Source organism: Pinus tabuliformis, chromosome X, assembly GCF_031772625.1.
Source record: "Pinus tabuliformis cultivar Carrire ecotype Pingquan chromosome X, CPIR1, whole genome shotgun sequence".
NCBI classification, from domain to species: Eukaryota; Viridiplantae; Streptophyta; class Pinopsida; order Pinales; family Pinaceae; genus Pinus; species Pinus tabuliformis.
Window position 1 is genome coordinate 1412913448 of NC_142308.1, and position 72089 is coordinate 1412985536.

General features: G+C 38.2%; 1 long non-coding RNA gene across 1 annotated transcript in view; it reads right to left on the reverse strand.

Annotated features, from left to right (window-relative positions):
- The window catches only part of LOC149145324 (uncharacterized), a 742-nt gene extending 462 nt beyond the window's left edge, over positions 1-280 (reverse strand). The window contains exons 1-2 of the long non-coding RNA XR_016264032.1: positions 257-280; positions 74-149 (exon numbers count right to left, since the gene is read on the reverse strand). This is a non-coding gene — a long non-coding RNA (uncharacterized LOC149145324). The remainder of the gene's footprint in view (positions 1-73; positions 150-256) is intronic.
- Positions 281-72089: the final 71809 nt, after the last annotated feature.

Sequence of the window (72089 nt, forward strand, 5' to 3'; positions counted from 1 at the left end):
GTCTCAGCTGTAATCATTCCTTCATAATGCAATAAATCACAGTCAACGAATACGCAAATGAAATCAGGCATACCTTGAAGTGCCATGGCAGCTAAACCCTCCGGTGTCCTGTGGAAGCAAGCTGTGGTCAGCACCGGACCCGTTCCAAACTGTTAAGCCAACCATGGAAATGGTCAGAGCATAGATAGCAGATATGAATACCAATAAACCAGAAAACTAACTGTAAGTGTAATGCTTAAGGAGTGCGCGGTCGAACCTGTGCAAGGCAGAGGAGAGATGACCAGGAAAGTTGCAGACAGAACTGTCGAAGGAGCTCGGCTGTTGCGAAAGGAGCAAATGAACCCAATGACGAATCCAATGAACATATATATGCAATGTCAAACCCTAAATTAAGCTGGGCCGTCCGATGAGGGTGAGTGATCGCCATCGTTGGATTAGGCGGGAGGCCTAGCGCAAACCCCGGAGCAGGTCAAACCCTCTCGGATCACATGGGCAGCACGTGAAGATGGGCCATCTGGCCACGGAGGGTTGTGAGCTGGCTCATTCACTCTGCCATTTGGCATCAAACATTCATAGCGGATAGCAAACAATCAAAGCCAATGTCATGTCACATAAATTATCAAATATTGGTATTACAGAGGCTTAGTTAAGTATGGGATAAGTTATATATAGAGCCGCTAAATATATTAACCAAACTTTATGTCAACCATTATATGCCTATAGTTACTACATGCGTTTGGGGATTACGTTATGAGTACAGTAGGTTAGGGGTTGGGTAATGGTGAATTACCACACCGAATATATATATATATATATATATATATAAAATTATTACTGTATTTCTTGGATTATAAAGAGATCGTGACATTATCTTTTAGTGAAATGTTTCTAAAATATTTATAAATCTTATCTTGTTATTGAAGACCTAAGAATTGAAAATATTAAATTTCTAATTAAAAAAATAGTTGCTAGGAGTGTTATTAAGTAATTATTAATTAATTAGGATTATGAATAATTCAAACGATTTTTAGAATTGATTGGGGTTATGAGTAACACCAAGGGGATTGTCGCTAATCTACTCAATTGAATGATTTTAATAGTGTTTCTTCTGGTAAATCTCATTGGCCAGTTAACTGCATTAGCATGAACATCGAAATGAATATATAGATAAAAACATATATATATATATATATATATATAAATTATTTTTTGATTGTAAATTAATATTTTAATAGAAAATATTTGACTTCATTGAAATATTTATATTATATATATATAAATTATTTTTTGATTGTAAATTAATATTTTAATAGAAAATATTTGACTTCTATTGAAATATTAATATTATGATGTAAAGTTATAGGTATATATACACAATACAACATAAGCTATTATTTTATAATTTACCCCAAATATCTCATCTTTTGACAGTGATAGTTTAATGCTTCATTCATACTATACTCTCCAATTCTTTAAAATGTGTGGAAGTCAATTGCTCATGGGAAGGGGCACGATGCATTTTTCTGAATATTTAATTAAAGCAAAAATTACATCCACAGAGAGAGATGTCAATCACATCTCCATAAATCGTAATAACAATTGGTTTGGACAAAGTCTATAATATGCATAAAACAAATCCACACAACACTTGTGGTTAATTTTCCAGAGAGCCAAAATATCTTGATGTTCATTTAGGGAGATGATTTATTCCAATCCTGGCAGACTAATAATGTGTCTACTGGCATGATATTAGTTTCCAATATAGTATTCCCGTGCAATATTCTATAAGAAAATGAACAATATTTTATAATAATTCAATAATAAATATAAAAATAATTCAATATTTTGTAATAACAATAAATATAAAAATAATTCAATTTTGAAAGATTTATATTTTGAATTTTTCAATATTAAATTTTAAATAGTCAAATTTTTTTCTTTGGAATATATATAATAATAAAAAATTACGGGATTTGAGGCCGTGCCCAAACACATGTTAAAGCTGGAACAGAGTAACAATGACTCAATTTCCACATCATTCCTTCGCGGTTGTACTAAAATGTATTTATTCCAGAAATTTCAAAGAAAAAATAGTATTGACCTTTAAATAATATTCCGTAAACTAAAGAAATGACCCAGCCCCGGAAGTAGCTTTCTTTATTAAATTCATATAAAGTTGAAATCAATTTTATTAAAGCGAGCATATTCGTTTCATCTTAAAGTCAATTAATTTTTCGGAAGAAGACTAACTAAATACATTTACACGCTGTTTTATATATATACATATATATATATATTTATTTATTTATTTATTTATTTATTGTAATCATGATTGCTATTAACTAAACGCAATGGGAGTAATGTTTTATCTTATTATTAACAATTTTTTTTAGCAACCTAGATGTGATTTGAATTTCAGAAATTTAATTTTGATATCATTGATTAGATTTAGGATTGTAGTTACACTCAAACTCATAAATGTTAGTAAATAAATGGACATCACTAAAATTAATACATTCATGAGAAGCTATTGGCAAAACACACCGAAATTTAGTTAATAAATAGACGCATCACTAAAATTAACCTTTACAGATCCATGAAAAGCTATTAAACGCATATCGCAAAACACACACAACAATGTTTTATCTAATGTTTAGCATCTACAGATCCATGAAAAGCGATTAAACACATCACAAAACACACAGAACAATATTTTATCTAATGTCTAACAATAAATATATTTTGTCGATAATAATGATTTGAAATCAAAGTAAAAAAAAAAACAAATATAGTTTGTCGATAAATATAGTTTGTCGATAATAATGAGTTGGAATTAAAAAAAAAAAAAAACTTAAACTTAAACTGCATAAGTAAAAATAAAAAAATCGATTAATTAATGAGTTGGAATCGAAGTAAAAAAAAAATTTAAACTAGTTAAACTACATAAAGCAAAAATCAAAAAATTAATTAACTAAAGTGGGAATGTTGTTTCATTTCAATTTAAATAATATTCATCCAGAGAATGAAAACATTTTATTTTAATTCTATTAAAGTGGGCATATTCATTTTATTTTAACTAAAATCAAATAAATTTCATACGGCTGAACAAATATTTGTTCAAGGAAATGGGATTGCAGGTAGTTAAAGAAATTTACTTATTTTAAATGTTTTGATTATATTTTTGAAAAAATCTAATCGAATCCAATTAAAAATTGTCAAATTTCATAATTTTAGGTGTTTTAGAAGTTTTAGATGGTATTGAATCTCCTCTGAAAAAAAAAGATGGTATTGAATCTATTTCCAGCATCAAAAACATGATTCAAACACTGTCTCTACAAGAGTTTTTGAAATTTTTTACTCAAATTCTGTGATGACCCCGTAAATGTAATTATTTAAAAGTTTACTGCAGTAAAAACTGAATGACATTGAGAATTTATTTTCTTTTAAAGAGTAATCTGTTGATTGGAATTATGCATTAAAGTAATGTTTAAAGAATTACTCAAAAGAGCATTGAGCTTCCCAAAAAGGGAAAACAGTTAATGGAACTGAAAATAACCACCTTCCTTAACTGGAAAGATTTCCAGGAAAAAGGAAAAAGGGGTGAATAGTTTCTCTCTGTGCTGTAGAGACAGACAGAGAAGAAAACAGGAAAGAAAGAACCTTGTTTGGGACTAAGTCTGGTAAGGACCAGATAGTCAAGCACACAGTGCTGGCTTACTGAGGATAGTGATCCGGTAAGCAGAAGCTTGGGGGGAGACTCAGGTCTTGAGAGACTGATCTCACGGTTGGGAGGATATCAAGCTTTACACAGAGATTTAGATAGGAGACTGCTTCCAGACTCACCGTGTCAGTGAAGACCAGGTAAGTAACGGACCCTTAAGTCTCCATGATTATCTGTGTAAATTGTAAATGTATCTGTTACTGTCAGTTAGATTGTAGCTACAGTTAGTAGGCAGGATGTAAGCAATAGCTATACAGAACGAAAGATAGTACGAGAAAGAGTAACTGACAGTTATAAATTACTTAGATGTAAGTGAAACACAGTGGGGCTATGGTCAGCTGTGCAAGATTAGATAGCAAAACTATAAACCAAATTACAAAATGATTACAGTTATCTGTATAAACAAGAGGTATATGTATTTCTGCATGAGAGAAAATATATGTACAGAGTATTATAGAGTTCAAAAGACAGAGCATGAAGTCGGTAACATTTGAAGACTGTTGAATGGTAACTGTAGAAAGACCAAGACAGAATAATAAGAACCATGGCATATCCCATAACGCAGCCAATAGAAACATTTGACAAACCCTGTTTTGTATCCAAAAGAATGGTCCAAGTTAAAGAATCATCTGAGACGGATAACGGGTTATCCACATCCTGGTCAATATAAATCGTGGTCCAATGAGCACGAACAGTCTTAAACCTCTATGATTCAACTTAGACGAATGCCTTTTCTTTATAACCAATTAAATAATAACGACAAACAGGTATTAAGTAAGATAATGGACGAATAATAGCGAACCCTGAAAACCCTGAATGGGTTCAGCTAAAACAGATGAGGGTTCCGGCGAGCCCGCAACAACCCTTAAACATGATACGAATCTAAAGACTGTGTAGAGAATAGAGATATAATGCGCACAGTATCATAAACATGAGACAAGAATCATGTCATAACATCGACAGCCATTCCTGTAAATAATGTAAAAGTAAAGCATAGGCATTGAAATATAACAAAGCAATAACGGAGCTCGATAGTATTGAGACAGCCGTATTGACGGTTAGAAAACAATAAAAACGAGGATTCTGAAACATAAGTTATGGCCATTAAATAAGTTATAGCCCCGTAGGGTTTCCAGTCTCAAGAAGCATTAACATGTCGCCCATACATCTACAGGGGTTAGATGCAGGTGCGACTGTTCTGCCAACAGTATGCATGAGCCAACAGCGAACATATGTATAAACCCTTGAAGGATGCATTGCCAAAGTACATGCGGGTGTGGTCCGAGCAAACAAGATTTTAAACAAGAACAGACATACGCATTCGATTAACCATCAAATCCTATGTATTACAAAAGGGCAACGTTTCAACCCGTATCATAAGAAAGCCATGGCGTAATAACTGTGGTAAATATATACATATGTATGAAAAACCATAGGCCGCGAATCAATCAAGTTCACAGTTTGGTAAACCAGATTTCCCAATATTTAAATTCACGGCCGTAGCCACCAGTATGTTCACAAAATTATACATCAGTCTAAATAAGACCAGGCAAAACCTATAGCTACGGAAGTCAGGGTAGAAACCCAAATCATTACAAGCGAAATGGTGCCGACAATATCTCAAGACCATGTAACCGGATCGAGACCAGGGTTTTGATATAACCTGCGGCCAACCAGATGTTATCAGGTTGGGGTCTCATCCTAAAAACCAGAGTAAACCCTCTGGCAATCCGAGAGAGATAAGGATGCATCAACCGAAACAAAACCCGGATGACTAGTTAAATACCTGTGTAGCTCGGCGGTCCTCATTTGGAGGGGCTCTTCCAGATCCACAGAAGTGGGAGATGCCGTTTACACCTGGCAAGCAAAAGAGCAAACGTTAAACAAATTTCATAAACCTGTAAACACCGAATCGAAATAAATCATTAAGTTGGTGTGCATTTACCTGGCTAGGTCAGGACTGAGAATCCATGTGGAGAAACCCTTCTGTAATGAAGTAAGAACCCGAAGTTGCGGCAGCCTCGGAGCGGAATGGCAGAATAAACCTTTGCGGTGGAGAGCAGAGAGAGCTGGAGATCGCCGAGCAGAGGAAGAATTACGAATAAACCGGAGGAAAACGTGTATATACCTTACCTGCCGGTGGAGGAGACGTGGCACGGTGTTGGCCCTTGATCTCAGACAGCAAATGTACACCGTCGATGGAGGCGATGCTACCAAGGAGGAAGGCGCGGGAAAGTCCAGGTTCAGTGACCATACCACTGTCACGTGATCCGGACAGCAGAACTTAACGTTGCTGCCATATGTCCAACGCTGGAGGTGCCAGCTAATAAAGTCAAAACAGCTTTGAATTGCTCGAAGGGTAAAGTATGCCATCGTAGCAATGTTAACATTAGACCATCGGTGCATGGATTATTACATAGGTTAATAAAACTACCTGTCACCATAATTATATCGCCTTAGGTTAGGCTGGGTACTCGATGGTGGCAGCTAACTAAGGATTGCATACATTACATAAAGTGCAGATGCATATCTACGTAGGTACTATTGAAATCTATATATGAAAAAAAAAAAATTATGTGTATAGATATAAGCTTATGGGTATGTGACAAATTCTAACCACCTTTAACCGTCCAAACAATTCCTCAGCCTCCCACTCCATTTATTTTTATATGACCAAAACCTATTTCGCAAGATTCCTCAAGAAAATCAAGTAAACAATGATCTTCATCACACAATTTGCTGTCCATTTTCTCATTCTAACATCGATTATTAATACTCAATTTCGCTCAAGGATAAAGAACACAATGCTCTACGGGTTGTATATGAAAAGGATATGTGTACAGCACCAGCTCCAGGAGAAGATTTATTACTCTCCTTTTGAATTGAGAATCTACTCTTCAAAAATAAACTCTGGACCAGCCTAATCGATCTCGTCTATCCTATTAAATTTTTTTTATTGAAATTTAATATATATTAACAAAATTAACTGTTTCACTTCCTTCGTGCTGGTTGGATTTTCTATATATTCTGCTCTCGGTAATCAAGTTACACTCCATTTATCTCTTTTTTTCAAACAGAAAAAACGCTTTCTATTAAAATCGAAAAAGGAAAGACATATATGGCCATATCGCCTGAAAAAATAAGAAGACATTGCCACTGCTATGAATTCAAACAAAATGCAATTCAAAAGTGAGAAATGTATCATCCAGCAATCAACAAAATCAAGGATTGTGAAACATGTAAACGAAGTAGAGAGAGACGGAGAGCCCTGCAGAGGCAAATCTTTATATCAGAATGTGTCCATCCCCTTGTAGGATACCATTGTCAAAAAACTGGAATGTAATCCAATTAATTGTCGAACAACAACCTTCCTTTGAGAGTTGATGAGCTTCGCAGTATTGTATCTAGTAGATGTGGGAGATGGAGATGGTTTCTAGGACTCAAGAGTTGGAGAGTTTAGTAAATCTCTGGAATTTGCCCATTCGATAACAGATTTGAAGTCTCCAAAAACAGTGATCTCCTTGAGGCGAAGCCAAAAAGCACAATGTAGGACCCCCAGAGAGAAAGTAACTCAGCGCGGGTGTTGGAACCAGATCCATGGTGCTAATGAAATTTGTAGGAGCGCACTAGCCCTAAGTGAATGGCCATGCCATTTCCACAGAGTCCAAGAGAATGAGGCATCGTCAAAAAATTTGATGGGAAAAGGAGACAAGATTTCACTAGAGCGAGGAGGACATTTGGGAGCAGAAGGCATGGAGGAAAATTCCAACTAGTATGATAAAATCTTGCAGTTGGTCCTTCAGATATCCAGTTTCACTTGTTCAAAGATGTGGGCATTCCTTGACCTCCAAATACCCCAAATGATAAAGAATGCCAAAGTCCGATGGAATTTATGATCCATTGTCCACCTACCAAGGCAAGAAACAATTTCAAACATTAGATGAATTTCGAGGTCTAAAATGGACTTCCTAAGAAAAATGTACAACCAAAATAAACTTTATAAGAACCAACAAGATTCAAGATGATGATGTCAACCATGGGGATGACCCACCATTTTTGGAGTATAAAAATAAAAAGATAAAAAAAATAATAAAACTACTTTTTCAACTCATATTTTCAACTTATCTCCCTAAGGTTTTACTCACATTTCAAGCAAGAGTACTCGTTGGATGCAAAATTTAATTCCTTATCCAAGGGGTACTCATGTTGCATACTTTTGATGAACCCTGCTACACGAAAAATGAGAAATACATGAAAAAACGTGATTGCAATCACGTTTTTCATATATTTCTTATTTTTCATGTATTATGGTCTATAGAAAGTATGCAACATGGGTACTCTTTGTATGAAGAATCAAATTTTGCATCCAATGAGTGTTGCCACTCGAAATTTGAGTAAACCCATAGGGAGATAAGTTGAAAATACGAGTTGAAAAAATATTTTTTTTCTTTTTTCCCTCCAAAATTTGATGATGTAATCTAATCTTATTTTATTTTTCCACTATTATTTTATAGTTTCCTTAGGAAGTTAATTTTAAACCTCAAAATTTCCCTAATGGCAATCCCAATCTGCAGGGGAGTCAAGCATATGTAACACCCAAGTCCAAACCAATGTGGCAAAGGGGCATTGGATAAAAAGATGGTTGATATCCTCTTTGTTGGAATGAAAATGAACACATCTTCTCGAGCCCTAAAACCCCACTTGCAAAGGATTTCCCAAGTGAGAATCTGGTTGTGTACCACCAACCAAGAAAAACATTTGAGTTTAAGAGGGAAATTCCATTTCCATGCTCGAGCCAGCCAAGAGAAAACCAAAACCTGTCTAGAGGGTTGGAAAATTAAACAATATGCCTCCTTGATAATAACCTTTCCCTGTTGAGTACCTCCAAACCAAATTAATTTGTCTTCATTGAGAGATAACTTTATCCCGGAGAGTTTAAGGTTGGTGATATAGGAATTCCATTCTGGAATCAATAGATAAAGCATCTCAAGCTCAGTTACATATTTCCAATGTGTGTGGAAAGGAGATGAAAAAGAAGCATTTGTAATATTTTTGATCATAACAATACCCTGATTATGCAGAAAATTAATGAGGGCGGGAGATAATAAATTTGGGCCAGTCGTACCTAAGAGTGAATCCAAGCCAATCTGCGGAATAGAACCCGAGCCAACATCCCACCTGAGATTCCCAAAAATCCAATGCTTAGCCAGAAGGAGACTATGTCATGATTGTGAAATGTTTGGAGGGTCCAGAGCACCAACACATAGCGAGAAAATAAGGTCCTTGTTATGTAGATAATTTGCCCTAATGATTTGATTCCAAATTCCATCACTACTAACGGCTCTCCAAAAAAATTTGGAAGCAGTGCCAAGTTGAAAGAGGCAATATCTTTTAGGACCCAACCACCAAGTATGACAAGTAGATTGAGCATCTCCATGATGGCAAGATGGAATTTGTGGTCTTTTTGTGTGTCAGCCCATAAAAAGCATGAAACCATAGTTTTGATTTTGTTGACAACGCACTTTGGAAGTTTATTAATGTTGTTATGAATAAAACATATATAAATAATACAAATATAAATCATGATGATAATTGTAATAATGATTAGTTAATTAGTAATGAGCACTGAAGGGGTATGTTTAAATAGGACATGATCTTCCACGAAGAGGCACTTGCCTAGGTTATTTCTCATTTGTAACATCATTCTCATTCATACATTTTAATATATATTCTTGTATCATTAATGAAGATCTACATATTCTAGGCCTCTTGGAATATTTAACTTGAAGAATGAACTTTTTGCGTTCCATTTGGTATCAGAGTTGTTTGATCATCTGGACGCAATCACTGCATGGAGCCAGTGTGATCCGGTCTTTGGCCATCGAAATTCGTCAGCTTCGTTATCGTTGAAGAGTTTCGCTATCAGTTTAGGAGTTTATCCAGTTTCGCCAATAAGCCCTTGGCCATACAAAAAAAAAGATAACAAAAAAGGAAAAAAAAATACAAATATATTATAAGAAAAAATTTGGAAAAAAATAAAATTTATTAATAAAAAAGAAAAGAAAAAATATTAAAAAACAAAAGGGAAAATTCAAAATATTATAGAAAAAAAAAGAGAAAAATGAGATATAAAAATAAAAACTCTCATATATATATATATATAATAAAAATTGAAAAAAATAAATAAACATTATATAGAAAAAATATATTAAAAAATACAAAATAAAAAAGAAACTAAAGAGAAAAATCATATATAAAAAAATATGTATATATATATATATATATATATATATATATATATATATATAAACGAAGCAATCGTACCTTCCACTTCATAGTTGTCATCGACAACATCCCATTTTCCACTTTGCAGTGGTCGCCAACATCCTCTGTCATGTTCATTGCCGCCTAGAGACCACCATTTGTAGCCCATCGACAACATAGCGCTTCCGCTCCACACCGACATCCCAACAAACAGTCACTTCCTGCCTCTGACTTGTGCATCCACCCTTCCGTTGAGCCATCACTGCCTCCAACTTGAACCTTTCATTGCCGCTACACGCAACCTACCAGTCAGACACCCACCTTCTGTTACACCCATTTCTGCCATCAACCATTTTTTCCTGCTTCATTGACACTGACCACATAACCACTGTACAATATGATTCAATGATTCGTCCTAACATAATTTCACAATTTTGCAGGTTTAGATCATTGCACAAAATTATGCTCTTAAGTTATGGCAAGAGCTAACGAGCCTGCCATAGGGCATTAAATGCCTGCTTAGCTGCATACTCGATAACACACCGCCATTATTTTTTATTTATCTAGTCACTGCGCACGTGTGTTATCGGGTTATCGAGTATGCAACTAAGTAGGCATTTAATGCCCTATGGGAGACTCGTTAGCTCTTGCCTTAAGTTATCTTCTCTGGAAAGTTTTATTCGTGTGAAATTTGAGTATTTATGTACTTGAGGTTACATTAGCCATTAATTTATTCCTATGGTAGTATTCTCACTCAGTGTTAAGTCGTGACCCTTGATAAAAGAATTGTGACCCTTTATATACACAAGGGACTATACATATAAAATAATGGACGTGGCGGTGGGGTGGAGGCGGTTTATAAAGATAATTATTAATAAGTATAAAAAATATAAAAAGAGTACCTTTTAAAGTTAAGTTAATTAAATTCGGGAGAAAGTTAAAAAGAGAATATATTTCATAGTCTCAAAGTTCATTTAAAATAATAAATAATAAAAAGATAGTGATATATATTAAGGATTTTTATAACGTCTATATATGTAAGTCAATAATTAAGGTCTATAAAAAAAGTTTTGAAGGAAAAAGAAAGTTGAAGTCAGAAAAGTGAAGTGAAATTCCAAGTCAAAAAACGTAAAGGGAGAATTAATAAAGGATTCAATACTAGTTTGAAGGAATAAAGTTTTAAAGGTTTATTAAAGAGAAAATAATATTTTATTATAAAGAAGGGGTTATTTTTAAAAACCTAAGTTCATCCCAAAGAAGAAAAATGGAGCCTAATATGGAAATGAAGGTCGGAAGATTCCTAAAAATTAAATATAACTATGTCTCAATGCTATTTAGAATTAAAGGGTCTATTGCAGAAAAAGATGTTGCTATCATTATCTCGCCAGTCGAAGATAAAATTATATAAAACCTAAAATCGCAAACCAATTAGTGATTCCCGAGTCAAATATAATCAAAAAATTACACTGTTATAACAACAAAAAATATGAAATTACCAATTTACAATTAAACATTGGAGATTACACATTCATATCACAATTTTCAGTTCAAAACCTATGGAGCGATCAAGGTGACATTATTTTATGCTTACCCTAGATGGAAACACTAGGTTATTTCATCCTGAATATGTAGAAGTTTTTTATATTTAAAAAAAAAACAAAAAAAATAACGCTGCAAGATGTTACAATGAAGTCGAATGCAGTAATACTAGAAGACATACTAGATATCTCAAAAGTAATTTTTCAAGAAGGTAAAAAAGTACTACAAAATATGAAAAGAGAAGTTGATAAGATCACCACTTACAAAAATGAAGAAGTTTCTTGGCTTAAAGACCACAGCGAAAAAATATTAACATAAATTAAGAAACTTAAGAAGGACAATAAGCCATTAAAAGACAAGTTAGAACAACTTACTCAAGAAGTATCGAAGTCTCTAGTCATAATAGTGGAGATTGAAGATAAGGGAACAGATATCGATCGAGTGAATTTCACAACTCAAGAATAAGACAAGCAAATTGAAGAAAATACACACTTAAATGTTGTAGTTCAGACAATGAACATCCCAAGTGAAGATTTTGTAACCAACTCAACATCATCACTAGAAGAAAATCAAAAAATTGTCACACACCTAATAAGGGAAAGTCAAACCAAAAAGTTCCCTATCGACGTCTAAATCACGAGAGTAGACAACTCAATCAAGCTACGTATTTGTATCATTCAAAATAGAAACAAAAAAATGATGTTCTGAAGGATATTGAGGTAAGCTCAATTCAGTCCTGTGATGAGAGTTCAATACAAATTTATAGTGATCATAATATTCCACAGAAGATTAATCTAGGATGGTGTTGTGCCCTACAACAACCCCCCATTTCATATCATTCTTATTTACAAAAAATTAACATATGGAATGGGTCCCTTTTAAAAATTTTGGCATCAATGCTTGCATGTTCAAAAAAGGCCGCATAATCAAATGAGTTTTCATGTATTTAAGCCTTTTTGGGATATTAATGTTTCAAATAATAAATAATCTTTTGTTATTGCGATAAAGCGATCGCAAGATCGCATATCGCAATAACATGAGAGATGCATTCAAATGGCATTTTGGTCTCCGCCGATGCGATATCGCTATCGGCGATCGGCAATGTTACATGCACACCACGTAACGGCACATAACTCATGCTCCGACACGAAGCGATATCGGCGATCGGCTATCAGCGATACCTCATGTGGAACCACTTTATGTTATAAATCCTGACCCGATGCGATATCGCTATCGGCCGTCGGCAGAATTCCATGCACTTCAGTAAGGCACCCAGTTCCTACCCCCGATGCGATATGATATCGCAATCGGCAACCCCCAAAACCACTTTATATGCACCTAGCTCTGTTTTCATGCGCTAGCCCGATGCGATATCGCTATCGGCTGTCGGCAGGATGTTTTGGTGATAATTGTACAGCACTTATTCCCCGAAGCGATGCGATATCGCTCATCGGTGGTCAGCATTCTTAAAAGCTATTACTTAAAGCTTTGTAGCAGGCCTCAAATCACCATTAATGCATCTGCAATATCCTCTCAGCGATTGGATCCACAACCACTTTTGAAAATTGATCTTGGCACGCTTCAAATGATATATCTATCCCGCCGTGAAGCGTCATTGTTATTGTGTTGTTACGATTTCTCTTGCAATTGTGTAGAATTCGTCTTTTGAGAGAAGCTTAAGCATGATGGGGAAAATATCCAAGAGGACTACGGGCTCTGCTGTTACACCTGTAGCAGGTCAAGCTGCTGCAGATGAGAAGAAAGGCCTCATTTCAGACACTACGTGCACTGGTCTTAACAAGACTACATGGCAGGGCACATATAATTTACTAGAAGCTGAGCAACCGGAAGTTTCAGTGACAGTGGCTACTGCGGACTCACTCAAAAAGTCCGATGCAACTCTCAAAGAGTTGGCTGATTCCTTTCTTCACAGAATAGCGGCCAGAGAGCAAGTCCTTCCCTACACTGATGTAGTGCGATGGGCAATCAAGGAAATTCCAATCATTGACAGAACGTTCCACACAAGAAACGGACGGATTTTCGGGTCGTTTAAGCCAGAGCACCTAAAGCAAATGTATCATTTTCCTGAGCTAGAGAAAATCTACAACAAAGACTTCGTGGAGAAGTTTGCAGCTGAAAATGAAGTACCATCCGAGCCCATTCGGGATTGGAGGCAGAACTCGGCCAAACACAAGCACGAAAGCTCGGGTAAGTACTCCATTGATTCTTTGGCTTCTCCCTATTGCTATGCGAGAATTATGATGTGTAGGCTATGGGGATTACATGATTCTGCCAATTTCGATATAGAAATGGTTCCCCTGATGGAGGCCACTGTTAATAGTATAATCATGGATTGGGCCACCATTCTTTCTGATAAGTTGACTGTAGCTGTTCGGGATTTTAGAGCTAAATTTGTAGTCACCGAAAGGAAAATCCCCCCATTTTATTATAGCGCCTACATTATGGACACATTGTGTTTTAACTCTGAGTTTCCCATCCTCGGTTGGAGATGGACCACCCAAGACCCTTCGCCCATTCATTTGTATCATCAGAAATTATGGAAGTCCTCTGACAAGGACCATTTGTATCAAATTTGCAATGGTTTTATGGTTCCCATTCATTATTCCATTTTTGATCGGCCTATTCCCAAAATTTCCTATCTCGCTTCCTTTGACTTACCAGCTGTAGCAGGATGGTTTGGAGAAGAGAATTTTACCTATATTAGGGTTTATGGAAGCCAAGCCAAGCCGCATGTTCTCCCTCTATATGTTCCAGACAAACTGTTAGCCCGAGAGATCTCCTACCAAATTATGGCCGAGAGTGTAACCCAAACACTCAAGAAAGAGAAGAAGAGGGGCTGGCCCCCTTTTCCCTTGAGGATGGGTGTTTTTACTCTGCATAATCTTCAACATGCAGAAAAGGAGGCTATAAAGATGCAAGCTTTATCCCTGCCCACTATGCGAGCCAGACTCTATGATCCAAGGAAGACTGCTTTCATTGCCCTAGAATAGGCCAAACTGACAAAAATTGACCATCAAGAGGATGAGTTTGATGACTTGTTCGTAGCTGCCGATACAATAAGCCAGACCAAGCAGCTTGCCAGGATGAAATACAATGATGAGAATTTAACTGAGTTCAATAAACATAGAGAGTAGAGGTTGCAAACTCTGCCTCTAGACTTATTGTCATTAACCTCAACGTCCTCCTCAAGCGAGCCTGGTCAGAAACAGACAAGCCAACCTCCTGTTATAACTAAAGAACAAAAGAAACAACAGGAGGAAAGGCAAGAGAAGCAGCAGGAAGAGAAGCAGAGAAAGGAGCAATCTGAAAGGCAAAAGAAGGAGCAAATGGATAAGCAGCAGAAAGAGCGAAAGGAACAAGAACAGAGAAAGCAGAAGCAGATGGAGGAACAACGGAAGAAGGAAGAAGAAGAAAAACAAAAGAAAGAACTGGCAGATAGGCAAAAAAAGGAATTAGCGGATAAGCAAAGAAGAGAGCAAGAAGAGAAACAGAGAAAGAATTTAGAAGAGCAACAGCGGAAAGAGTTGGAGGAGCAAAAGAGGTTGGAACAAGAAAAGGAGAAGAGTAAATCCCAGACGGAGCAACACAAACAGACCTCCATAGATCCTGAATTGCTTAAACAATGGAATCAATTCGATTCCATTATCAGTGGAAAGGAAGGCTCCAAAGACGCACCAGACACCACTTCTTCTCAGGTTCTAAGCAGAACCAGCGGCCCACCCACTTCAAAGGATCTCGAGGTAATCACCAAAGACCCTTCCGATCAGATTGTGCTCCAGGTGGAAGATATTCCTCCCCTGGACGTTTTCTACAGCACTAGGCACAAAGCAGTTGTTAAGCGCTCAAGGAAGAGACGAAGGCTTGATCAACCTTCCATCTTTCCTGAGCAAACAGTCACAGGGAATGTAGTCTGGAAGGGGGAATTGGACCCCTCTGATGATCTAACCAAGCTATCGCAGTATGCGGGAGCTTATTCTGCAGCGACTATTGATAAAGCATCAGAGGTAAGTCTTTTGTTCAAGACTAAGGACCAGGAGATTTGTGCATTGCAAGCAGAAGTAGCTGAGGCGCGAAACAAGGCAGCACAGGTAGAAGAGAAGTTGTTGGCACAACAGCAAGCAAACAATGTATTAACCCAGCAACTGCAGACTGAAAAACAGAGGATTGATCAGAGCGCAATCCAGAAGTAGAAAGAATTAACAGAGGCATTGGCACAATTGAGAGCGGCAAACGAGCTAATGATGAAGTCAAAGGATGAGCAAATCGCTCAACTATTAGCACAACTCGAAGATATCAAAGGCACCAAGAAAGTCGAAGATTTCAGAGCAGAGGCAGCTCAAATAAATAGTGCATTAATCTCTCAGGTTAGACTCTTGTGCCAACAACTAACTGAGGCTGAGCCATTATGTGAAGTATCTACAGCAGTATGTCAGCAAATTGAAAAAGCCAGAAATGAGCTAGATCAGACCGAAGAAACCATAGCCTCATATATTGATTGGCAAGATATTGATGTGGGGAAAGCAGCGAACTTGCCTAGGATCTATGAGCCATTCAAGGACATACTCTTCACAGAATGGAACACTCAGATGATGAAAGCAGAAAGGGAAGCTTCAAGGTGTAAAATGATTGCCAACAATATGATTGATTTAGTCAACAATACACTCTATTTGGCCAACATGATCTCTCAATGCACACCTGGAAGCATAACCACGGCGAACATGATTGAACAAACAAGTTATCATGAACTGGAGGAAAAGAGAAAGTTAATCGCTGGAGTAAATACTTTAACCTCCGACGCATATTGGCTCTTTCTAATCAAGCCGCACACTCAAAGGTCAGCTCTTAAGTGTTTAACAGATGCTCTCAAATGCCTAATCCCCGACATTCAGGATGCCACATATGATGCCCAGCTCACGTCGCGTCTCAACACTCCACCGGAAATAGAGCCAATGCTGGCGATATGTCAGTTGAGGTTTAAAGGCAAAGAGCCCACCGAATGAAGCATTGCTGCCGACTGCCAGATCGCCAAAAAAGATGGAAAATATTTATTGATGCCAATTTTATAGCTGTTCAGTTTTTTCTTAGATATTTAGATTAGATTAGTATTTATAGACCCTTTCATTGTTTTGGAAAGGGTCGTAAAATTTTGTAATAGACTTAAAGGCTGAAGTTTGCACTACTGTGCTTCAGCCTATATTCTTTTGTGAAACTCAACCGATAGTCCTTAATTTGACGAGAAGGCTGTTTTATGCAATTGCGCACTATTGTCTCTTGTTTGGAATGCTTTCTGGTTTGAAGAAAGGACTGCGACATAGCGATTTATGTAATGGATTATTGAGTGGCTTACATGGTACTTTTATCTGCATCTGTCTTCTTTCCTCTTATATGAATCACTGTGTTATTATTTTTGCTATTGTTGAATACATGTATGCGCTGTAACGGTGAATCTTCATTTCATTCCACTATTGGATGTTTTGTGATATGCCTTTTCTTTTAATCATGCATGTAGAAATGATATGAATGACAATGTGTAGTAATTCGTTATTATCGCTCTGCATAACTAATTATGCAGAGCAATCTTAAATGGTTTAAACGTCTATGCTTTAGTGTCGGAGTCATCTATATGCCTGCATTAAAGTACAGATTATCAAATGCTACGCTTTGAAAGATTGATAAGTCCCGGGATTAGATTATAGTTAATATATATTTCACCGATAGTTTTAGTTGTTCACTTATCACTATCATACCTCATAAGTTACTCGTCCATCCCACTTTTATCCATTATTGGAAAACTGGTCCCATTATCCCCAGTCGGAGCCACTATTCCAAACGGAAAAGGAGCTGTACTAAGGTCCGGACCGGGTGGTTTCCCCTTTGTTGTGGCAGCGATTTTCGAGGCCTCAACAAAATTGGCGCTAGAAGGAGGGCCTCAACTGTGAATGGCACATAAGTCCAAACCTATAAGCCATTCCAAGAGTATTTCCCCCTCCGAATCCCCTCGACCTTCTCATTTGCATACTGGTTCGCCGGTATCCAAACAAGGAGAAGGGGAATCAACTACCACTGCTCAAACCCATCATACCACAGAACAATTAGCTCTTGAATCACCTGAAGTCCAGTCTCTAATCCATAAACTTCAGAGCTTCTCGATATCACCACAGAAATCTGAGGTATCAGAAAGCAGTGTGACTTCGCAATTCAACCTCACTCACCCTCTCACCAGACTTCAGAGCGAAAAACTCGGTATTGAACCCACTGAGTTTCCTTTACCTAAAAGGAAAAGGGCAAAGAAAATTACTGAAGGGTCTGATAGTGAAGAGCTTTCATCCATGTCCTCCATTGCATTTTCTCCTCTGCGAGGTCAACCATCCACTCCCCCATTACAAATTGTCATTCACCAGGGATCAGAAGCCTCAATATCCCAACCCATTCACTCCTCATCTTTAATCCCTTCCCATACATCTGGAATCCCAGCAACAGTCTCAACCACTGTCGCTATCATAATGGCAGATCCATGGACTAGGCCAGGAGCAGTCAACATGCCTGCACCATTGCATGATCTACCCGATGCTCCCGAAAAATGGCTGCTTAAATTCAATCCAGATGACGGGACCCAGGCTGAAGAACACATCAACAACTTTATGTTAGCAGTTAACCTAAAAGGAGTGACAGAGCAAGATGTTGTTGTAAGACTCTTCCCTTACACTTTACAAGGATCAGCAGGATCCTGGTATTTTTCCTTACCTTCTGGGTCAATTACCAGTTGGAACACATGCCAAGAGCAGTTTCTCACCAAATATGGGGATGACAGGTCCTTAGCTACTTTAATAAACGACCTCTCCAATCTGAGAATAGAGCATAGGGAACCGATAAAGGAGTTCAATGCTAGATTTAATAAACTCCTGAATAAAATCCCTACCGCTTCTAAACCAAGTGAACAAATACGAAGCGAATGGTATATTACAGCCCTACCCGCCAACATAGCTATTTTTGTAGACAGGGCTGGGAAACCTACCTTAGCTGAAAACATGAGAGAGGCACTTGCTGTTGAAAAGCGCATCAACGCTTTAGAAAAGAAAGCTGCTTTGGAAGATAGAAAAGCTAAAAAAGTCTCGTTTAAAGAAGATTCCAAGAAGAAAACCCCAAAGGACCCATATGACATGGAAGGTTTACAAAAGGTCCTTAAAACATTGTCTAATGAAATGGTTTAAATAAAGAAGCAGGTGGCCGAAACTTCAAACAAAAGACCATTTAGAACTTATAAGAAAACTGAATCAAAGCCGCCCAATGTTATATCTAACGCAGATTCAGACCAAGAAGAAGAGGAAGAGGAAACAACTTCACAAACCGATGAAGAAGAAGAAGTAGCTGAATGCCACGGAATGTGGGATTTTATACTCCCAAACTCTGATACCGAGAATGAAGAAGAAGCCTTTCCGGTTACTACAAGAAGTAAAAGCACTCCTGAACCCGCCCAGGCAACTTCAAAGAAGAGGACCGCGAGTGCTACTACAACAAAAGAAAAAGTTCCCCCAAAGAAGTCACCCGTAGTAGTTCCCCAAAACTAGCCTTCAACTTCTAGTTCTCCTACCACATCCAAGACACTAGTGGTATCTGATTCAATGGAATATAACATTGTTGATGACATGAAGAAAACTAAGGCAAATATAACCATGTTTGAACTTAGCAAACTAAAGCAACAACAAAAGTTACTTCTTAAAGAATTAAATGCTGTTCTCTCTACTCCCCTTCCCAGTGCAAGAGCTGCCAACGATTCAGGCCAGCCTCCTGCAAGTATGGTTGAAATTACCGATTCAGTTTTAATCGGAGATAAATCAAATTCTCACACTCCACCCTTCCTGCTGACTTATGAGATTTATAATAGAAACCTGCACAACTGTCTAATTGATTCAGGGGCCTCATCTAATATAATGCCAGCTTCAGTTTGCTCTAAGCTGAACATTGAACCCCAGAAGTCTGCCATTCATATTGTGCAGTTGGATAGGACTAAGGTGCAGGTTGTGGGAGAAATTAATTCTGTAACCATCAGGTTGTCAGCCGACCCCAGAATTGTTCAGAGGATTGACATCTTAATTGCCGACATACCTGAATTTTATGGTTTGATTTTAAGCAGAGATTGGTCCGAAAAACTGCATGGGTATATTTCCACAGATTGGTCACATATGTGGCTTCCCTACAAGGGAAAGCCGAATCAAATAAGGATCGATCGGGAGAAGCATATGACCCACACAGTTACTGAATTTGAGCAAGAAAACCAACCTGTGGCATTCAATAATAACATTTTGGGAAACTATTCGTCAGAATCATTCTTTGGCAACTTTGTTGCCCAACCATCTCCTTTTTCAGTCAATCATTTTACATCTCAGATTGAAAATTTTTCACAAACAGATAAGTCCAGATGCTTTAATGATGCTGAGAAAAATGTAGATATTTTTGTTAATACTTCTTTATTTTGGTCTTTATATTTTGATGGCTCTAAGTCCAGCGAAGGCTCAGGAGCAGGTTGCATTTTGGTTAGCCCGCAAGGAGAAAAGACAATGTTGTCTTGTAGGTTAGAATTTGAGTGTACTAATAACACAGCCGAATACGAAGCTTTAGTCCAGGGTTTATATAAAGCGATCGGCCTTGAAGTGCGATATCTAAAAGTGTTTGGCGATTCGGAAATAATTTTCAAACAGGTGAGAAATGCAATTCATTGTCTTTCAAGTCATCTCAAGCATTATCAATCGCTAGTACAGGATCTTACCTCACACTTTTCAGCCTTCAACATTTCTTCCATTCCTAGGTCACAAAATTCAGCAGCCGATCTACTAGCCAATGTAGCCTCTAAACTTCTACCTTCTGAAGACTACAGCCTTGATAGATTTTCTGTAGAATTACTTTTTAGGCCTTCAATTCCTGACAATGTCACCAATTGGAGAGTATTTAACCATGACGAAGATATCTTGCAGTTTCTAACTTCGGAAAAATCCTATGACAATCAAGTCATTGAGGAAGATGATCACGATCTACAGATGAAACAGACGCCTCAAGAAAATTCAATTCCCAAACCCGTGGTGAAGCTTGAAGACCTTTATGATATCAAAGACAGGTTTAAACCTATAATTAATGCAAAACTTCAAAGTTCCACCCTTAGGTTTGAATTAATAAATCTAGGCACTGATGATGCTCCTCAAAACATCAACTTAGGAATAGGACTTTCCCAGGAAGAAAAAGAAGCATTTATTAAACTATTGAGAAAAAACAAACAGGTTTTTGCTTGGAAATATGATGACCTAAAGACATATGATACATCTATTATCCAGCATACCATTCCTATGCTTCCTGATCAGAAACCAATTCAGCAAAAGTTAAGAAAAATACATCCAAATTTGGAGAGCCAGATAAAGTCGGAGCTTAATAAGCTTTTGAAAGCCAAAATTATCTTTCCGGTCCGACATTCAAATTGGGTCTCTAATATGGTGCCAGTCAGAAAGAAAAATGGCGACATTCGAATCTGTATTGATTTCAGAAACCTGAATAAAGCAAGCTTGAAAGATAATTTCCCGTTACCTACTATGGAGCAAATTCTCCAATCAGTAGCAGGCTCTGAATTGATGTCCTTTCTTGATGGATTCTCCGGATATAACCAAGTTTTGGTTCATCCTGATGACCAACTTAAAACCACATTCAGAACAAAATGGGGAACTTATGCATATCAGAAAATGCCTTTTGGACTCATAAATGCGGGAGCGACATTCCAGAGAGCCATGGATATAGCCTTCAAAGGGTTGATTAATCGATCAGTAGTCGTCTATCTAGACGATATTACTGTATATTCTAAAAAGAGATATAATCATTTGCATGACTTAAATCAAATCTTTCAGCGATGCAAAAGATATGGTATTTCTCTAAACCCAAAAAAGTCTTTCTTTGCTCTTGACCAAGGAAAACTCTTAGGCTTTATAGTATCCAAAGATGGAATTTATATTGATCCTGATCGGATTAAGGAAATTTCTGAAATCCCTTTCCCACACAATAAAAAATCAATGCAGTCATTTTTGGGTCAGATCAATTTTGTCAAACAATTTGTTCCAGATTTCTCTCAAATTGTATTACCACTTCAGACAATGATCAAGAAGAATTCAGTCTTCAAGTGGGGATCAGAAGAAAAGCAAGCTTTTGATGTTATCAAGCAATCAATAATCAATGCCCCAGCCTTGAATACTCCCAATTTTTCTAATCATTTTACATTGTATACTGTTGCGTCCAACGCATCCTATGCTGCAGTTCTCACGCAGCCAAATGCTCACAATTTGGAAGCACCCATTTCATTTTTTAGCTCAAATCTTCAGGGTGCCGAACTAAATTATTCCGATGTGGAGAAACAAGCCTTTGCTGTGTTTAAAGTAGTCAAACATTACAGGCCCTTTCTTTTGAAAACTCACACGAAAGTTATAGTCCCTTTCCCAGCGGTAAGGCAACTATTAATTCAAAAAGAACTGGGTGAAAAAAGGGCCAATTGGGTCACAGCGCTTCAAGAATATGACTTAGAAATAAAGCCAGCAAAGATTGTTAGGGGCCAAGGTTTTTGCAGGATATTGGCAGGAGCATCAAACATTCCTGAATCAAGCGATATGGGTCAGACTGAATCAATCAATCAGATAAGTGTCACTGATTCTGAATCTCAATATGCAGATTTAATATTCTATTTGAAGAATGGTCATGCTCCTCCAAATTTATCTTTCAAAAATAAAAGGGCCATTAGGTTAAAAGCGAAGAATTTCACTCTCATTGATGATGTGCTTTTTAGACAAAATTATGATTCTATCCTGTTAAGATGTCTTGAGAAACCTGAAGCTCAAAAGGTTTTACAGGAGCTACATGATGGGCCAGCGGGAGGACATTTTGGAGCAGACACAACAGCCCACAAAGTTATTCATGCTGGATATTATTGGCCTACACTGTTTAGAGATGCTCATGAATACGTAAGAAAATGCTTCAATTGCCAAACTTCTAGTGGAAGACAACGGAAATCAGCTTTCCCTCTGCAACCTGTCAACATTGAACAACCATTTGAACAATGGGGATTAGATATCATTGGAGAGATTACTCCACCATCTTCCAAACAACATAGGTATATCCTCACTGCTACCGATTATTTTACCAAATGGGTAGAGGCTATTCCTTTGAAGGCAGCAAATTCAGAAGCAATCATTGAGTTCATTGACCAATTCATCATTACCAGGTTTGGTGTTCCAAACGCTCTCGTTTTTTATAATGCTTCCTATTTCTCAGGCAATGCTATATATGATTTCGCTATTAAGAGGGGGTTTAAACTGAAATACTCTGCTAATTATTATCCCCAGGGAAATGGTTTAGCAGAATCTACTAATAAGAATCTCATCAAAATCATTAAGCGAACTGTTGAACAGAATCATAGAAACTGGCACAAATCTCTAGTTTTTGCATTATGGGCTGATAGGGTTACACAAAAGGCTTCTATAGGTTCCTCCCCATTTAATCTAGTATATGGAAAAGAAGCAGTATTGCCTACCAATCTTGTTCTACCCTCTTTAGCCCTAGTACAGTACATTGAAGAGACTCCTTCTTCCTCTATCCAACTTAGATATGACCAAATTCTCAAATTAGAAGAAGAAAGGGAGAAAGCCAGAATCACTCACGCCAAACATCAACAAATCATCAAAGCATCATTTGACTTAACCTCATCCGGTTCCAAACACTTTCAAGTTGGTGACTTAGTTCTCAAATGGGACAAGGCCCATGAAGATAAAGGTAAACATACCAAATTTCAGAAAATGTGGCTTGGACCATTTCAGATCTGTGAGAAGATAGGCCATTCGACCTTTTTATTGCAAGACTTATCAGGGGTGAGAGATTCTCTCCCTGTTAATGGCCTGATCTTGAAGAAATTCTTCAATTGAGAAGGTAATCCCTTCTCCTCTTTGTAGATTTGTCTAGTTTGTAGGATCAGTAAGAAATAAAATTGTAGAGTATCTCCATTGACCTTTGGCTTGGTTTGAAGAAGCTGTCTCACAAAATAATATGAATATTTGCTTTTAGATAGTAGAACCCTCAACCAAAAGGAATAATTTCTAGGAAACTAGATATCTGTGTGTTCTGAAATCACAACCTAACGTTTTGGAAACTCTTCTCAAGAGGTAAAAGTTCTGTGAATCATTTTCGGTTTTCAAAAATGGTCTCAAGGGGTTATCCATTTTGAGATAGAAGCTAACCCATTTTCAGCATCTTCAACTCTTCACCTGTCATCCATCTACTCTTAAGGAGAAAATTGTTCACCCCATTCACTAAAGTTTATGGTTACTCAGAGTGTAATTCTAAAATATAAAAAGATTAAAGATAAGAGGTCTTATTACAAGCCTGCTTACCATGTTCATAGGGAAATAGTTTGACCGACATTACCAATACTGCCTACCAAAACAGGGTAATGGCTTGAAATTTCAAGACAAGAGGTCTCATCATGAGCCAGATTGTTCAGTTAAATTATTACCAGTGAATGGCATTGTCAACAGCTGGAAACCAAACCAGGACAATGGCTTTTTATCTTATCAATGATAAAAAGGATGATCATGATCACCAGATGAAAAATAAAATATGGGAACATGTTTTAGATTCATTCTGTTACCTACACTCTTATGTGAATGGAAAAGTGAACAATACTATGGTTAAAAGGTATCCCTGTCGAGACTATAAACATTTGCTGGCAACAAAGGCTCTATCTATGACAGAGGAGTTAATTATAAAAGCTGATTTGGGAAAGTTTCTGTTTTATCATTATAAACCAATAAAAGGCCTATTTTTAAAGACTTAGGATGTATTTATTTTTCTTGAAACCAAAAGGAAAGAAGTTAATAGAATAAGTTCACTTGGTTCAGAACGCGCGAATATCCAGTTAAATTAGAAGTTTTCCCTTCTGATTGAGTTTCTATTTTCAAAAAGCTTAAGTGTTTGTTTTAATTTTAGAGATAACTGGTTCTTCCAGCGAATCGCCAATTGTTGTGCCCTACAACAACCCCCCATTTCATATCATTCTTATTTACACAAAATTAACACATGGAATGGGTACCTTTTAAAAAGTTTGGCATCAATGCTTGCATGTTCAAAAAAGGCCGCATAATCAAATGAGTTTTCATGTATTTAAGCCTTTTTGGGATATTAATGTTTCAAATAATAAATAATCTTTTGTTATTGCGATAAAGCGATCGCAAGATCGCATATCGCAATAACATGAGAGATGCATTCAAATGGCATTTTGGTCTCCGCCGATGCGATATCGCTATCGGCGATCGGCAATGTTACATGCACACCACGTAACGACACATAACTCATGCCCCGACGCGACGCGATATCGGCGATCGGCTATCGGCGATACCTCATGTGGAACCACTTTATGTTATAAATCCTGACCCGATGCGATATCGCTATCGGCCGTCGGCAGAATTCCATGCACTTCAGTAAGGCACCCGGTTCCTACCCCCGATGCGATGCGATATCGCAATCGGCAACCCCCAAAACCACTTTATATGCACCTAGCTCTGTTTTCATGCGCTAGCCCGATGCGATATCGCTATCGGCTGTCGGCAGGATCTTTTGGTGATAATTGTGCAGCACTTATTCCTCGAAGCAATGCGATATCGCTCATCGGTGGTCAGCATTCTTAAAAGCTATTACTTAAAGCTTTGTAGCAGGCCTCAAATCACCATTAATGCATCTGCAATATCCTCTCAGCGATTGGATCTGCAGCCACTTTTGAAAATTAATCTTGGCACGCTTCAAATGATATATCTATCCCGCCGTGAAGCGTCATTGTTATTGTGTTGTTACGATTTCTCTTGCAATTGTGTAGAATTCGTCTTTTGAGAGAAGCTTAAGCATGATGGGGAAAAGATCCAAGAGGACTACGGGCTCTGCTGTTACACCTGTAGCAGGTCAAGCTGCTGCAGATAAGAAGAAAGGCCTCATTTCAGACACTACGTGCACTGGTCTTAACAAGACTACATGGCAGGGCACATATAATTTAATAGAAGCTGAGCAACTGGAAGTTTCAGTGACAGTGGCTACTGCGGACTCACTCAAAAAGTCCGATGCAACTCTCAAAGAGTTGGCTGATTCCTTTCTTCACAGAATAGCGGCCAGAGAGCAAGTCCTTCCCTACACTGATGTAGTGCGATGGGCAATCGAGGAAATTCCAATCATTGACAGAACGTTCCACACAAGAAACGGACGGATTTTCGGGTCGTTTAAGCCAGAGCACCTAAGGCAAATGCATCATTTGCCTGAGCCAGAGAAAATCTACAACAAAGACTTCGTGGAGAAGTTTGCAGCTAAAATTGAAGTACCATCCGAGCTCATTCGGGATTGGAGGCAGAACCCGGCCAAACACAAGCACGAAAGCTCGGGTAAGTACTCCGTTGATTCTTTGGCTTCTCCCTATTGCTATGCAGGAATTATGATGTGTAGGCTATGGGGATTACATGATTCTGCCAATTTCGATATAGAAATGGTTCCCCTGATGGAGGCCGCTGTTAATAGTATAATCATGGATTGGGCCACCATTCTTTCTAATAAGTTGACTGTAGCTGTTCGGGATTTTAGAGCTAAATATGTAGTCACCGAAAGGAAAATCCCCCCATTTTATTATAGCGCCTACATTATGGACACATTGTGTTTTAACTCTGAGTTTCCCATCCTCGGTTGGAGATGGACCACCCAAGACCCTTCACCCATTCATTTGTATCATCAGAAATTGTGGAAGTCCTCTTACAAGGACCATTTGTATCAAATTTGCAATGGTTTTATGGTTCCCATTCATTATTCCATTTTTGATCGGCCTATTCCCAAAATTTCCTATCTCACTTCCTTCGACTTACCAGCTGTAGCAGGATGGTTTGGAGAAGAGCATTTTACCTATATTAGGGTTTATGGAAGCCAAGCCAAGCTGCATGTTCTCCCTCTATATGTTCCAGACAAACTGTTAGCCCGAGAGATCTCCTACCAAATTATGGCCGAGAGTGTAACCCAAAAACTCAAGAAAGAGAAGAAGAGGGGCTGGCCCCCTTTTCCCTTGAGGATGGGTGTTTTTACTCTGCATAATCTTCAACATGCAGAAAAGGAGGCTATAAAGATGCAAGCTTTATCCCTGCCCACTATGCCAGCCAGACTCTATGATCCAAGGAAGACTGCTTTCATTGCCCTAGAACAGGCCAAACTGACAAAAATTGACCATCAAGAGGATGAGTTTGATGACCTGTTCGTAGCTGCCGATACAATAAGCCAAACCAAGCAGCTTGCCAGGATGAAATACAATGATGAGAATTTAACTGAGTTCAATAAACTTAGAGAGCAGAGGTTGCAAACTCTGCCTCTAGACTTATTGTCATTAACCTCAGCATCCTCCTCAAGCGAGCCTGGTCAGAAACAGACAAGACAACCTCGTGTTATAACTAAAGAACAAAAGAAACAACAGGAGGAAAGGCAAGAGAAGCAGCAGGTAGAGAAGCAGAGAAAGGAGCAATCTGAAAGGAAAAAGAAGGAGCAAATGGATAAGCAGCAGAAAGAGAAGAAGGAACAACAACAGAGAAAGTAGAAGCAGATGGAGGAACAACGGAAGAAGGAAGAAGAAGAAAAACAAAAGAAAGAATTGGCAGATAGGCAGAAAAAGGAATTAGCGGATAAGCAAAGAAGAGAGCAAGAAGAGAAACAGAGAAAGGAGTTAGAAGAGCAGCAGCGGAAAGAGTTGGAGGAGCAAAAGAGGTTGGAACAAGAAAAGGAGAAGAGTAAATCCCAGACGGAGCAACACAAACAGACCTCCATAGATCCTGAATTGCTTAAACAATGGAATCAATTCGATTCCATTATCAGTGGAAAGGAAGGCTCCAAAGACGCACCAGACACCACTTCTTCTCAGGTTCTAAGCGGAACCAGCGGCCCACCCACTTCAAAGGATCTCGAGGTAATCACCAAAGACCCTTCCGATCAGATTGTGCTCCAGGTGGAAGATATTCCTCCCCTGGATGTTTTCTACAGCCCTAGGCACAAAGCAGTTGTTAAGCTCTCAAGGAAGAGACGAAGGCTTGATCAACCTTCCATCTTTCCTGAGCAAACAGTCACAGGGAATGTAGTCTGGAAGGGGGAATTGGACCCCTCCGATGATCTAACCAAGCTATCGCAGTATGCGGGAGCTTATTCTGCAGCGACTATTGATAAAGCATCAGAGGTAAGTCTTTTGTTAAAGACTAAGGACCAGGAGATTTGTGCATTGCAAGCAGAAGTAGCCGAGGCGCGAAACAAGGCAGCACAGGTAGAAGAGCAGTTGCTGGCACAACAACAAGCAAACAATGTATTAACCCAGCAACTGCAGACTGAAAAACAGAGGATTGATCAGAGCGCAATCCAGAAGTAGAAAGAATTAACAGAGGCATTGGCACAATTGAGAGCGGCAAACGAGCTAATGATGAAGTCAAAGGATGAGCAAATCGCTCAACTATTAGCACAGCTCAAAGATATCAAAGGCACCAAGAAAGTCGAAGATTTCAGAGCAGAGGCAGCTCAAATAAATAATGCATTAATCTCTCAGGTTAGACTCTTGTGCCAACAACTAACTGAGGCTGAGCCATTATGTGAAGTATCTACAGTAGTATGTCAGCAAATTGAAAAAGCCAGAAATGAGCTAGATCAGACCGAAGAAACCATAGCCTCATATCTTGATTGGCAAGATACTGATGTGGGGAAAGCAGCGAACTTGCCTAGGATCTATGAGCCATTCAAGGACATACTCTTCACGGAATGGAACACTCAGATGATGAAAGCGGAAAGGGCAGCTTCAAGGTGTAAAATGATTGCCAACAATATGATTGATTTAGTCAACAATACACTCTATTTGGCCAACATGATCTCTCAGTGCACACCTGGAAGCATAACCATGACGAACATGATTGAACAAACAAGTTATCATGAACTGGAGGAAAAGAGAAAGTTAATCGCTGGAGTAAATACTTTAACCTCCGATGCATATTGGCTCTTTCTAATCAAGCCGCACACTCAAAGGTCGGCTCTTAAGTGTTTAACAGATGCTCTCAAATGCCTAATCCCCGACATTCAGGATGCCACATATGATGCCCAGCTCACGTCGCGTCTCAACACTCCACCGGAAATAGAGCCAATGCTGGCGATATGTCAGTTGAGGTTTAAAGGCAAAGAGCCCACCGAATGAAGCATTGCTGCCGACTGCCAGATCGCCAAAAAAGATGGAAAATATTTATTGATGCCAATTTTATAGCTGTTCAGTTTTTTCTTAGATATTTAGATTAGATTAGTATTTATAGACCCTTTCATTGTTTTGGAAAGGGTCGTAAAATTTTGTAATAGACTTAAAGGCTGAAGTTTGCACTACTGTGCTTCAGCCTATATTCTTTTGTGAAACTCGACCGATAGTCCTTAATTTGACGAGAAGGCTGTTTTATGCAATTGCGCACTATTGTCTCTTGTTTGGAATGCTTTCTGGTTTGAAGAAAGGACTGCGACATAGCGATTTATGTAATGGATTGTTGAGCGGCTTACATGGTACTTTTATCTGCATCTGTCTTCTTTCCTCTTATATGAATTGCTGTGTTATTATTTTTGCTATTGTTGAATACATGTATGCGCTGTAACGGTGAATCTTCATTTCATTCCACTATTGGATGTTTTGTGATATGCCTTTTCTTTTAATCATGCATGTAGCAATGATATGAATGACAATGTGTAGTAATTCGTTATTATCGCTCTGCATAACTAATTATGCAGAGCAATCTTAAATGGTTTAAACGTCTATGCTTTAGTGTCGGAGTCATCTATATGCCTGCATCAAAGTACAGATTATCAAATGCTACGCTTTGAAAGATTGATAAGTCCCAGGATTAGATTATAGTTAATATATATTTCGCTGATAGTTTTAGTTGTTCACTTATCACTATCATACCTCATAAGTTACTCGTCCATCCCACTTTTATCCATTATTGGGAAACTGGTCCCATTATCCCCAGTCGGAGCCACTATTCCAAACGGAAAAGGAGCTGTACTAAGGTCCGGACCGGGTGGTTTCCCCTTTGTTGTGGCAGCGATTTTCGAGGCCTCAAAAGATGGTCAGATCCATTTTCAGTCTGACAAATTTTCTTATCACTCAGAGGATCATGTCAACTTGTATCAACGAAGATGGTAGTTCCGAGATGAGAACACATTCAAAACAAAAAAAGAGATCAAGACTTTTCATCACTAAGCTTTGAAGACAAACATTTTTGAGGAGGAAGGCAATGTTATGAATAAAATATATATATAAATAATATAAATATAAAAAATGATGATAACTGTATTAATGATTAGTTAATTAATAACTAGTGCTGAAGGGGTATGTCTAAATGGGACATGACCTTCCATGAAGAGACACTGACCTTAAATGGGACATGACCTTGTTCATTCCAAATGTGCATCCAAAAAATTGAAATGTTATCGAGAAATTTTTTTATTAGAATTAGGTGTCCCCCCAAAGTAATCCACTTGTGTGTCCACAAGTTGAGCCACTTGTCAATTTTATTTAATACCCAGTTTCAATCCTTGTTTTTGTAACCATTCAGCTTTAGAAAGAACCCATATATTCAAATCCCCCATCCATACATTTGAGATCAGAATAGACTTTGTGTGGTTCATGATGAGTCCCAAGGCAAGACCAAAATCCTATAAGATGACAAATATCATCTTCCAGTCTGTGGGATCGGTCTTCCCAATCGCCAACAGATCATCAACAAATATTAGATGGGAGAAGGGGGCCCGATCAACAATCCAACAACCTATTAATATGTCATGGGGTCGATCATCTAAAAATTTTCTATTGAGCAATCAATGATGATAAGAAACAATAGCAGTGAAATAGCACAGCCCAACCGAGGGATCAAGTCCTTTGGAGGCCAAAAATAAATATGTGGGAGTGTTGTTGATCATGATGGCAAAAGAGGCAAACTTTATTCACGATTTGATCCATTTTATCATCATGTTGCCAAGACCATTTTTTTGCAGAATCATCCACAGTAGTTCACAAGCCATGCAATCAAAAGCTTTAGTAAGATCAATCTTCATGAGACAGGAATCCAGTTGACCAGTCTTGATTGAGTATATACATTCTTGTGAAATAGAAACCACATTATGAATTTGTCGATGCTCTAAGAATCCACATTGTTCAGTAGATATATGTTTGGACAAGAAGGGTTTTAGACAATTTGTTATAGTTTTCGAAATCAATTTATAAATAGTATTGCACAAATATATTGGTTGATAGTCAATAAAAGATGTGGGATTTGAAACCTTCAGAATGAGGGAGATAAAAGTGGGATTTGTTGCAATGGAGACACATCTAAGGCATCTGGACTCTTCAACCATCTCAATGAGTTCATAAATAATTATTTCTTGGAAAAGGAGGACAAATTCCATAGTGTATCCATCTATACCAGGACTTTTTCCTCTGCCGAGTTCTTTTAATACAAGTTGAACTTCGTCCTCGTTGAAGGTGTTCCATTTGAAATTTGTCCTCCATGCCAGTCACTATGGGGAAGAGTTCACATAGGTTCAATTGTTTTTTGAAAGTAACATGTTCCCTGGAATGATGTATATTACTGAAGTAGTTCATTGCTTCCCCTTCCATGTCCTTTTGTGGAGAGAGTTGTACTCCATATTCAGATTTGATGCTTCAAATAGAGTTTTTTTGGTGCCTCATGGTAACTTGTTTGTGGAAGAAATTGTTATTTTTTCCCCCTTATTCAACCCACATATTTTGGCTCTTTTGTTGTAGTTCTTCAGCTTGGCGAAGTTCCAAATTGAGAATCTCATTGTTGTGTGCTTCAGAAAAGTATTTCTAGTCTCTAGGATCCTCCAATATTTTGACTCGTTTATCTATCACGATTAATTCTTTAATCAAAACCCTCTTCTTTTTCCTAGCCCGTTATCTTACCTTTTCCTTTAGTGCTCTCAATTTATTGTTAATTCTGTCCATTTTCCGTGAAGCAAAGTCTCCATAAGGTGTTTGCCAAAACGAGTGAACAAGTTCAATCAAATTTGGCTCCTTCAGCCATAAATGGTTGAATTTGAAAGGAGGAGCCTTTTGATGTTGAACCCCAATCCAATTCATCAGGATGGGAAAGTGATCTGATAATTTATTTTGTAGGATCCTCGAATGTAGTCCTTTAGTTTGTTGGTTGTTGTTTCTTGAACATAAAAGAAATCTAGACGTTTTACTATGCCCTACACACCCCATAAACCATTCCTCTGTGTAGGGCCAATGTGCTCAAGTTTGATATCTCAAAGACATTTCTTCTTAAAGAGATCCTTAAATAAATTGCTTAGTTGGTCTAGATGATAAAGGGAGCCCCAAATTTCCATGGAGTCGATAGAGAAATTTATGTCTCCAGCCAATATCAATGAATTGAGATCTAGAAAACCACTACAAACAACCCTTTTTCAAAAATCCTTCCTATTTAGGTAGGGAGAATATACATTGAAAATACGGAGATGTGTTTTTTTTGCCTCACCGACCGCTAGATATTATTACTCCCATTGAAGTATTGTATGCCGTAAATTTGTAAATTTTTGGGTTCCGCATCACATCGATGCCCCTAGATAAATTGTTTGCACTTATTACACATATATGCCATTTTGGGAAGATCTAAAACATAGTTCCAGTGGAATTCATGGGAGTTTGACTCAGAGGATGGCATGTTAATGGTTGGATTGAAACTGAAAGACCATCTTTGAAGGGATAAATATCCTCATCCTTTGACCTAAATACTAGCTACAATGAGGTCTGTGTCCTCAAGAGATAGGAAATGGAAGGCATACCATCCATTTTGTAAAGAATTGATGCGGGGATGATAATTGAGTAAAGGGAGTCACCAAGTATCCATCCATTTTTCATTTGAACTTCCATTTAACCTGCAGAAAACCCAACGACCAACTAGTGCTTGATTTTTTAATTTAATGGATTTCTCTTAGTAACCCTCAACTTCGATGACCAAACCATGTGTATGTTGAGAGACTTTATGTTGAGCCTAAGTATTGCAACAAGAATGTTGAAACTTCCAAGGCTACCAAATTTAATTATTAATTCGGGTTTCTTACAAACTTAAGAGGTATCGACACTATATGTGCAGCATACAATAGTAGAAAATGAAATGCTCGAAATGGAAACCTCAACCTATTGCAAGAAAGATAGTACAAGGAAAGAAATATATTTTAATTGCATAAAGTAAATATCATGGACTAAATTTCAACCATTACATTTCAAATACTTTAGATCCATTAATAAAGTTCATTGGTTGTGGCAATCAATAAAATCATCATTGTATTATCCACTTCATAAATTTGTCCATTAACCCAAATCGGTGAAATGTTTTGCATGGGTAAAGAGACAAATCCTAAGCGGTCTTTAGTCTTCTCTAATAATTGATTTAGAACCTAGGGGTCTTGATTCATCCCTAAGGGACAATAACCAAGCATCTTGAGTGAATCTAGGCAAGTATATACATTTTGGAAGGTTGATATAGGGTTTCTTGTAGTACTACTACATGAAACAACATATTTTCTACATGGAGTTATAATTCACCGAATGACCAATCAAATCAAATCCAAATTGGATGGGAATTTTTTTTATTAAATAGGATGTCTTAGGCCTCCATTCTAAGTGGAATCACTCAAAAATACCTCTGTTAATCCATACTAAAAAATGGCAAAAAATTACTAGTCTAAAATCTAAACATTCGAGAACTAGTGAGCTAGTAAATCTATCAAATGCATAACCTAATCAAATGAAAATGCAATGGGGTAATTTTTTATATTAACTAGAATGTTTTTGTGATCTAATTCAATTGGAATCAACTTGATTGAAACTCGTTAGGATGCTCTAAAAGTTTGTAGAAATTCATTGTTATTTGCCACAAAAGACTTCTAGAAATCTAGATTTGGGACTATGCAAACTAATCCAAGTAGCTCAATGATTACTATGACCTTCCAAAGTTGTTACAAAGATGAAATGATGCTTGTGATTCTGAAAAATAGCTTACTTCAACCATTTAACCCAATCTTACAACAAGAAATCATTAACACTAAATGCAGAAATCTAAAAAAACAAGAACAAGAGATGCATGTGAATAAGAAGTGAAAAAAAAGAAAATCAAATGATACAAAAGGGCTCTAAATCTCTTGATATGGCCAAGCCTAAGGAAACATAGAGTCTTGTGAATGTGACCAAGGTTTAGAAGCTGAACATGACACCAATCTTCGTTATTTCCATCAATACAATTACATCCCTCCAAGAAATGACAATGGCGCTGCAAAAATACAAGTTCTCTCCACAAGAACACTAATAAAAATCCACCCCTAGAGGAAAATTCGACTTAATACTTATATAAAATGATTAGAAATCATTCCCCATGAAAGAAAGAAGCTTTCCCCACCAAAATCCCTTGATTAGTGGATCTAGTTCCCAATGCTAGGAATCTGCATTAAATGTCAGGGAACACATTCCTACATTTTCTAAATCATTGGAACTCTACAATCTGTGCCATAATTCCATAATATCTTGTTGATTTATTATTTAATATTGATTCTCCTGTAGTAGGGAGCAAGTCCCTAGATTATCTCTTCCTCCAAATCCCCATAATATGTCCAATATATTCACAATATTCCACAAAAATAAATAATATTAGGCACAAATATGCAATTATCCATAAACCTTCCTAATGAACATATTAAAGTTAAAAATACATTATCTAATGCAAAAATAGATGTTTAATTTGTTATAGGATGGTAAGATGGGCTTAATTTATGTCTATTTTAGAGGCCTATCATACCCCCTGCTGAAAGTATTTCTCATCCTTTGAACAACTTAGTGACCTCACTATGCCTCATTTATGGCCCTAGTGGCCTCTCTCTTGTTTACTCTTCAGTCCTTTCTCTTAAGACTCTTGGCTGTAAGTTTTGTTAGGACAAGCACAAAAATGTAGTTTTTCCTTTCATGTTTGTTTAATAGTCTTTCAAGCAAAAACATAACTTTCCTCTTTGCAAGTGAGCTCTATTGGCTTGTAGATCCTTTTCATTCGTATACTTTCCCTTGAAATCTTCATTCCATTTTCACTCTTTTTCCAAAAAAAATTGTGCATAGAAAAAATCACAGTGTTTCTTGAGACCATTAGCCTGCCTTCTTTCCCTTATTCAAGATGGGTTCTTGAATATTTTTCAGTTTGGCAAGGTCTTCCACATCCTTTTCCAACCTTCTGCTACATTTTTCCATCATTTGAACACCTTTGAAACCTTCAAAACATTTTTACATGGGAACTAGGACATCCTGTAGTAATTCATGTACTAACTACACGAAACCCTGTAGTGGTTCCAATAGTACTACAAGAAACCCTGTAGTTGTTCCTGTAGTACAACAAGAAACCCTATTTAAACTTGTTTTGAGAAGAAATGATAGTCTGAGCCTAGGGTTGGCCATCAGCTTGACTTCCATGCCTTTCTCCAATTTCTATAACATCTTTTAGGCCTTGGAAAAAAGCTAAAAAGAGATTAGGGACCTCTTGGAAAGACTATTTTCATCACTGCAATTTGAGTTTTATTTTGATGGTGAATGTCTTCTTTCTTTTTGTTGCCTTCTTCTTCTCTTTTGTGTCCTAGATGATTGTCTAATGGCCTTAGAGTTGTCATTTTTTATTAGGTCTCTCTTAGGCACTGTCATTTTGGGTTTTAGCACAATTTGTTCATTTCTTCCTTCTTGTAGCAACATTTTTCCTTCCTGTAGCAGTCATTCCTCCTCTTTCAGGGTCTTCTAATTGTATGGGACTGATGAGAAATGATGTAGAGGGTTTTGAGGATGATTCTAGGGCTCAGAGGGAGTAATGCAGGTTTGTGAAAGTGGAAAGGATGTGCTCTATGTGTTTTTTTCAAGAAATTTTCAAGGTGAGACAGTGTAGGGTTTGTTCTTGAAAAATATTGATTTTTTTCTCATGAAATAGGACGGATGAATGATGGATAGATAGTGGATATGAAGTGGATGGAGAGCTTAGAGTGTTGTGGTGACTTGACCTTTGCATAAATTTCTTCTTTTGATTGTTGTCTCCATTCCTCGAAATCATCAACCTTCCTAATTTGGTTTTTCCACATTGCATGAGTGAAGAAGTGAGCTGCAATTAACTAGTTGAAGATGGTTGAGACTGCTAACCCATCCTTAAATAATAAAAAATCATCTCTCATGCATTGACAACAAATTTCTAACTATAATATGCTCAAGAGAAGAGGTCAAAAATATTTCATACATGTACCTACTTGATGGTTGTTGGAGAGACATGCATGTTGCTGCTGAGTTGATGATTGATCCATAGTCCTATGGAGGTGATAATTTCCTTTGTTTGTTTATGCACAGGTCTTCATAGATTGGTGATTCTAAACCTTTGTCTTCTAGTTACCATGAGCAAGCTATCCTAGTCAAATCGGACATTCTTGGAGTGATGGGTTTGTCCATGGGTGATGTTCACTTTCCCTATACCTTATTCCACCATTAGAAACCTTTCCCACACTTTATTTCATTTTATGTACCTTCCTATAGCTTTTAGTTTGTTTCCTATAGTAAACTAGGACTCTTGTAGTAATACTATAGGGAACAATAGATTTGTCTTGTTTTCTCCATATCTCCCAAATGGTAGAATGGATTGACCTGAAATTTTCTAAGCATATTGCCATCATCCTTATGCACCTCCCCATAAAAAAAAAAAAAAAAAAAATTGGCCAATGGATGCACGAATCTCAAGAAAAATTAAAAATAACTAAAGTTGATGGAGGTTGATTTCTTGGAACCGTGCACTGGAATTTGTTGAAATTGGTTGGGCATGTTACCATCATGAATATGCATCTCTCCATGAAACAACTTTGTAAATAGATGCATGAATATCAAGAAAATTCAAAAACGGTTTAGTTTATGGAGGTTGATTTCTTGAAAGTTATGCACTAGAATTTGCTAAAATCGCTTGAGCATGTTACCATCATCTATATGCATCTCCACCTAAAATAGGATGGCAAATGGATGAATGGTTTTCAAGATATGACAAAAATAAATTTTTTCTCTATGTATTTTTGTTTTATGTAGTAGTATTTATGTTTCCTATAGTATTTCAAGACAACAAGGAAAATGAGTGGTAAAAGCTTGGGAATGATGAATGAATAGTGGAAATAGATGAGGGTGATGGATTTACATGGCGTTGGTCCTTCTGGAGCATATATGCAAAGGAGGAGAAATTCCAAGTTTGACTTCCTTTAACTAGAATTTTGACCAATTCTTTCTTTTCTTTGGTACCAACTTTTTTTTGTTACTTGCAGATGTTGGAGAGCACCTGCGTTCATCAAAGAGATACATGGAGCAAAGATTTTTTTCCTTTTTTTTTTTTTCTTCTAGGCCTACTAGTCGCCTCAATGAGGTTTTCAACTCATAGGTCTATCTAGGCGCTTCAAATGAGGTTTTCACCTAAGATCTTTTATTTTTCTCTTTTTTTTCTTTTTTTTTCTAACCCATTAACCGCCTCATTGAAGTTTTCAATCAATGAGCCAATATCGGGCGCCTCAAAGGAGGTTTTCACCTGAGATTTTATTGTTTTATCTTATTTTCCATTTTTATTTTTTCTACCCTACTCTACTTGAAAAACAATATCACTTTCAAGTATAAGAATACTCCCAATGAAGCTATTTGCACATCAAGATGACAGAAAAACTGATGTGTAGGCTTGAAATGTATGATTTGACATGTACCTGAATTTTAGAGACCAAATGCTTTGACTTTGAAAGTATCAAGCATAGTTGAAGAAGAGAGTGATGCTACATCTTATTGATTTTCTGGAACCAAATTTCAATATAACTTTGATGCCCTCGGTTTGCTTGCTTATCTAGACCATTTTTCTTGTTTTCTTCTACCATGACCTTCAAATCTTCATCTTTTTATTGATTTTTCTCTTGAATACATGGAAGATTTTATGGTAACTATGAGGGAGCTTTCTTAATCTCTAATTTTGATATCTTCTCTTCATCAAGTGCAACCCATGATTCTTTGGTCTTCTCTTTTGAATCTTCTTTTTTTGCATGTTGTCCTTCAATGGCATCAAGAGAATCTCTTTTTTGTAATATTCTTCCTGAGCTGAGATGAATACCATTGAGATCAAGAGGAGATTTTTGGAAGTGTTGTACCTCAGCATTATAAGTGGGCTGAGCTACTTTATTGTGTGGGTTTGGAAATGGTGGCACAGGTAGTTGAGTGGGAGTGGATATTTGAGATGGATGTGGTTGGGGTTGTGGTTGTGGTGGAGGTGAATGGTAAGGATAATATGGATTTGAGTATGTAGGATATTGAGGATATTTTGGATGGCTCTCATAAGTTCCTTGCCAACCTTGTTGCCAAGATTGGGTTTGGGGTTAAGATGGCCAAGGTTGCCAAGGAAAGGGTGTGTTCCAATTACTTTGAGATGGATGTGAAAAAGCTTGAAATTATGAATTAGGTTATTGCATCATATCAGGTTGAATAAGTTGTCATGGTCCTCCTGGAAGTACATAACATAGCTGCATTAGCAATTGACTTGCTCCATTATCCTCTTGGTAAACTTCCTTCAACCTTTGTAACGAGGGGAAATATTTAACATCATGTGATTCTGCATGGACAACACAAATATCATCATCTTCTTTTTCATCATCTTGCATTCTTAACAATTCTACTTGTTTGGTTAGATTTCTAAGAATTTAGGTTTTAAAGTTATCAAGCAAATTTCCAAGTTTAGCTTGACTTACCAATCTTGATGTTAATTTACTTACTCTTTCCCTTCCTCTTGATATGTGTTTGCATGTTTCACAAATTTCTTCAAATGATAAATTATATACATATCCTCTACTCATAAGATCAAGGAGATCAATCCATTCATCCCTAATTATTCTAAGTAATAGGGTTTTTAGTGTGTCAGATCCTAAATGATGTAGTTTTTCCCTATTAACATTATACATGAACATCTCTATTAGATCCTCAAGGCTCTCATCTTCTTTTTTATTCATTTCTAAATATTTATTCTTTAAGATCATGATCTTTCTATTTTTCTAGAAATATATTTTGTATATCATTCCATGATCATATTGAATTAATCCCTAAACTCATGAACTATTTAAAAACTCTATCCTTCAATGTTGTCGGAAACAATCTCACTTTCTGAGTGTTTAATAAGTAACCATAATATCTACAAAGAATTTCAAATTCAAATAGAAAGGTTTGCGGATCCTCTGACCTCATACCATGGAAGTTTGGAAGAAAATATGGAGGGATGTTCTTCATGTGCACACTAACATCAGTATCTTGAATGGGAAATCCAAGAGGATCTTCCTCATTTTCATCATCTCTATCCATTTCTTCTACCTTCTCTATCACCTCTTCTTCTTCTACTTGCAAAAATGAATGGTGATGTGGCTCTTACTGCACCACATGATCAAATGGGGAGGTTGGTGTTGGATAAGTATTTTTTTTTAAATAAAAATTGAATGGGAATGCTAATAAAATGCAATTTTCTGTTCTCGAAATGAAATATGCCTAATCCAATTTTTTTTGTTTTTGTAGAAATTAAAAAAATTAAACAAGTAGGGGAGAAAACAATGCATACTTTGACACCTCCCCGGCAACGGTGACAAAACATGTCGAGCCTCGATATTGCAACAAGAATGTTGCAACTCCTAAGTCTACCAACTTTAATTATCAGCTTGAGGTTCGTACAATATTAAGAGGTATCGGCATTATATGTGCAGCATACAATGTGCAATTCATTCGTTGCCATGATGTAATGGAGTGCATGTGCTGAAATCAAAGTCTAAATTATTGTAGAAAATGAAATGCTCGAAATGGAAACCTCAGCTTATTGCAAGAAAGAAAGTAAAATGAAAGAAACATATTCTAATTGCATAAAGTAAAGACATGAACTAAATGTCAATCATTACATTTCAAAGACTTTACATCCATTAACAAATTTCATTGGAAGTGGCAATCAATAAAATCATCATTGTATTTACAAATATTTTCGAAAAAATCACATTAGAAAATCTTTGTCGACGCGTTTCGAACCAATGAGTGTGGTTCATCGTTAGGACAAGTTGAAAAAATCAGATCATGACTACATGTTAAATAGGGATGGCAGATCTTCCAATGGTTAGGTTTGACTGGAAAAAACAGCTATATTAGGCTTAACTGGACCAAAGCCATAATATTACTTTCTACAATTGTTTAATAATATTTAATCTAAAGACAATGTTAAAGAAATTCTATTGACTCATATTAAAACATTAATAATATTACCCTTGTCATAACTAACTAAATGAGTTAATATAAGATTACTATCTAGATTTATAATAAGAGGTTTATTACTATAATAATATTACTATTATACTTAGTATCATTATATTAAAGCATTTATGACTCGGTTTAAATAAATATTGATATTATTAATATCATTATAATTAAGATTAGACCCATATTAAATTATTATTAATATCATTATAAATATTAATACTATACTTAAATTATGATTACCCTTATTATAACTAACTGTAAGGGGTTAATATTAACCATTATAAGATTAATATTTAGATTTGAGTAACATGTTTTGGCTAAATTTTTATAAATTCTACTTTATTATGGTATTATGATTTAATAAGATTTAGTATAATAATTTAAATAATCCAAGAATGTATTAAATGGCATTAAAAAATACTAATATTTTTCATAACAATATTATTCTTAAATAATTTTTAACCTACCTAATCTATTCGTTTCTTAATCAATTATGACCTTCGTCTAATTAAGCCTAATATAGCAGTCGTTTCCATTCAAACCTAACCGTTGGAAGATCTGCCATCCCTATTTAACATGTAGTCATGATCTGATTTTTTCAACTTGTCCTGACAATGAACCACACTCGTTGGTTCGAAACGCGTCGACAAAGATTTTCTAATGTGATTTTTCCGAAAATATTTCTAAAAACTCTGATTATGAATCACAGAAGCTTAAATTCAATCATCATTGTATTATCCAATTCATAAATTTGTCCATTAACCCAAATCATTGAAATCTTTTGCATGGGTAAAGAGGAAAATCCTAAGCAGACTTTAGTCTTCCCTAATAATTGATTTATAGGATAGGGGTATTTATTCAACCCTAAGGGACAATAACCAAGCTTCTTGAGCGAATCTAGGCAAATATATGCATGTTGGAAGGCTACTACAGTGTTTCCTATAGTACTACTACAGAAACAACAGATTTACTATAGGGAGTTATAATTCATCGAATGACCAACCAAATCAAATCCAAATTGGATGGGAAAATTTTTGTTATTAACTAAGATTTCTTAGGTCTCCATTCCAAGTGGAATCACTCAAAAAGACTTTTCTTAACCCATGCTAAAAAAAGGGCAGAAAATTACAAGTCTAAAATCTAGAAATTCGAAAACTAGTGAGCTAGTAAATCTATCAAATTCCTAACTTAATCAATTGAAAATTAAATGATCCAGGTGGATGTTGGTGGCCACCCACCTATCCCATTTAGACCCCCACAACTGTCTCTTTCAGCTTTTTCAATTTCCTAAATTGTAGCACAGTTTACTATTTTTAGCAGTTTTTCGGGTCCTGAACTTCCGAAGCTATTTTGAGGCCCTAAACGACATTTTTTAGGAAATCTGGGGCAACATGGCTTCATGTTGCCTCCCAAAGTGGTAGTGCTCGGATAGATATTTCTAACGAGCTATTGTATGCAGCAAACGGAGATCGCATGCCAAAGTTACGACCCCGGTAAATTGATGTACCAATTTACCCAAACGGGGCCCACAATTTGACGTTTCATCTTCTAGGGTTAGGTTTCGGGATGTGAAAGGTTTTCCATTGTTTCTCAACAATAAATAGGCCTTCGAGCCTCATTGTAACATAGTTTAGAGGCATGTAGCCACCACATCTCTTCTCAGAGATAAGCTACCATCGCCCTAGCTGGTTTATTTCCATTTCTGGTTGTAAGCATATTTCAGTATTTTCCATTAATGAAATGAAGTATTATTTCCGCTGCATCTTTGTGTATATGGTTATCTCTGTAATTTGTTGCGTTCTTGTTTAAGTCTGGATCAGTGGTATCAGAGCAATCTGCTTTTTCTCTGTTTTTCTTTGCATGTCCCCAACAAGGTCGGGATATAAGGAGTTAGGGCTTGAACTGGTCGAACCTTTGCAAGACCAGCCTCGCAAATCCCGACGGCCTCCCATGGCGGATGAGAAGAAAGACGAGGGAGCATGAGATCCTATCAAAATCTTGCTCGAAGAAGCCCTCGAGCGACAATGGAATGCGATGATGGACAACTTTGCCCAGATCCTTCAGCGGCTACCCAAAAGTGACGCATCAGCTTCCAGTAGCTACTCTAGAAATGCCACACCCTTTAAGGTACAAGTTAATTTTGAAATCCCCATATTTGAGGGTCAGATAGATGCAGATGCCGTAGATAAATGGTTAAATCTGCTAGAAGGGTATTTTCTGTTCATGAATTTTCGAGTCGGGAAAAGATTGTTTTTTCTCTTCTCAAAGCAACCCCCCACGTCAAGGACTGGTGGGAAACCTACTGCAAGTAGAAGGATGAAAGCAGAGGCTCACTATTTTCAGCCACACCCACTTGGGATTCATTTCGAGATGCCATCAAGGAGCAGTACTACCCTGTCAAAAGCTATGAGGACAAATACATCAAATGGACCACACTGCGGCAGGGACGATACCAAGATGTGCCAGAGTTCACAAACATTTTCCATACCCTTCGCACACAGTTGGGTATCGAAGATTCTAAGCTACATCTGGTACTCAAATACCGTAGTTGCCTACATAGATACATTTAGGAATAGATGGAGTTCTTGAACATCTCCTCACTCAGAACGGCATACTGATACGTTGTCAAAATCGAGCAAAAGTTCAAACAGAAGAAGCGAGACTTTGGATCTGAAAATCCAAAGACCAAAGGAAAAAGCCAAGGCGGGGTGACCCAAGACAACCCGTCGAAGCCACAAGAAAATAACAACACCACGAAGCCGAAGAAGGACACAGGAAAGTGGTGTGAGTTCCACAAGAGTCCCACTAATAACACAAGTGAGTGTCGGACCAAGCAGTCGTTGGTGGCCGAGTTGAAGGCTTCCGAATCAGATGCATGTTCCGACCCTGAGCCAGAACCCGACAAGGGGAATGGCAAAGGGAAGTAGATCATTGATGCGGATCCCAACGCCACTGTTGCTACTGCCAAGATCCAGAAAAATGAGCTCGAAGATCCAGAGGAGGGGGAGCGTCTTTTCCACCCACAGATGTGGGTGAAGGGTTCGCCGCTGCAATTCATTGTCGATAGTGGCAGCCAAAAGAACCTCGTTTTAGCAGAGGTCATGAAGCAGTTGGGCCTACCAACTACACCACACCCGCAGTTGTACAGTATCGGGTGGCTTCGTGAAGGACGAGATCTCAAAGTTCGCCAGCAATGTCGTCTTCCCTACAGCATCAAGCCCTTCACAGACGAGGTATTGTGTGATGTTACACCTCTGGATGTTTGTGATGTACTATTAGGCCAGCCATACTTGTGGAGGTGACATGCTATGTATGAGTCAAGGCCTCGGGCTGTCATTATTTCTTTGAATAATTCATTATACAGGATACCAGAGGTAGCCCCACCTACTGCCACCTCTTTGATCACTACTAAGAAAGGCATGTAGAAATTTTGAATAATATGACACATATTCACAGAGATTATCCTAATTATACACTTATAAGCGAAACATGCATAATACATAACCTCCTCTACGTTGATCATCAATTTACAGAAGTAGAAACATTCACAGGCGCACATAGAAGCATCAATTACACATATCAACACAGTATTTTCCCGGGGAAAGAATCTCGCTAAAAACCCCAACTATCTGTATATTATAGTGATTGAATCATGTAACATTACAAAGTACAATGCTTATCACAAGAAATCCAGTACCAACTCCACCTGTTACACACAATACAGCTCAGATCTGGTCTCCAAATCTACCCTGCTGCTTGCCTGCCTCCACAACTCAATACCTGCTCAAGAATTGATGAGAATGGCTCACCAAACTCGATTTTCACCTGCAAAATAGTCACTTACTCTTTGTGGACGTGAGAAAAGGCTAAAATGTGGGCCAAATACGTGAGCAAACTCATTGGCATACTCAATCCCTTGATTGTGCAAGATCTGATGCACAACTATAGTCACAACTGATAGCAATCTGATTCTCTACCACCTGTCCCTGTTGAACTGAACATGCACTGACATGCAACTGAGTTAACTGATGTATTCTTTAGTTGTATTATGAGTTAATAATTAGTTTAACAACTCATCATTAGTCTATCTGCAGTTAGACTAACTACAACTAGTTTAACTAAGTCAAACTGAACACAACTCCATCAACTGTACCTCCAGTCCACTAAACTCAACTCACTTGAGTTCTAACTGAAGTCATGCATGCAACAACTCAACTGACTCATAAGAAAAGCGTATTTCCTTCTGAAAGTTGCATGTGCCACCTCTGTAGCTCAAACTGAAGTGCTCCAAGAGAATAAGATCAAGTTTATAGTCCAAATATTATTGTGAGATAATAATATTTGACTTTTCTATTTTTGACAGCCAGTCTAAAAATAGACTTTGATCACTCACACTGTGATCACTCACACTTTCATCAAAAATAGAAGTCCATCTATTTTTCCCAACTTGATCAATCATCCATAAACATAGACATGATCCATATGTCTAAAAATAGACATAGTCTAAAAATAGACTTGCGCCAAAAATAGCCTGCGGGCCCACTTAGTGAAGGCGACTCTTTTCACTAAGCTCCATCATCTTGTTGCAATCTCAACAAGAATTTCTTGTTGCACACTTTTCAACACTCCCTCTCAACAAGAAAGGCTTCCTCTCAAACCCGATCCTGTAACTCTGGAATGTTCTCCATGCAACACATCTAGCCGGTCCACTTGCTCTGTCATCAAAGTCTCTGACTGCTATTGCCTCTGTCGACTGAAACTCTGCATCTCTGTGCTCTTCAGTATCTGACTGCTCTAGCCTCTGTCACTTTGATCTCTGACTGCATCCGTGCTCCTGCTGGTTCTATCTCCCAGCATTGCATCCGCACTGCACCTCCCAACTGACCTCCCTGTTGGGATAGAAACATCCTCTGATGCTGAAGCTCTACCTGCTGCTGACAATTGCTCCCTCTCTGACATCTGCGCTACTACAACATCTCCATGCATCTCGCACCATTGCACACCTCTATGTGCCACCTAGCACTGTGCAAAACACTTGTGCCTCTCGCATTGCTACAACCTGCTAGCTATGCGCTGTCCTAGGATTCCCTGCACTGTCACTCTCTCTGCCGCTCCATCCGCATCTGTCTCTACCCAATCAGTCAGTTCCTGCTACTACACATCGGGGCTCCCGTAGCAAGGTCTCATCCAAGAGGTTGGGTACCTCAAGGATCCTGCCCCTCCTCCTTGGGACAATCAATCCACATCACCCCACCTCCTACCTGGAGGTATGGCTGCATGCGATCCCTCAGCCCACCTGGCTTGAAGTTTCCCCCTACTGGAGGTCTCTGGATGAGTAGATGTCTCTACTCGATCTCCTTTCAACTTCCCTTGTTGTGGCTCCTCCACAACCTCCTGAAGCTGCTGCACCAATCGTGGCTCCTCCACAATCGTCTGAGACTTCTTCTGGCTCTGCATGTTGAGAGGTAATATACGCTCCCTCTCAACCACCAAGTCTCCATCAGTTGCCTTGCTGCTCAAGGCTTTGCATGCATCTTGAACCTCAAGAGCATACAGGTTCTTGACATGTGAACCAATCTCATGACAACGAAAGCATCTCACCTTCGACTTGTCAACCTTCTTCCCATCACTGGAAGAACAAGATTTGGAAAGAGAAACCTTCTCCTTCCCCTTCTTCACCTTACTCGCTAAGGCACAGTTCTCCTCATCCTGCATGGATGAAGAACTGTCTCTAGTGCGCCATCTAATCTCCTCCTGCATCAAATCCGACCATAGTCGTTCCCAATTTGGCAGTTTCTCCCTCCCATTCACTGAGTCCTGGTAGCTATGCCAACTCTTAGGAAGGTCAAGGAGTCCTAGACTCACCATCCTCATCATCAACAGTAACCCCCACACTTCCCAGCTCATCTCGACACTGAGTGAACCTCGTGAGATACTGGGGCATACTATCTCCATTCTCGAACTGAATGTTTCTGAGTTTTATCTCTTTCTTGGGAATTAAATTCGAATTCCACCAGCACAAAACTCAACTGCTTCCGATCTAGAATTCGTGAGAACAAATTATTTCTTGTACAGAGATTGACTGTATGGGCATTCACCGGATATCTCACCTTCCAAAGGAAGGATGAATCCAGAGGCTACCTGGCCCGATTACAGACTCTGCCTGAAGAAATAGAATGTAAACACTTCCTGAATAGTAGATCTGATGATCAATCCTCGCTTGATATCCTGTAAAAATCTCTTCTACAAATCAAGCAGCTCTGATACCATGTAGAAATTTTGAATAATATGATACATATTCACAGAGATTATCCTGATTATACACTTATAAGCGGAACATGCATAATACATAACCTCTCTACGTTGATCATCAATTTACAGAAGTAGAAACATTCACAGGCGCACATAGAAGCATCAATCACACATATCAACACAGTGTTTTCCCGGGGAAAGAATCTCGCTAAAAACCCCAACTATCTGTATATTATAGTGATTGAATCATGTAACATTACAAAGTACAATGCTTATCACAAGCAATCCAGTACCAACTCCACCTGTTACACACAATACAGCTCAGATCTGGTCTCCAAATCTCCCCCGCTGCTTGCCTGCCTCCACAACTCAATACCTGCTCAAGAATTGATGAGAATGGCTCACAAAACTCGATTTTCACCTGAAAAATAGTCACTCACTCTTTGTGGACGTGAGCAAAGGCTAAAATGTGGGCCAAATACGTGAGCAAACTCATTGGCATACTCAATCCCTTGATTGTGCAAGATCTGATGCACAACTATAGTCACAACTGATAGCAATCTGATTCTCTATCACCTGTCCCTGTTGAACTGAGCATGCACTGACATGCAACTGAGTTAACTGATGTATTCTTTAGTTGTATTATGAGTTAATAATTAGTTTAAAAACTCATCATTAGTCTATCTGCAGTTAGACTAACTACAACTAGTTTAACTAAGTCAAATTGAACACAACTCCATCAATTGTACCTCCAGTCCACTAAACTCAACTCACTTGAGTTCTAACTGAAGTCATGCATGCAACAACTCAACTGACTCATAAGAAAAGTGTATTTCCTTCTGATAGCTGCATGTGCCACCTCTGTAGCTCAAACTGAAGTGCTCCAAGAGAATAAGATCAAGTTTATAGTCCAAATATTATTGTGAGATAATAATATTTGACTTTTCTATTTTTGACAGCCAGTCTAAAAATAGACTTTGATCACTCACACTGTGATCACTCACACTTTCATAAAAAATAGAAGTCCATCTATTTTTCCCAACTTGATCAATCATCCATAAACATAGACATGATCCATATGTCTAAAAATAGAGATAGTCTAAAAATAGACTTGCGCCAAAAATAGCCTGCGGGCCCACTTAGTGAAGGCGACTCTTTTCACTAAGCTCCATCATCTTGTTACAATCTCAACAAGAATTTCTTGTTGCACACTTTTCAACAAGGCAGCAAGCTCATCTCACAGACCAGGAAATTCATCTGTCTCGTTCACTCCCAAAGTAAGGGGAAGATCGTTGCTACATCCATGACCCCTGCAAAGGGTTCCTCCACGCAGCAACAACAGCAAAGGGATACGGTCATGACAGAACACAGGAACAACTTCTCCTCACCCATAGGGGTACCACACAAGTTTCAGGTGGGCAACAAAGTCTGGTTGCATCGACAGAAAGAACGCCTTACCAGAACCCATCAGAAGCTTAGACCACTCAGACATGGTCCTTACAGTAGTACCAAGGCTATGGGGAACAATGCTTTGGAGCACATCATTCCTCCATTCCTTCGCCCGCACCAAGTGTTCAATATGGACCATCGTCGACCATGTTTCCCACCATCACTAGACACATCAGAGATTGCAGGACAAGTTCAGCAGATGGAGGAACTCAACGCAATGGGGACCATTGCTTCCTAACGGGGGAGGAATAATCCAGGTGGATGTTGGTGGCCACCCACCTATCCCATTTGTACCCCCACAACTGTCTCTTTCAGCTTTTTCAGTTTCCTAAATTGTAGCACAGTTTACTATTTTTAGCAGTTTTTCTAGTCCTGAACTTCCGGAGCCGTTTTGAGGCCCTAAATGACGTTTTTTGGGAAATATGGGGCAACATGGGTCCATGGATTGATGTTGCCTCCCAAAGTGGTAGTGCTCGGATAGATATTTCTAATGAGCTATTGTACGCGTCAAACGGAGATCGCATGCCAAAGTTACGACCCCGGGAAATTTATGTACCAATTTACCCAAACGGGGCCCACAATTTGGCATTTCATCTTCTAGGGTTAGGTTTCGGGATGTGAAAGGTTTTCCATTGTTTCTTAACAATAAATAGGTCTTCGAACCTCATTGTAACACAATTCAGAGGCATGTAGCCACCACATCTCTTCTCAGAGATAAGCTACCATCGCCCTAGCTGGTTTATTTCCATTTCTGCTTGTAAGCATATTTCAGTATTTTCCATTAATGAAATGAAGTATTATTTCCGCTGCATCTTTGTGTATATGGTTATCTCTATAATTTGTTGCGTTCCTGTTTAAGTCTGGATCATTAAATGAGGTGATTTTTGTTATTAACTAAAATGTTTTTTTGATCTAATGCAAGTGGAATCAACTCGATTGAAGCTCGTTAACATTCTCTAAAAAATATCATAAATTCATTGTTATTTTCCACAAAAGACTTTTAGAAATCTAGATTTGGTAATAATCAAATTAATCCAAGTAGCTCAATGATTACTATGATCTTCCAAAAACGTTCCAAGGATGAAATGATGCTTTTGATCTAGCAAAATAACTTAATTCAACCATTTAACCCAATCTTACAACAACAAATCATTAACACTAAATGTAAAAATAGAAAAAAAACAAGAACAAGAAATGCATGTAAATAATAAGTAAAAAGAAAAAAGTAAATGATACAAAAGGGCTCCGAGGCTCCTGGGATGGCCAAGCCCAAGGGAAATTAGAGCCCTATGAAGTAGATCAAGGTTTAGAAGCTGAACATGACATCAATCTTCATTATTTTCATCAATACAATTACATACCTACAAGAAATGAGAGTGGAACTGTAAAAATATGAGTTCTCTCCACAAGAAGACTAATAAAAATCCACACCTAGAGGCAGATTCGACTTGGTACTTATACAAAATGATTATGAATCATTCCCCATGAAAGAATGAATCTTTCCCCACCAAAATCCTTGATTAGTGGATCTGGTTCCCAATACTAGGAATCTGCATTAAATGGCAGAGAACACATTCCTAGATTTTCTCAATCATTGGAGCTCCATAATCTATTCCATAATTCCATAATATTTTGTTGATTTATTGTTTAATGTTGATCCTCCTGTAGTAGGGAGCAGGTCCCTAGATTATCTATTTCTACAAATCTCCATAATCTGTCAAATGTTCTCACAATATTCCACAAAAATAAATAATATTAAGCACAAATATGCAATTATCCATAAACCTTCCTAATAAACATATTAAAGTTAAAAATACATTATCAAAAGTAAAAAGAGAGGTTTAATGTTTTGAAGGATGGTCAGATGGGCCTTAATTTATGTCTGATTTAGAGGCGCATCACTTCGATTGCCTTGTGTTTACAGGGAATGGAGAGCTTTTGTGGGGGAAAATCCTCATTATTGTGAGGATTACGCAGTGATATCTTCTCACGCACCAAATATACATCTAGTATTTTTTACCGAGTGTATTTTTCCTCTACATGTAGTGTTACTTCGATCAGCTTCTCAACCTTCGGGGAGGAAGGCAGAATTAGTATGACGTCCAACACCCTAAGAGCAATAAAAATCTAACCAATCAATATTGAGTTGTTTCTTAGGGGGACCAAAGTGTTAAAATATCCTCGTTGTCACTTTGAATCTGTTCAAACAAGATTCATTCAGATACTACAGAGGTTAATAACAATTCGTCCATCAACTTTAAGAGCAATATCAATCCATCCAATCAGGATTTGAGCTTATGGATAGGTGGACCAGTCAGATGTGCGAAGGGATCCCAGCGATGGCTTTGACCATCTAGGATGATTCACATACCATTCAAGAAAATAGGCCCGATATGTTACACTTCAATGCGAAGTGTGTTTCCATTGATCACCAAAATAATTTGTGGGTCCATAGACTAGGTCAGAAAGGTGTGGTCTAGTCTATGATCTGGTCAAGATTTTTTCCATTGACAACCCCCTGATAAAATAGCTGACAAAAGGGTGTTCAATTTAGATCTTAAAGACGAAATCCAGAATGAGATCCAATTGGGGAAGGTAATGTTGGTAGAATGAGGATTGGAAGGTTTTTCTGACTCAATTTTTTAGATTGTCAGACCCTATGAAATCCCTGAATCTGTCATAGATAAACAACATTTTGCAAGAAGTCAGTGGAGGATTATGTCAGAATGCATATACTGGAAAAAATCCCCAGGAGAATTTTTTCATCAACGAAACTCCACTTTTAAACCAAGTCCAGTTGTTTGTGGATGCTTCATAAATGCTAAGGCACCAATGTGAGAGAGAATTATCTAACATTAACAGTCGAATCCCCAAGATAATTTGTTTTTTTACTTTATAGTCATTACAATGATCTACTTCTTTATGCGCCAAGTATGAGTAGTTGAAATATTACTCCAGATTTACCAACATCCAACTATCCAATTTATGCATGGAAATTTGAATTTGGCAAGCCAATCCCTTGTCGAAACTCCAAACCAAGGTTCGAAACTTAGGGTAGCATCTCTGGTAAAAATAAGAGTTACACGAGTCATAAAATATGCAAGTCTTTCTTAATATCCTTCAATTTGATTTTTTGCACAGCAAGCGAAAAAATGACACCAACGAAGGTTGATCCATAGCCAACAAAAATGGCAGTTCCAACCAATGCATTCTTTTATAATTACTTCATGATTTTTGGGAAAATCCTCCCCAAGTGAAAAACATTTTGACAATGTGTTCACTTTAATATGTAAATAATCTTATCTAGACGTCTTATAGATATGTATCTTGTGTGATTTGGAGGTTTCCACAATAAGATTTAATATAATTAAGAAAGCAACAATAATCATCCCCACAGTCACAAAACAATCAATGATATGAGGGAAATCCATAATAGATTTCCTTAGTGGTTAAGCCTGTAGAGAAACTGTTGTGATAGCCCAAACCAGTTCTTATCAGCATTCCACTACCACACAAAATAGGTGTTGTGTGAAGCAACTTTATCCTCCGCTATGTAGAAGAAAATATGAAGATGAAAGTCACCCATATCACAGTATGAACTTCTTGTTCTACCATCACCATAGTTGCCTAGTCTAACACCCACTATATTGCACCCAAATCCATCTCCTTGCAGCCTTCCCAATCATGTCTCCCTTCACATACTCTAACTCGTTTCAGCGTACGATTCTATAACCCATCACATAATCCTTGGCCATATCATACAATATCTCCACCATTATGGCCTATGCATTGTCTTATGTTCATCCTCATCATAGAACCACAAACATAGCACCACTGCCCATCCTTATGTTATCCCAAACCAATTCAGGTGACTCACCATTACTTTCTTTGACACCTTCTTGGCAACTATGCCATGGCTCATTCGCGTCAATAACTTTAATATTACCACCATATTAGCTTACCACTCTTTTCAAATTGATATTTTCTTTTTTATCCTTTCTTTTATGAATACTTTTTGTCTTGTAGCATTCTCCATAACCTTCTCCACCTTTGAACAAAGCTAGACTTACAATGCCCACATTTCTTATGTATGGCTTCATATCCACAAGCACCAATATGTTTGGGTGGAAATTCCAATCGCAGAATCTGACGGAATGGCTAATGTTTTCTTTTGTTTTTTTCTAAAATCCCAACTATCATCGAATAGATGACAATAGTTCTTTATTGGTAAAATATTCAATAGGATGCCCTATCCCATTGATTATCAGAAGTTTTCCTTTAATCTAGTGTAATGAATCTTTTCTGAAGCCGGTTTCTAGGTGTGTTTTTGGTTTTTTCTTGAAATAGTTTTGACAATACAACTTTAACAGTCTCTTCTAGGAGTTTTTTCAGATGTGGGAGTTTTGAACTTTCCTTAAAAAAGAGGAATTGATCAAATATTTGAAACCAACTGTCCAATCTATAAGCTAGACCGGAGATAGACTGAAGTAGCATTCATTTACTTTTGCAGTTGCAAAGAAAAAGTGTTTCAAAGGCTACCTGGCTAACTTCAGGCTCCATCTGTAGCTTATAAAATAAACAATAGTAACAAACAATTTATTCACTCCCTAGCGGAGTCACCAATGATGTTATCACTCAGGTTTTCCCCAAAGTTGTAAGAAAGGGAAGAATGTCGAGGTAACCACAAACCAATATTTTAGATACAAAATCTAGCCAATCTATATTCAGAGAGGGCTCTCTCTTTATGATTTAGCTTTTTTTTTAAAGGTATTAGGTTAGTTATGAAGTTCAAGGGTTTTTATTTTGATTTTGGGTGGTGATATTCGATAGAACATAGAGTTAAAATTTAGTAGTTCAATCCATTGGGCTAATGGAATCAAAGAAAATGGCTTTCTCGATTTGGTTTCTTAGCAGAGGATGGCTTCATAGAGCAAGGTAGTCAAACAGGGAACAAATAGAGACTGGAAACAGATGGAATGTGCTCAAATGGATGAAGGGCAGTTAAGAATCCTTCAACCTATTGAAAGAGGTAAAATGGATGATTACTAATAAGGAGCAGTTAAGAGTTCTTTAGCACATAATCAACATGAAAGAATCAAGAAACAGGAGCAATTAAGGGTTCATTGCTTATAATAATTCTGAAGAAGACACAGAGAATAATAAACACTGAAAACAGTGCAATCAAGCATATTCTAAAATTAACCTTTTCTTTATCATTCAGATTATGAGACACAGATGATATAGTAAACTAGAAAAGTTTAGAACACAAGATATAGAGGACTTATTGATCCAGTGGTTGATTCAAGAAATCTGTAACAAGTCCTCTGCTTCAATTCTTCATCCAGTAGGCCATACAAGAGTTTGATTCCAATAGCTCTTTATTCCAAAAAAACTGATATTACAGCAGAGTCTAGGAAATCCACACACCACCCAACACTCTAATGGAGGGAATATTTATACAACAAAATATGTACAACCTATATCTCATAACAGCTGTGAGATAATATCTAGGTTTAACCTAAAATAGTTTACAAGTGAAAATAGGAACAGCTAGGAAAAGGTATCTGATGTTGTGCTGAAGGCAGGCTTTTAGGGTTCGGCTTGTAGCTGTCTTCTGTAGTAACTCTGTGTTGGTTGCCTGTCTTAACTATGCTCTTTAATTCTGATCTGCTACATTTAATTCTGATCTGCCACATTTTGTCGTCTCTGATACACTTTAATGTTGAACTAATACTCTTTGACTTGTTTTGATGCTTTTTAATTCTGATCTGATCTTCTTTAATGCTGATGTTGATCTCTATTCATCTCCGTGTGATATTTAGCCCAAAATCTCCCTTTTTCCAATGGTAATAGTGCAACTATGGATAAACACCTGTTTTTTGGGACATTGGAGGTTGTTCTGCGCCTTTTGATCCATAACACTTAGATTTTTCTATGGAGATTGTTGGGACATTTACAACGATCGGCGCACCAATTCATGGCTTTCTGAGATAGCTGAAAGGGTACCTGTAATTGAGGAGGAACATTGTACACTGGAGGGTCGGTTGACAGGCGGAGGAGCTCGTCGATAGAGCCTTTCGAGTTGGAAATTGGAAATGTGACCTCAGTCAATTTCATTTTGCAAGAGAGCGCGGGAAGCTGTATGCAAAAAAAACATAGCAAAAATGACCTTTTTTCCTTTTATTTGTCAAATGAAGTTTTGGTAGGATTTTTTTCTTTAAAGGGCGGATGACATTGCAGTACGGATGGTGACGTGGTGGGTGACATCAGTAAAGGACATCTGACGTCAGCGGGGGTGGCGGTAAGCAATTTTTCCCGCACCGCTTTTGGGGCTGAGTGGTTTTGGGCGGAGGGCAAACGATCATAGCGGGAAAGCGACGTGTGGCAGAGTACGGGTGCCAAAATCGTCGGTTCCCCACGATTTAACGTTCGGCGATGGAGGGGGGCGCGATACGATCGTCAACTGTTGGATGAACGGGTACAGATCTGACGGCGGGCGCTCATGGAATATGGCGGGAGGTTAAGCAGCGAGCCCAGTTTATAATAAACTGTGTTTTATTATGTCAGGACTGTTTTGATTGGGCGGGGGGATTTGGTTATTAATTAACCGGGGGTTAATTAACTCCATTAGTGTGCAGGGAAGGTTATTAACGAGTTTCAAATAAACCTGTTAATCCCTGATTAAAACTATGTTTTATTGTCGTATTCGACCGGGGCGGGATATGTAGTGATGCGGGGACTATTTATGTATTTACATAATACGGGAAGGGAAATGACTTTATATGGGATTTATATAATAATCATGTTAATTGTTAATATGAAAATATGCAAATGACAGCGCCAAGTTTAAAAACAATTTGACTTTTGTAGTTAAACTCAGGCTTTGAAGGGGAAAAAGGGTTTATGTGAGGGATATTTGCCAATTTCCTAAGTAAAATAGGGTTTTACTTAGGCATGGTTTATGAAATGAGATGAGTGATTTATGAATATTATCAAGAACAGATTCTTAATTTTTTAGGGGGGAAATTAGCAAATGATTAGGGAGAAGTATGAAGGGAAAGTAGTTTATTTCAACCTTGCCTCGCTTGAGTTGCATCAAGTATAATATATGCCATGGCACTTGTGATAGAAGTGAAAGTTAATACATTGAGAGACAAAACCTATCTTAAGTATCATTCTGCAACACCAATCTACCTACCCTGCCTACTTTGCCTAGCATTTTTTCCTTCTTTCTTTGAGTGCATTTAGACTAACAAACCCTCATCAACTTTTCTTTTCATACGAAGCCTACCTAAGTCTGCACCTAATACATCCGAGGGCTCGGATTAAACTATTGAGCTTCTTTGCTTCTCTACCTATCTACTTATCTGCCAAGATTAAGCAGTTTGGTCAGATTTTATTCTCTATCTCTAAAACAAGAAATTCAAAACATGAACCAGCCAAGATTAAGTTGTTTGGCCATTCATCAATTGTGGCATGAATTAACAAGTTGCACACAATGCTTTATTTACAGAAAATGAAATAGTAGTGGCATTTTAGACTTGCACACTTTCCTGGTCTTTCTTTATTTAGGGTTCATTTCTTTCACTTTTTTACCATTTCATTCTTTTACACTTTGATTTTTTTTTTAGGGCATACCGTCTTTACATTTTTTACATTTTTTTATTTTTGATAATATGGAAACCCTTTGAAACAAGGAAATGGATGAACATATTATAGGGCTCAACAAATCAATCATGAAATATGACACCTATTGGTATAGGAGTATAACACATGGGAATACACTAACATGAGAGGGATTGATCCTAAAACTTGTATACATCATATCTACATTGAACAAAATGCAAGACCAATTAGACAACCTTAGCAAAGAATCAACTCAAATCTAAAAGAAATTGTTAAGGAAGAATTGCAGAAATTATTAAATGTAAATTTCATTTATCCAATATCTGATAGTCAGTGGGTTTCACCCCTAGTAATCATCTCAAAGAAGAATGGAAAATGGAGAGTATGCATCAATTACAGGGAATTAAACAAAGCAACATTAAAATACCACTTTCCACTACCTTTCATAGACCAGGTCTTGGATACATTAGCAGGGAAAAAATAGTTTTCCTTCTTGGACGGATTTAGTGGATACAACCAGATTCAGGTAGCCCCTGAAGATCAAGATAAAACCACGTTCACTTTTCCATGGGGAACTTATGCTTACTGGGTACTTCCTTTTGGGTTATGTAATGCTCCAACAACATTCCAAAGGAAAGTCCTCGGCATTTTCTCTAACCTTATTCATGATTGTGTGGAAGTATACATGGATGACTTCACAATCTATGGGGATTATTTCAATGAAGCACTAGGAAATTTAGAAGAAGTCTTAATAAGATGTCAAGAAACAAATATCTCATTAAGTCATGAAAAATGTTTCATGATGTTTAATGAGGGAATTGTTTTAGGTCACCATATTTTCGGAGATGGAATTAAAGTAGACTCATCTAAGGTGGAAATCATTTCTAAGTTATCAGCGCCAAGTTGTCAAAAGGATGTTATAAGTTTTCTTGGTTTTACTGGATACTATAGAATATTTATAGAAAAATTCACAAAAATTGCATCCCCACTCTTTTAATTACTCACCAAAGACTGTGAATTCAGTTGGGATTCCAAATGTCAAGTTGCCTTTAAAACTTTGAAAAAGAGAATTTCTGAAGCACCCATCTTAAAAGGACCTAACTGGAAATTTCCTTTCCATATCTCAATAGATGCTTCAGATTCAGCGTTAGGAAAAAAACATCTCACTCCCTATGCCATTTATAATACAAGTAAAAATTTAACTCCTGCGGAGTTAAATTATATTGTAACTGAGAAAGAGCTTTTAACTGTAATTCATGCCATTAATAAATTCAGAAATTATATAACTGGCTATGAAACTTTTGTCCACACAGACCATTCTGCCATTAGATACCTAATGAATAAACCAGTCACTAATGGAAGAGTAACTATATGGCTCCTACTTTTACAGGAATTCAATATAACCATTCTAGATAGACCAGGGAAACATAACACAATTTTCGACTTTCTATCTAGAATACAAAATGAAAATAATGATCAACCAGTAGAAGACAAATTTCCTGATGAATATCTTTTTGCAGTATCTACTAAATCACCTTGGTATGCAAATATTGCTAACTATTTAGCCACATGAAAAATGCCATTTCATTTATTCCCTAGAGAAAAGAGAAGAATATTCCACAATAGCACATCTTATTCATGGATAAATGAAGAATTATATAAGACAGGACCATATCTCATCATCAGAAGATGCGTTCAGGAGGAAGAAACACCGGAGATACTAAAATCTTGTCACAATGAGCCATGTGGAGGACATTTTTCTGACAGGAGAACTGCTTACAAAATCTTGTTTTTAGGATATTATTGGCCTTCCATTTTCAAGGACACCAAGGAATATGTTAAAAGATGCGACAGTTGTCAGAGAATGGGAAAACCTACTCTTTCAAATGACATGCCACTACAACCACAGGTACTTATCGACCCATTTGAAAAATGGGCACTGGATTTTGTTGGACCAATCAACCCACCTTCAAAGCAAAAGAAGTATATTCTGGTATGTATTGATTATGTCACTAAATGGGTAGAAGCTAAAGCACTTCCTTTTGCTACTGAAAATACTGTAGTTTCATTTATTTTTGAAGATATTTTTACTCATTTTGGTGTCCCAAGAGAAATTGTAACAAATCAAGGGACACAGTTCATATCCAAACTAGTGCAAAAGCTTATGGACCAATACAAGATAAAACATCGGAAGTCAACTCCATACTATCCACAAGCCAATGGACAAGTTGAGTCCACAAATAAGGTGATTGAGGCTATCTTTACAAAGACTGTACATCTACACAGGAAACACTGGGTGGAAAAGATTCCAGAAGCCTTATGGGCCTACATAACTACATGGAGGAATACTACAAGGCATACTCCCTATGAACTTGTTTATGGGAAGAAAGTCTTACTTTTGATAGAATTCCATATCCAAACCTATAATATAGCAGTCCAGTTAGATCTAGACTTGTCAGAAGCCCAAAAGCAAAGGATGACACAACTGAATGAGCTTGATGAAATCAGAGAAGAAGCCTTCCAGAGAACCAACATAGTGCAACAACAGAGGTCAAGATGGTATGATAAGTGCATTAAAGAAAGGAAATTTCATCCAGGAGATTGGGCATTTCTCTTTGATTCAAAGTTCAAAAATTTTCAAGGGAAATTCCAAACCCATTGGCTTGGACCTTATGAAGTTGAGAATGTCTTTGACAATGGTGCAGTTAGAATCAGGACTATTGATGAAGAGAAAAATCCTCTATTAGTAAATTGACATCGACTCAAGCTTTACCAAAAGCCATTAACGAAAGAGGAATTTGTTAAAATATTTCAAGATAATTCAGAGTTGAAGATGGTCAAGAAGAACTCTTCTTCTTTTCCACCTTAGAAATTTTTACTCAGTTTACTCTTATATATATATATATATAAAATAAAAATTTGTATAAACATGAAAACCAACATGTTGTTGGCATGTTTATACAGAAAATTTAAAGTGAAAACTAGTTTGTTGGCACTTCAAATTTTCTTTTCAAAGAAAAAAACAATAAAGTTCATCTATTAAAGCCTTTTTTTCTCTTAGATGCAGAATCAACAACTTTCCGCAGCTTGGACAAATTTCCGCAGCCAAGACAAGTTTCTGGAGCCTAATCAATTTTTGAAGACCACAAGAACACTTGGTGATTTGGATTAAAGGACAGCTGACAGCAAAGTACCTGTAGGAGATCAAAGGACAACGAATAAGGTTAGCAAAAGAAGATCAAAGGTAAGTGATGCTTTCATTTAACAATAGGGAAGGTTATATAAGAATATATGATTAAGAAGATATATTACTAAAATGCAATCATTAAAACCTAAGGGTAATGGCCACCTAACAAGATATCATATGCCACCACTTAAAATGTCATGTCACGACCTTATTCCAAACATGCCGAAGTAATTACCCAGTCATAAGTTTAAATGCACCCAATGGTCGAATTCATCCCTATAATCCTTATGATAATCTATATGTTCTTCCCTATTCTTACACTCCTCTGAACTTTCATAGCCACTCCATCTTTCTACCAGCTAGCAAACCCTACCAGCCCCATTTTCCTATCAAGGTAGTCAATCTTCGAGGTAAATCATCCTTCGGAATGGGGATAATTGTTCGAACTGAGCCAGCAGGGAAGTAATTCCTAGAGGAGTACCAACAAACTAGGGAGTTGCTGCAAAGGAGACAATGGTTGCAGTTCATTGAAAAATATAACGGTTTCCACAAGGAAGTAACCAAGACATTTTCACGCTCATTCGATGGAATTGAAGCTGAAATTGGAGACATTAAGCTCAAAATAATAGATTCTATGATCGTTGAGGCTACCGAGCTGCCAAGAAATGGAGAAAAATGGTTTAAAAATAGGGGGATTGATAGAGAGGACTGGAAGGTCTTCCTCAAGAATCCGAACATGGGCACTATGGTCTACAAGAAAGGTATTCCCAGAACTGCTCTTAAAAACAAATGGAGAAAATTATTTGTGCTTTAGAAGTTTATCACTTGTGAGGGCAGGTTTGGGAAAATGTATTTTTATCATGTTAGGATGATGATGCACTTCCTTGAGAATCATCGGATGAACCTCCCTTATTTCCTCTTAAATAGCCTCAAGAAAATGTCTACAAATGTTCAAAAGAAAATTAAATGTATATAAAACACCATGTATCATCATGGTCTGGTAAAAATATTGGTCGAATTTCATCTCCAAATTATAGGGGATAACTGGAGGAGTTTCTTAGTAAGGAACCACTTTGAAGAAAAATCCCCAAAAAAAGCAAGTAGCAGCAGGGCCATTAGAGGGAGGAAGAGAACAATAAAAATGATAAAGGAATAGGCACCTCAAACTTAGACAGAAGTATCAGAAGAAGAACTGCCTATAGTAAATATTTTGCACAGAATGAAGAGGGGAAACCCTAGAAGAAATAAATCTAGCCCAAGTAAAGAAGAATTACACAAACTAAGACCCCTCCTCTAGAAGAAAAATCAGAGAATAAAAGGAGGAAAGTGCAGAAGATACAAACCCCGGGATTGAGGAGGAGCACGAGGTTGAACACAACTCCACAAACAACCTCAAAAACTACAGAATACATTAATATTGAAGAAAATGAGCCAAATGAAAAGGAGCCAACTAAAGATGATCCAACAGGGAATACTCCAATAGAGAATGAGCCAATAAAGAACGAGTCAATAGAGAATGAGACAATTAAAAGCCCTGGAAATTCTCCAACAAGGTCACCAAGATCATCACCAAGAGTATCACCACAACCATACAGCTCACCTTTAAGAAGCCCAATGCATAGTCTGGGTATTGACCTCTCTCAGCAGGAAATCTATGACTATAGAGTCACTGGAAAGGAAAGAGACAACAACAAAAGAAACAATTCAGATCCCTGGAGAAGGGAGCAACCACGTAAATGAACAATCGGCCTCAAACATCTTAAAGCAGGATATCTTTGAACTAGAAACATTGAATCGGTATCTCAAAAATGAGAATCAAGCATTGAAGACATAGAGTGAGATCCAGATTGCAAAGAGTGACAATCTGATCCTTCATCTAAGCTTATGGTATAAGAAAAACAAAAAATTGAAGAAAGAAAATAGAATTATGCAGAGAGAGATTATCAGTTTGAAGTACAAAATTCTAATGAGAAAGCCTAGAACGTCGATCACTTTCAAAAAGAAGAAAATAGTGAAACATGGAGATGATAAGAAAGAGGCACAAGTGAATGAAAAGGAAGAAGTGTATGAGGACATGCAATATCTCCAGTCCGAGGGAATGTAGAGTCTGAAGATTGTCCTACCATGACATCCTTTTTGCCTAAATATCCTCTCTTTTCCTATATATTTACCACCTAAATAAAGCGATATCCACCAAGTTCTAATGAAGGTATCAAATAATATGTATTCTTGTTCATATTTAACTTTATACCCTATTGTTATGTTAAAGTTGCAATTGGCTACCGAATCAGTTTTTTTCCACAGCTAATCCAATTTTCCGTAGTTGTCTCCATTGTTTGCAAGGTTTCGAAGTTCCAGTTCAGCAGTGAAGGGTTCGGATGGATAGATGATGGCTCCTTTGTGGATCTCTTCCTATCCCCTCAAAACTGTTTAGGAAGATAAGCGCAGGAGATCACGGTCAAACTCCAAGTCAAACATCGAATTAATGCAGAACAGAACTCGAGATCTAATCGAAACCTTATCATTTTTCTTTTGGAATATCAAAACGAAGGTTTAGCGATATAATTTTAGATAGGATAGAGATATTAGGCTTGAATTATTCATACAGTTATGCCAAGATACCTACTATAAAACTTATGGCCACACTATGATTTGGGTGCGCGTCGAATGATGTAATTCTGAATAGTTTGTGAATTTTGTTTGAATAGAATTGGTTTTGTAAGTATGTGTTGTTTTGGTTGGAATCTATGAACTACTATGTGGAGGGCCCCTACAAATAGTGACAAGTTTTAATGAATTGCAATATGATTTCCTTCCATTCTTCAATTGCTCTGTTTTATGTGAAAATGCAGCATAATGATTTCGCCATGGAGTTGTTATTTGTGTAAGTACATTCATTTTCTTTATATCTAGTTTAGCATGTTATTTAATTTGCTTTATACCTGGTATAGCATGGTCATTTGCTTATTATCTAGCATAATTGAAGTGTGTTTAATGCATAGTATAGATGTTGCTTGGATTATTTTGTTTAAGCGAAAATTGAATAAGTAAAAGAGTGAGAGTTCTCTCCTAAGCAATTAAATTCAGACAATAATTCTTCATAGCTGATAGAATAAGTTTCTTTTTGCATTTAGTGAATTATAAGCTGCAGCATAAAGATTCTGGATCAAAAATCCCAAAACAATCTAACACAAGTAGGCTCACTCTCATATCATCTGCAAACTAATTAGATATAAATTAACTCCTAGGAAACTTAACCAACATCCTTAAGAATTACAACACTAATATAATTGACAAACACCACCTCCATCTTAAGTTTAGATCTTAACAAATACATAAAGACCTAATAAATAACTTCTAACCACATATTGTGCACCTGTACTTCATCAGTCTACGCACCCTGGTTGACAATTTATGATTGACAATTTAAAGACCTTGAATTGACTAAAAAAAATTCATTTCAAGAATGTTTTTTAAATAGTTTTAACTTATAGGAAGAGAAAGAACATGCACGGAGGGTGAGAGGCGAGGGAAGCGAGGTTCTGTGACTCGGCATTAGGGTTTCTTAAATCACCTGCAACGGCAGGTCCTCCAGACAGAGGCCACCAGGATCAGAACGCGGCAGAGTAGAATACCACAGCCCGCAGGTTTTGGCAGGCAGGTACAATGAACCCCCATCAGGGGGAAGGAGGGGCGCCTCCTCCAACAAACGAAAACCAGCAAGGGAATATCGAGGGTTCAGACAGGGAACAGGAGTACAATGATGGAAGCACAGACAAAAGTCAGCAGAAGAAGACTGAACAAGCACAACAAGATAAGCTGAAAGTAAGCTCGTCCACATGCAAGCTAGTAGCTACGCATAAACCAAAAGTGGAGCTACCTAGTCATCGCATCTGTAGAAATTTTGAATAATTTAACACATATTCAGTGGAGATTATCCTCATCATGTACTATTTCAGAAAAAATACACAATACATAAGCTCCTCTACGTTGATCATCAATATAGCAGCATCAATAACAATAAAACATCAAGAGCAGTCACACACTAACACAGTATGTATCCCGGGGAAAGCATCTCACTAAAAAACCCAACTATCTGTATATTAATGATTGATTCATGTAACATTACACGGCATAATACTTCTCACAAGTATCTCCACCTCTGTTACACACAATACAGCTCAAATCTGATCTCCAAATCTCTTCCACTGCTTGCCTGCCTCCACTGCTCAATACCTGCTCAAGAATTGATGAGAATGGCTCACCAAACTCGGTTTTCACCTGCAAAATAGTCACTCACTCTTTGTTGTATGTGAGCACAAGCTATAATGTGGGAAAATATGTGAGCAAACTCATTGGCATACTCAATCCCTTGATTGTGCAAGATCTGGTGCACAACTATAGTCACAACTGATAGCAATCTGATTCTCTACCACCTGTCCCTGTTGAACTGAACATGCACTGACATGCAACTGAGTTAGCTGATGTATTCATTAGTTGTATTATGAGTTAATAACTTGTGAATTAATTAATAACTAATTCACCCAACTCATCTCTAGTCTATTTTCCAGTTAGACTAAATACAACCAGTTTAACAAAGCTAAACTGAACACAACTCCATCAACTCCACAATCAACTCCACCAAACTCAACTGATTGAGTTCTAACTGAAGTCATGCACGCAACAACTCAACTGACTCATAAGAAAAGTGTATTTCCTTCTGACAGCTGCATGTGCCACCTCTGTAGCTCAAACTGAAGTGCTCCAAGAGAATAAGATTAAGTTTATAGTCCAAATATTATTGTGAGATAATAATATTTGACTTTTCTATTTTTGACAACCAGTCTAAAAATAGACTTTGATCACTCACACTTTCATCAAAAATAGAAGTCCATCTATTTTTTCCCAACTTGATCAATCATCCATAAACAGCAACCTGCAATCCATAGACATGATCCATATGTCTAAAAATAGACTTGCGCCAAAATAGCCTGCGGGCCCACTTAGTGAAGGCGACTCTTTTCACTAAGCTCCATCATCTTGTTGCAATCTCAACACTCCCTCTCAACAAGATATGGATTATCAGCAACCCCTATCTTGCCTCGGTGGTACTCAAATTTTCTCCTGGTGAGAGCCTTCGTCAGAATATCAGCATCCTGATCCTCCGTTGGAATGTACGAAAGTAACATGATCCTCCGCTGCACACAATCTCTGATATGATGGTACCTGATGTCAATATGTTTAGATCTATCATGAAATACAGGATTAGCTGAGAGTTTAATGCAACTTTGGTTATCACAGTAAATCACAGTAGGATCCAAATGAGAACCGAACAAACCAACTAGGATCTTCCTCATCCATATAGCCTCGCATGCAGCCAAACTTGCTGCCATATACTCGGCCTCCGCTGAATTGAGTGCCACGGATCTCTGTTTCCTGCTATACCAAGAAACTGCTTTCGATCCAATACTGAAGACCCCTCCTGATGTGCTCTTTCTGTCTGTTGGGCTCCCTGCCCAATCTGCATCCGTGAAGCCACATAGCTTCACCTCATCCTCCTGTCTGTACCACAAACCATATCCCGATGTGCCTCTCAAGTAGCGCAATACATGCTTGCCTGCCTTCCAGAAGAGCTTGGTAGACTTAACCATAGCTTGTGAAAGCTGGTTAACTGCATAGCATATATCAGGTCGTGTATTGACCAAATACATCAGCGACCCCACCAACTATCGATAAACAGTGGCATCCTCCTTCCTCCAACCTCCAGGAAGAGTATCAACAGGCTTGCAGCCATGCATGTTGAACTTCTCCAGTATCTCCCAAGCATACTTTCCCTGAGAAACAAACAGTCCACCACTGCGCTGCCATATTTCCAATCCCAGGAAATAGTGAAGGAGGCCCAAATCCTTCATCTCAAACTCTGTAGCAAGATCCTTCTTGCATGACAGTATCAACAACTCATCACCCGTTAGAATCAAATTATCAACATACAGTACAATGATAAGCAACTTACCCTCCACCACAATCTGGTATAGGTTCGGATCCGCCTCGCTCTTGGAGAATCAAAGTCCTGTGAGATAGCTGTCTATCCATGTGTACCAAGCACGTGTTGCTTGCTTCAACCCATACAACACTCTCTTGAGCCTGCACACATGCAACTCGCTGCTGAAGACTTCAAAGCATTCGGGTTGCTCAATGTACACCTCCTCCTCAATGACTCCGTTGAGGAACGCAGTCTTCACATCCATCTGATGAATGTGCCATCCCATCTGCGCTGAGAGAGCAAGAATCGTCCGTATGGAAGAATACCTTGCGACAGGTGCAAAGGTCTCCTCATAATCAATCCCCTCAATCTGTGAAAAGCCTCGGGCAACAAATCTTGCCTTGTACTTCTCCACACTCCCGTCAGCTGCCTGCTTAACTTTGTAGATCCATCTCGAACCCACCACTAATTTCCCTTCCGGTCTAGGAACAATCTCCCATGCACTATTCTTGACAATAGAATCATACTCTTCCACCATGGCGTCTACCCATGCGGGATCCTCCACATCTTCCTCGAAAGAGGATGGCTCAGTCACAACACAATTGCTCATCAGAGCCATGTATCCAATGTATCGATCAAGTGACTGTCTCTGTCTGCGTTGGGCTGTAGGTGGTCCTACAACTTTCTCTGCATCTTGAACCAGTCGCTCAGCTTCTGTCAAGCGCTTTCGCCCTCTGATGGTTGGCGTTGCATGAGTGGTCTCTTCCACTCCATGAACCTCGTCCTGTGGCTGATCCACGTCCTGAAGCTCATCCTTAGGAACTAATAGCTCCTCATCTGCATGCAAGTGTAGCTCCCTCTCAAGCGAACACTTCATGGCTTTCTCCTCCTGAAATTTTATATCCCGTCGCACAACAGTTTTACCACTGTCTGGAAAATACACACGATAGTTGTGGGGCGTATCAGTGTACCCCACAAATATCCCAACCTCTGCGGTCGGCTCCAACTTCTTCCTGGCATCCTTCGTCACATGCATGTAAACGTTAGCACCAAAGATCCTCAAATGAGAAAGATCAGGCTTCTTACCAGAATAAGTCTCCTCAGGTGTACTCATGCCAAGTATCCTATGAGGACAACGGTTCTGCACATAAACTGTTGTATTGCATGCTTCCGCCCACAAGTGAAGGGGTAGGCCCTGATCATGCAACATTGCCCGTGCAGCACCCACAATCATTCTGTTCTTCTGCTCAGCTACCCCGTTCTGTTGTGGGTTATGGGGAGCTATGAGCTCTCTACGAATCCCTTCTGTCTTGCATAAATCCTTGAACTCGTCCGAGATGTATTCACCACCATTATCTCTCCTAAGAGCCTTCACCTTCTTCCCCGACTCCTTCTCGACCAGTGCTTTGAATTCAAAGAACTTTGAATATGTCTCGCTCTTCTTCTGCATGAAGAAGATCCAGCACTTACGAGAGAAATCATCAACAAAAATCACATAATACCTGTGTTTTGTTGTCAAAGCAACTGAGAAAGGTCCACACACGTCTGTTTGAATTCTCTCAAGGACCGTCGTGGCGCGACTATCCTTCTCGTGAAAGGTGGCTTTCACAAACTTCCCCAAAGTACACCCCTTGCACTGATCTGACTGCGCAAGTGTGCCTTTAGGAAGCCCTGTAGTGATCTGCTGCAGTATCGTCAAGGCTCCATGGTGAAGGTGACCCAATCTCCTTTGCCACAACTCACCATCATCCCGGCTCACCAATCCTTCTGCCTTGCCTGCCATTGCTGCACATCCATCTACATGCAACTGATAAAGGTTCCTCACTCGAACCCCTATCTTCCGAGTCTCACCAGTTGTCTTGCTGCGCAGGAAGGCCTTTCCCTCACTGAAAACAACATCATACCCCTTGTCTTCTAACATCGCCACTGAGATGAGATTCTTCTTCAATCCTGGAACATGCATGACTTCCTTCAATACAAAGGGTTTACCAGACTCCCTCTCAAAGGAAATGGTACCGATACCGATCGCACTGTATCTACCATCATCGCCCATCTTGATGTGCACTCCAAGATCTTTGTCCTCCAAATCAGAGAACAAATCTCTGTCTCCCGTCATGTGAAAAGACGCACCACTATCCAAGAACCACATTGATCCCATCACACTTGAAACCAAGCATGCGATCAATGAAAAATCAAGCTCAAACTCAGAATCTAAGACCTCTCCCCCTGCAGATCCAGCAACTTGCTTATTCTTCTTCTTCTTCGGACAATTTGTGGCATAGTGTCCGTGCTGGTGACAGTGAAAACACTTCACCTTGGACATATCCTGCTTCTTGCCTTTCGCACCAGACTGAGAAGCTTTCTTGCTCTTACCTTTCTTTGCTTTGGCAGCCAAAGCGCAGTTCTCTTCATCAGATACCTTTGATGAAGATCCATTCTCATACTTATTGTTACTGAGTTTATCCTTGAGCACCAGGTCGCTCTTGCTTTGGAATAACATTTGCAATCCATTGAAAGACATTTCAACAACGCTGCTGCAAATTCGAATTCCACCAGCTACCAACTCAACTGCTTCCAATCTAGAATTCGTGAGAACACAATATTTCTCGTACAGAGATTGACTGTATGGGAATTCACCGGATATCTCACCTTCCAAAGGAAGGATGAATCCAGAGGCTACCTGGCCCGATTACAGACTCTGCCTGAAGAAATAGAATGTAAACACTTCCTGAATAGTAGATCTGATGATCAACAACTCTGATACCATGTAGAAACTTTTTCTACAATTATCTAGCTCGCTCTGATACCATGTAGAAATTTTGAATAATTTAACACATATTCAATGGAGATTATCCCGATCATGTACTATTGCGGAAAACATACACAATACATAAGCTCCTCTACGTTGATCATCAATATAGCAGCATCAATAACAATAAAACATCAAGAGCATTCACACATTAACACAGTATGTATCCCGGGGAAAGCATCTCGCTAAAAACCCCAACTATCTGTATATTAATGATTGAGTCATGTAACATTACATAGCATAATACTTCTCACAAGTATCTCCACCTCTGTTACACACAATACAGCTCAGATCTGATCTCCAAGTCTCTTCCATTGCTTGCCTGCCTCCACTGCTCAATACCTGCTCAAGAACTGAAGAGAATGGCTCACCAAACTCGTTTTTCACCTGCAAAATAGTAACTCACTCTTTGTTGGACATGAGCACAAGCTATAATGTGGGAAAATACGTGAGCAAACTCATTGGCATACTCAATCCCTTGATTGTGCAAGATCTGGTGCACAACTATAGTCACAATTGATAGCAATCTGATTCTCTACCACCTGTCCCTGTTGAACTGAACATGCACTGACATGCAACTGAGTTAACTGATGTATTCATTAGTTGTATTATGAGTTAATAACTTGTGAATTAATTAATAACTAATTCACCCAACTCATCTCTAGTCTATTTTCCAGTTAGACTAAATACAACCAGTTTAACAAAGCTAAACTGAACACAACTCCATCAACTCCACAATCAACTCCACCAAACTCAACTAATTGAGTTCTAACTGAAGTCATGCATGCAACAACTCAACTGACTCATAAGAAAAGCGTATTTCTTTCTGACAGCTGCATGTGCCACCTCTGTAGCTCAAACTGAAGTGCTCCAAGAGAATAAGATTAATTTTATAGTCCAAATATTATTGTGAGATAATAATATTTGACTTTTCTATTTTTGACAGCCAATCTAAAAATAGACTTTGATCACTCACACTTTCATCAAAAATAGAAGTCCATCTATTTTTTCCCAACTTGATCAATCGTCCATAAACAGCAACCTGCAATCCATAGACATGATCCATATGTCTAAAAATAGACTTGCGCCAAAAATAGCCTGTGGGCCCACTTAGTGAAGGCAACTCTTTTCACTAAGCTCCATCATCTTGTTGCAATCTCAACAGCATCAATGCCAGAATTCAATATATGAGAGATCATGCTCTCATAGGCAAATTTATTGGAATATGGCCAAACGAGAAAGCGTTGAGAGCCTGGATAAATGTTAAATGGCATCCTAAAGGACACATAACCTTGCATCTAGGGCCGAAGGGGTTTTTCACCGCAGTCTTCAACTGCTTGGAAGACAGAAACAGAGTTTTCGATGGAGGGCCTTATTTCTTTAACTCTGCCGGGCTATTTCTCAGAGAATGGATTGAACGATTTAACCCTGATAAGGAAGACCTAAGCTGGGCACCGGTGTGGATCAGGCTGTACTCTCTGCCATGGGAATACTGGGAAGAGGAGTCTCTCAAAGCGATCGGTAATGTACTGGGCGACTTCGTCAAGGTAGCAGAAGAAACAAAGACACAGAGATATACCTCATATGCACGGATCTGCGTCTACATGGACCTGAAACAACCTCTGCCTGATACGGTAAGTCTCTTTCATGAAGATGTGGAATGGATCCAGTTAATTGATTATGAGCATGTACCCTTTAGGTGCAGGAAATGTCATGACCTAGGACACCTTTACAGAGACTGCCCATTAAATAGCAAACCTTCGGTTCAAACTGACCAGGAAAACCCATCGTCAGATGGCTTCACTAAGGTGATAAATCGTAGAAGAGGAAATAAAAAATCAGTAGTCCCTACAAAGACACCTCCAGGGGATCCATCAAAACCCTCTACTAGTAACAGCTTTGAAGCTCTAGCCAATGAAGATTTGCAGGATCCAGACAATTTAACCTCCAATAAAAAAGGATCTAATCAGGAAAAGATTGAAGGATCCCAATCGAAAGCGGGGGAAAAGGGTGTAGAACAAGAAGGCAATAAGCTCAAGACCGCTTCAAAAACCTGGAGCCTCCCTAAAATGGATATAGATGGCACCGACCCTAGTATAGAAAATGAGAAGGAAGGAGATGGAAACTATCAAGAACCTCAAATCATGGAGGAGGATACGGAATCAATAGACATTGGCGAGCTAGATATCTTGGGCTTAGAACAAGCATGTAAAACAGGGAATTTCGACAAAATACCTGATAGACAAGTGGATAACCTAGTGGCAGTCCTCAATAAAGCCCAAAAAAAATACTCATTAGGGGTTCAAATCGGCAGCCAATGGGATGGGAAATTCATCACCAAAGATAGTAAAAAACGAGGAAGGAAAACTACTCTAGAGAGAACTATCAAGATTGGAGAAGTATTGGTAGAATCAGGCAGATATGCTAAGCTAACCAAGTATTTCAATACCAACCCCAAGCCTTCCCAATGAAGTTGATCTCATGGAATATTAGAGGGCTTAATTGCCCAAGGAAAGGAAGACTATTAAAAAACATGTTAATGGAGGAAAAACCCGCAATTCTCTTTTTGCAGGAGACAAAGTGTAATTCGACAGTCTTGGAAAAAATAGCAGCAAAGGCCTGGCCAGGTGGGTTAGTAACAACTGTTGATGCTCAGGGAGCGTCAGGAGGACTTGCAGTGCTCTGGGATGCAAGAATGATTCAACTAGTTAACATACATGCAAATAAAAATTTCATTCAAGCCATCTTTCATATAATTGGAACCAATATCTATGGTCACATAACAAATGTGTACTTTCCTCAAGAAACCCAGCACAAGGTTGAAATTTTGGATGCTTTAACGCAGCTTAATACAGAGAGGAAATACCCGTTATGGGTTTCTGGAGGAGACTACCACATGATGGCATGAATGGAGGAAAAAAAGGGAGGACGTTGCAGAATAAACAGGGATGGCTCTGTATTAAAATACTTCATTCAGAATAATTGGCTGATAGATCTTCCTACAAATAATGGCCTCTACACCTGGAACAACAAAAGGGCAGCACCAATGCAAATAGCTTCGTGTCTTGATCGATTTCTAATCTCTGATAATGCAGTTCATCTAGGAGGAGAATTCACAGCATCTATTCTTCCTTTTTCCGGTTCTGATCACTGGCCAATAGCCCTCCATTGGAATAGTCCTGGTTGCAATACAAGGCGTCCCTTCCGGTTTGAGGCTTTTTGGCTAACTCATCCGGACTTCTATGAATTTGTCAGAGCATCTTGGCTAAAATGCAATCCGACGGATGGCACAAAAATGTCCATATTCCAAAGGAAGCTGAAATACCTCAAGGGGGAAATTAAATGCTGGAATCACTCTATCTTTGGCAAGAAATGAAAGTTACTCAGCAAAGAATGATCTCTGAAGGACGCTCAGAAGAACTTACCAAGAAAGAGCAGTCCCTAGAAAATCAGATCCTTGGGAGAGAATTACAGGAGGAAACTCTCTGGAGACAAAAATCGAGATTTAGATGGTGAAGGAGGGTGAAAAGAATACAAAATTCTTTCACAAATCTATAGTGCAAAGAAGAATGAACAATCAAATCTCTCACGTTAATAATGAACAAGGAGGCAAAATTGAAACCCATGAAGGAATCGAACAGGTGTTCCTCAATTACTTCAAGAAGATGAATCAAGAACCTGACATAAACAGAACAGAGGCTATTGATAATATCATCAGACATATACCCAGATTAATTACTGAAGACCATAATACTCTCCTTCTCAAGCCCATAAGTCTTCAGGAGGTTGAAGTTGTTGTGCATCAGCTCAAAGCAGGGAAATTGCTAGGACCCGACGGGTTTACCTCAAATTTTTTTCATCATTTTTGGGATCTGGTCAAATGGGAAGTTTGGCAGGTGGTGGAAGAATCGCGCACTTTAAGATGGATGTATCCAGGTCTGAACGCAACATTCATTGCATTAATCCCTAAAGAAGAGGAATCCAACACTCTGGATAAATATAGACCGATTTCTTTGTGCAACATTATATACAAGATTGTCTCCAAGGTGATAGCTTCCAGATTGAAGCCGCTGCTGCCCCTTATCATCTCTCCAGAACAATCTGGTTATGTAGAAGGAAGGCAGATTACGAACGGGATAATTTTAACCCATGAAATCATCCACTCTCTCAAGCACTCAAAAAAACCAGGTATGATGCTCAAAATTGATTTATCTAAGGCTTTTAATAGTATTAGTTGGGAATATATGCAAAAAATCCTCCAGGCCTTTGGTTTCGCCCCATCTTGGATTAGATGGATCAGTAGTCTTATATCCTCCTTGTTCTTTTCTATTCTTATTAATGGAATCCCATCGCCCACATTTCGTCCTTCTCGGGGAATTTGCCAAGGGGATCCTCTCTCGCCCTTTCTGTTTGTCATCTTAGCTGAAGGGTTAGGCCGTAGCATTAAAGCGGCTATCCTTTCTCATCAACTCAAAGGTCTAGCTTTCCACCAGGCCCCTGCCTTTTCGCACCAGCAATTCGTAGATGATAACATGCTATTTGGTCATCCTTCTGTTCAAGAAGCTCGATCTTTTAAATCTATTCTTGCAAACTTCTCGGATGCCTCAGGAGCTCTTATTAACAAAGTTAAATCCCAGATATTCTTCTTCAACACGCCTCCCACCACCCAAAGAGCAATAGCCCGTATCCTTGGCTTCACCATCGCTACCCTTCCGTCTAAATATTTGGGTGCTCCATTAATTGCCTCGGCTCTCAAGCATTCCTCTTGGAATAGTCTTTTAGAAAAACTGGAAGCCAAATTGTCCCTTTGGACTCATAGAG